Source organism: Muntiacus reevesi, chromosome 14, assembly GCF_963930625.1.
Source record: "Muntiacus reevesi chromosome 14, mMunRee1.1, whole genome shotgun sequence".
NCBI lineage: Eukaryota > Metazoa > Chordata > Mammalia > Artiodactyla > Cervidae > Muntiacus > Muntiacus reevesi.
The window spans coordinates 435,383-504,440 of NC_089262.1; the positions used below are offsets into that span (position 1 = coordinate 435,383).

At 56.7% G+C, this 69,058-nt stretch overlaps 2 protein-coding genes across 5 annotated transcripts; one reads left to right on the top strand and one right to left on the bottom strand.

Annotated features, from left to right (window-relative positions):
* Positions 1-27,316: 27,316 nt before the first annotated feature.
* Positions 27,317-45,156, bottom strand: BRD9 (bromodomain containing 9). 4 transcript variants are annotated; one of them, XM_065905325.1, is made up of 16 exons: positions 44,996-45,156; positions 44,100-44,314; positions 43,698-43,830; positions 42,248-42,308; positions 41,739-41,883; positions 39,815-39,925; positions 39,109-39,221; positions 37,950-38,082; positions 36,380-36,455; positions 35,706-35,801; positions 35,154-35,286; positions 34,029-34,140; positions 32,487-32,525; positions 31,250-31,349; positions 29,706-29,873; positions 27,317-27,958 (listed from the first exon to the last, which is right to left on the bottom strand). In XM_065905325.1, the coding sequence occupies exons 1-16, from the start codon at positions 45,045-45,047 to the stop codon at positions 27,858-27,860; spliced, it is 1,788 nt and encodes a 595-aa protein (XP_065761397.1). In that variant the 5' UTR covers positions 45,048-45,156; the 3' UTR covers positions 27,317-27,857. The 4 variants fall into 4 exon arrangements, with proteins under 4 accessions (XP_065761397.1, XP_065761396.1, XP_065761395.1 ...); XM_065905324.1 differs by having other exon boundaries at positions 39,109-39,224; XM_065905323.1 differs by having other exon boundaries at positions 39,109-39,242.
* Positions 45,157-45,222: 66 nt separating this feature from the next.
* TRIP13 (thyroid hormone receptor interactor 13) lies at positions 45,223-59,772 on the top strand. Its single transcript, XM_065905378.1, has 13 exons — positions 45,223-45,445; positions 46,193-46,358; positions 46,468-46,597; positions 47,260-47,315; positions 48,079-48,169; positions 49,391-49,463; positions 53,491-53,554; positions 54,235-54,321; positions 54,532-54,638; positions 55,755-55,908; positions 56,132-56,244; positions 58,430-58,499; positions 58,787-59,772. The coding sequence occupies exons 1-13, from the start codon at positions 45,354-45,356 to the stop codon at positions 58,880-58,882; spliced, it is 1,299 nt and encodes a 432-aa protein (XP_065761450.1). The 5' UTR covers positions 45,223-45,353; the 3' UTR covers positions 58,883-59,772.
* Positions 59,773-69,058: the final 9,286 nt, after the last annotated feature.

Here is a 69,058-nt window from a genome sequence, read left to right on the forward strand (position 1 = left end):
AGGGTAGCAAAGAGTCAGACATGACGGAAGCGACTTAGCACTCGCACGCACCTGACAATACTGGCACGGAGACACTCCTGGTAAACTGTCTGAACAAGACACACCGGCCAGAACCTCAGAGTCTGTCGGGGGATGGCTGACGAACTCATGGTCTGCCCGTGGAGGACGATGACACTGCCAATGAGAAGCCATCATGTCTGCGTGGAGGGTCACAAGAGCCATCCAGGATGTACAGTTAGGGATGTAAACTAGGGCGCGGCAGACGGACAAGTGTGTGTCATCTGATCTTAATCCTGTAAGTCTCACATGTGGGTAGAAAGAGAGCTGACAGCTGCTTGGGTGTCACCCTTGAGCTTCTGTTGGGGGTGCCACTGTCTTTACACTGGTTCACAAGCCTATGTTACGATATAATAATGAAGCAGCAGTGAGGAACTAATCTCAACTGATTCTCACACTTTAAATGGGTAACTGGTCCGGCTTCCTGACATGGAGTTGGTGGGTCTGGCAATACCACAGATGACCAAGCTAAAGGGGGTTGTTTTCAACATTTGAAATCTAAGGCATCTGCTCTGCTGGGTTTCAGCCTGGCTTGGGACTGGTGACCTTTGCTTCCTACCGATTTCTTCCTTCTCGAATGGGTGTGTCTAGCCTACGACGGGCCCCTCAGTGTATTTTGGAAGCAAATGGCTTGTTTGGTTTCACGGGTTCACAGGTGGAGAGGACTTTGGTCCAGGATGAATCCTGCCTGGAGTCTCAGCCATCACTGATCTGCATGACTGAGATGATGGGCTTTGGGACTTAGAGCTGATGGTTGAATTCAGGGAAGTTGTGATGCAGTGAATTATTCTGTGTGACAGAAGAGAGTGGGCTTTGGGGGGCCAGAGGGCAGACTGGTGTGGACCAAATTGTGTCCCTTCAAAAAAGAAGAGCGGTTGACTCTCAAACAACAGAGGTTTGAACTGTGCTGGTTAACATATTTGTGTGTGTTTTTCAGTATACCATTGGCCCTCTGGATTCATGGGTCTCATATCCAAGGATCATCGAATCTTTGACTGAAAGGTCTATGTTTGGTTGAGCCCTTGGATCCAGAACGCATGGATATGGATGGCCAACTATGGGACTTTAGCATCCGTGGATTCTGTTAAATGCAAGGGCTCCTGGAGCCAATCTCCCACGAGAACCAAGGATGACTGCACGGAAGCCCTAAGTGTAAGTGTTAACTGATCACCTGACTCAGAATGAGCTGACCTGACTTTCAGGAGCTTCACAGAAACCAAATGTTATTAGGGACCGTACAGAAGACATTCAGACTCAACACTGCCCATGTTCTCCAGTTGGCATAGAAAATAGATGAGCGTTGTCTTACTTTCATGTATTTGTTCAGATGTTAGTTGTAAAGAAGGCTGAGAAGAATTATTGTACTTTTTGCAAGATAAGTAAAACTGAGATATGAATAATTGTTAGTAACATTAAGTGAACTATTTCATCTAACTTACCTCTGTACAGATGAACTCAGGTTGGCAACTGATTTCTGTGAGAATAAATAAAAATCAGTAATATTGCACAAGAAGACATTGTCGATGTTGAGGCTATTTTTTCAGAAACTTCAAGTCTGTTGTTAGTGGACTTCACATGATGCTGTTGCAGGGATGTCTGAGGGCAGGGGAAGGCTCTCACCGAGGAGACAGCTTCCTTCCTCCCCAACCATGCTGTGTGCCCAGGGGTGGCTTCACTTCTCCTTAGCACGAATATAGTCAAGTTTTAAGAAAACTGTCAAACAGCTTTCCCAGGTGGTGTCACTTTAAGTCCTTGTTTTAATGTATTAGACACCCAACTCTTCTACAGATTCACCATCACGTGGTATTGCTAGCCTTCTCAGTTTTAGCCATTCTGATTCATGTGTGCATGAGTTTGTGTGTGCTCAGTGGGGTCTGCCTCTGTCACCCCATGGACTGTAGCCCACCAGGCTCCTCTGTTCGTGGGATTCTCCAGGCAAGAGTACTAGAGTGGGTTGCCATGCCCTCCTCCAGGGGATGTTCTTGACACAGGGATTGAACCTGCATCTCCTGCATTGCAGACAGATTCTTCACCACTGAGCCGCCAGGGGAGCCCCGACTCCTGTGCGGTGGTGTCTTCCTGTGGTTCTGATCTGCATTCCCCTCCTGTCTAATGGTGCGGACCATCTTTTCATGTGCTTATTTTTGCCACCCTTTTTTTTTCTTTTCTTTTTGGTGCAGAGTTTGTTCAAATCTTTTCCCATTTTAAAACCTAGATCATTTTTCTTATAATTGAGTTTTGAAAATTCCTTATATATTCTGGAAACAAGTAGATGGTTTGGAAATACTCCAGCCAAAAGTATTTTTATTTTTGAAATGGTGACTTCCAAAGAGCAAATATTTTTCATTTTATGAAGTCCATTTTTTTTCATATTTTTATTTAATAGTGCTTTTGGTGTCACATTAAAGAAAACTTTCCTAACTCAAGATCACAAGATTTTATTGTTTTCTTCCCCAAGTATTGTAGTTACCCTTGAAATTTAGCTCTAAGATTGATTTTGAGTTATTTTTGTATCTGCTGTGAAGTAGCACATTAGCTTCATTTTTTTCCTTGTGGGTAACTGACTGTTCCAGTACCATTATTGAAAATGCATTTCTCCCATTGAATTGCCTTGGCATCTTGGTTTAAAATCCATTTATTTGGATTGTGTTTAATTTCTCTCAACAATAGTTTGTAGCTTTACATATATGGATTTTGTATTTGTTGTTTTATTATTTTTTGATGCTGCTGTGAATGGAATAGTTTTCTCAGTACTATTTTCAGATTTTTCACTGCTAGTATGCAGGAATATAATTCAGTTTTTAATATTGATTTTGTATCCTACCACCATGCTAAATTATCTTATTATTTCTATTAACTTTTCTGCAGGTTTGTTAGGATCACGTTACCTGCAAATAAATATAGTTTCACTTTCAGATATATATGCCTTTAACTTCTATTTCTTGCTTTACTGTACTGGCTGGAACTTTTTAGTAAAATGTCAGAAGTTTGGAATGCACATTTTTGTCTTGGTCCGAGTCTTAAGGGAAAAGCATTCAGTATGAATTAAGTATGAGTTAGTGGTAAGTTTCATCAGAGCTCCTTATCAGATTTAGGGGGTTCCGACCCTAGGTTGTGAAATTGTTTTATCATATCTAGATGTGTTGTTAACAAATGCTTTTCTGATTGGGTGCACTCATGTTTATTGTACTTTATTGTATTAATATGTTTATTACATGAATACATTTTCAGATGTTAAGCCGACCTTGCATTTCTGGAATCCTCCTTCCTTAGTCACAGTGTACAACCCTGTTCTGTGTGCGTGCCCGTGTCTGCTTAATGATATTTGCCTCTGTGTTCATGGGTGACATCGGCTTATAAGATTCTTTTTTGGTGAAAGGATCTGGCTTTAGTATTAGGTACTCATATATATACAGAGGATGAGATGGTTGGATGGCGTCACCGACTCGATGGACATGAGTTTGAGTAAGCTCCAGGAGTTGGTGATAGACAGGGAAGCCTGGCATGCTGCAGTCCATGGGGTCGCAGAGTTGGACACGACTGAGTGACTGAACTGAACTGATTATGTACTCACCTCGTAGGATGAACTGGGTGGTATTTCTTTCTCTTCCATTTTCTGAAAGTTTGTGCATGATTGATTTGGTCTTTTTTTCCCCTTAAAACATCAGGTATAATTCACCAATGAAGCCATTAGGGTCTAGGATTTTCTTTGTGGAGAATTTAAAATTACTAGTTCACAGTTTTTACTTGTTATATGTCCATTTAAATTTTCTATTTCTTCTAGAATCTTTTAGTAATTTGTATAATTAAGTAGAATGGTAAATCCCTTTCTTAAGTAACAAAGCATGTTTCAACCTTGGAATACTTACAATTAAGTATAGAAAAGTTTAAGAGACCCAAACCTATGACGTTACTATTTTTGCACTTGCAAGTCATCAGCACATTGGTAATTTGGATTTCACTTTCCTGAATGCCAAAGATGATGTGTCCTCCTGTGCAGGAGAGACAAAGCTTTCAGCTCTTAGAATCTTAGAGATGGCCTTGTTCTCTCCTGTTTGCCACCAAATAAATGTATCAAAGCTGCATCCAGGAGACCCTTTGCTGAGATTTAACACAATGGTCAATGACAAGTGTCTGTCAGGGTGGTGGCTGCATGGTCAGGGCTGGCAGCGGGTGTCCAATGGGACTGTCCCAGGCACACTGGAACCTGGGGTCACCCTGGCTTCGATGACAGCAAAGCATAACCCCTGACTGCCTACTCCCACCTTGGAGTGGAAGTCACATTTAGCAGTTGAGTCTGGCACAGGGACAGGATTATAGGTTCCCATGAATGTGCTTCCAGACCTCAAGTGGAAGCTGCTGGCACAAGTGTAAACAAGGGAAACATTGCTGCAGCCGAAGGCAGGTACTGACCCCCTTCCTAGTTCTACATCATTACAAAGAGCCCCCTTGCTGAGGCCCTCCAGGGCTCTGAGATGAACTTCCACTGCAGAGAAAGTGAAGTAAGTCACCAGTCGCCTGCAGGAATCACCACAGTCACAAACCTGCTCACATTAACCCACCAGAGACCCCAGAGCACCTGACCTCAGGGGGCTGAAGAGAGGCAGCCCCGCTGGCTCCATCCTGGGACTGACGGAGATGATGGAGCATGCTCACACGTCACACCCTCACACCACACATACACACACACAACACACATTCACACACACAGAACACACACAGAGAGAGAATACACACACAAACACACACACAATACACACAGAATACACACACATCACACACATACCACTCACACACAAAACACACACATTACACACACACACACCACTCACACATCACACTCACAGACACAGAACATACACAGAGAGAACACACACATCACACACAGAATACATACATGGCACACACACCTCACAGAAAACACACACATCACACACACACACACCACTCACACTCACACATCACACTCAGTATACCCCCGCGGTTCAGCAGCATCTGTCCCTCACTTTCTCTTCTGTCCCCACCTCCTTGCTCCCCCCGTGAGCGGCACTCCCCAGGTACCACATAAAGGCTTCAGCTCACACAGCGATTCCAAACCCGGCTCTGCCCTGGTTCTTGGAGGGCCTGGGGCCCAGCCGTGGGCTCTGCCCCTGTGGGGCGGCTCGTGCCGGGGTCTGGGGGCTCACCTTCAGCGACGTCGGGGTGTCCTCTGGCTGTACGGTGGCGGTGGAACACAGACTCGAGGGCCGGGAAGGGGGCGGGAGCTCCTCGGGCGTCTCTCTGTGAGGACGGTGGGGGGGGGCGGGTGTAGTTAGCGGGGGCGGGAGCTCCTCGGGCGTCTCTCTGTGAGGACGGTGGGGGGTGGGGGCGGGTGTAGTTAGCGGGGGCGGGAGCTCCTCGGGCGTCTCTCTGTGAGGACCGTGGGGGAGTGGGGAGCGGGTGTAGTTAGCGGGGGCGGGAGCTCCTCGGGCCTCTCTCTGTGAGGACGGTGGGGGTGGGGAGTGGGTGTAGTTAGCGGGGGCGGGAGCGGGTGTAGTTAGCGGGGGCGGGAGCTCCTCGGGCCTCTCTCTGAGGACGGTGGGGGGGGCGGGTGTAGTTAGCGGGGGCGGGAGCTCCTCGGGCCTCTCTCTGAGGACGGTTCGGGGGGGCGGGTGTAGTTAGCGGCGGCGGGAGCTCCTCGGGCCTCTCTCTGAGGACGGTTCGGGGGGGCGGGTGTAGTTAGCGGGGGCGGGAGCTCCTCGGGCGTCTCTCTGTGAGGACGGTCGGGGGGCGGGTGTAGTTAGCGGGGGCGGGAGCTCCTCGGGCTCCTCTCTGTGAGGACGGTGGGGGTGGGGGCGGGTGTAGTTAGCGGTGGGGGGAGCGGGTGTAGTTAGCGGGGGCGGGAGCTCCTCGGGCGTCTCTCTGTGAGGACGGTGGGGCTGGGGGGGGGGCGGGTGTAGTTAGCGGGGGCGGGAGCTCCTCAGTCGTATCTCTGTGAGGACGGTGGGGGTTGGGAGTGGGTGTAGTTAGCGGGGGCGGGAGCTCCTCGGGCGTCTCTCTGTGAGGACGGTGGGGCTGGGGGGGGGGCGGGTGTAGTTAGCGGGAGCGGGAGCTCCTCAGTCGTATCTCTGTGAGGACGGTGGGGGTTGGGAGTGGGTGTAGTTAGCGGGGGCGGGAGCTCCTCGGGCGTCTCTCTCTGAGGACGGTTCGGGGGGGCGGGTGTAGTTAGCGGGGGCGGGAGCTCCTCGGGCCTCTCTCTGTGAGGACGGTGGGGGTGGGGAGTGGGTGTAGTTAGCGGTGGGGGGAGCGGGTGTAGTTAGCGGGGGCGGGAGCTCCTCGGGCCTCTCTCTGAGGACGGTGGGGGGGGCGGGTGTAGTTAGCAGGGGCGGCGGGGGGAGCCTGGCTGAGGTTAGGGTGCGACAGACGGCCCTCCTCCCCCGCAGGGCTCCGAGCGGCTGCCGGGAGGCCGCGTGGACGCCTTGAGTGGCCCGCACGGGGCTGCGCGTGCCCACGACTGCCAGCCCGGGGGACGCCAGGAGAGGGGCTTCTCCCCGCCGAGCACCCCGGCCCCTGCACGTGCCAGTCTGAGCAGCAGTGGGGCAGGGGCCTGCAGAAGCGCACAAGGGCCACGGCACGGCCCCTCCCTGCGGAGGCCCCGGGAGATGGACCCGGGACGCTCGTCCTGGACACCCTCCGGGGGTGGCGCCATCACAAGAACAAGAGGGGACTCGGCCTCCGCTACCGACCTGAAGGTGGGGCGTGAGGACAGGGCGGGCCGGTCAAAGCTCCAGACCCAGCATCCGCGGGGGGCGCGGCCGCGGGAGTCTTGACGGCCGTGCACAGCCCAACGCGCTGGCTGGCGCGTGAGCCGGCGGGACCGTGTCCTCTTGGTCACTCCGTCTGTGTGGCAAAGGGAACGGGCGCAGGCCACGCCTGCTAGACAGTGCACACCTGCCTGTGTGTGGTCATCCCCATGCACGTTTTCATTCTGGCTGGTCCCAATAATCCAGTCCAGTTACAGTCCCACAGTAGCTAACAGTCCAAAAGGAACATGCCCAGTAAACCGGTCTGATCACTGCTGCTAGAGACACACTCTGAAGTCCCACAATGTGCTTCCACTGAACACCCGTGAGACACAGCAGTGCCCAGGGTTCGTGCATATTCCCAGGTCTCCAGAAGCCCAGATGCCTGACCTGCTCCAGCAGCATCCCCCCAGGCTGTGTCTACGACGCACCGTTTCTTTCCACGGCCAACCATTCAACATCACACTAATCCAAGTCTATGCCCCAACCACTGAAGCCAAAGAAGCTGAAGTTGACCGGTTCTATGATGACCTACAAGACCTTCTAGAACTAACACCTAAAAAAAGACATCCTTTTCTTCATAAGGGATTGGAGTGCAAAGTAGGAAGGCAAGAGATACCTGCACTAACAGGCAAGTTTGGCTTTGGAGTACAGAATGAAGTAGGGCAAAGGCTAACAAGAGTTCTGTGAAGAGAACACACTGGTCATAGCAAACACCCTCTTCCAACAACACAAGAGATAACTCTAGATATGGACATCACCAGATGATCAATACTGAAATTAGATCGATTGTATTCTTTGCAGCTGAAGATGGAGAAGCTCTATATTGTCAGCAAAAACATGAGCTAGAGCTGACTCTGGCTCATATCATCAGCTCCTTTTGTAAAATTCAGATTTAAATTGAAGAAAGTAGGGAAAATCACTAGGCCATTTAGGTATGACCTAAATCAAATCTCTTATGATCAATTGACTCAAGGGATTAGATCTGATAGGCAGACTGCCTGAAGAACTATGGACAGAGGTTAATAACATTGTACAGGTGGCAGTGACCAAAACCATCCCAAAGAAAAAGAAATGCAAGAAGGCAAAGTGGTTGTCTGAGGAGACTTTACAAATAGCTGAGCAAAGAAGAGAAGCAAAAAGCAAGGGAGAAAGGGAAAGATATACCCAACTGAATGCAGAGTTCCAGAAAACAGCAAGGAGAGATAAGAAAGCCTTCTTCTATGAACAATGCAAAGAAACAGAGGAAAACAATAGAATGGGAAAGACTAGAGATCTCTTCAAGAAAATTGGAGCTATCAAGGGAATGAGAAGGACAGAAATGGTGCAGACCTAATAGAGGCAGAAGAGATTATGAAGTGGCAAGGATACACGTAACTATGTACAAAATGTCCTCATGACCCGGATGACCACGATGGTGTGGCCACTCACCTAGAGTCAGACACCCTGGAGTGTGAAAGGAAGTGGCCCTCAGGAAGCATCACTGTGAACAAAGCTCATGCAGGTGATGAAATTCCAGCTGAACTATTTAAAATCCTAAAAGATGGTGCTGTTAAAGTCAGCATGTCAAACGTCAGCAAATTTGGAAAACTCAGCAGGGGCCACAGGATTCAAAAAGGTCAGTTTTCATTCCAGTCCTAAAGAAGGGCAATGTCAAAGAATGTTCAAACTATAGGACAGTTGTACTCATTTCACATATTACTAAGGTTATGCTCAAAATCCTTCAAGCTAGGCTTCAGCTGTACGTGAACTGAGAACTTCCAGATGTATGAGTTGGATTTAGAAAAGGCAGAGGAACTAGAGATCAAATTGCCAACATTCATTGGATCTTAGAGAAAGCAAGGGAATTCCAGAAAAACATCTACTTTTGCTTCATTGACTACGCTAAACCTTTCTGAGGATCACGACAAACTGTGGAAAATTCTTCGGGAGATTGGGATCACCAGACCACCTTGCCTGTCTCCTGAGAAACCTGTGTAAGAGTCAAGAAGCAGCAGTTAAAACTGGACATGGAACAGTGGTTCCAAATCGGGAAAGGAGTACATCAAGGCTGTATATTCTCACTCTGTTTAACTTACAAGAGATATGCAGACAATACCACTCTAATGGCAGAAAGAAGAGGAATTAAAGAACCTATTGATGAGGGTGAAAGGGGACAGAGAAAAGGATGGCTTAGTTCAAAAATCTAAGATCATGGCATCAGGTCCCATCACTTCATGGCAAATAGAAGGGGAAAAAGTAGAAAGGGTGACAGACTATTTTCTGGGCTCCAAAATCACTATTGACAGTGACTGCAGCCATGAAATTAAAAGACGCTTGCTCCTTGGAAGGAAAGCTACGACAAACCTAGACAGCATATTAAAAAGCAAAGACATTAAAAAAAAAAAAAAAAAAAAAGCAAAGACATCACTTTGCTGACAAAGGTCTGTATAGTCAAAGCTCTGGTTTTCCCAGTAGTCATGTACGGTTGTGAGAGTTGGATCATATAGACGGCCGAGTGCTGAAAAAATGATGCTTTTGAATTGTAGTATTGGAGAAGACTCTTGAGAGTCCCTTGGGCTGCAAGGAGATCAAACCAGTCAATCCTTAAGGAAATCAATCCTGAATATTCATTGGAAGGACTGATGCTGAAGCTGAAGCTCCAATCCTTTGGCCACCTGATGAGAACTGACTCACTGGAAAAGACCCTGATGCTGGGAAATATTGAAGGCAAAAGGAAAAGGGGGCAACAGAGGATGAGGTGGTTAGACAGCATCACTAGCTCAATGCACATGAGTTTGAGCAGACTCCGGGAGACAATGCAGGACAGAGCAGCCTGGCATGCTGCAGTCCATGGGGTTGCAGAGTCAGAGTCAACTTAGTGAGGAAACAACAAAAAATGAGGGAACAACAAAAAATGAAGTCCAGTCCTGAAAACAGCCCAGTGTCCTGTAGGACACACAGCAGACGGACAGACCAGCATCGAGAAGCAGACGGATCAGCTTCCAGGGAAACTTGGGGTAACAGGAAGGTGCCTTTGGATTTGATGAGGTAAAGTGGACCATTTAGTTAATGAGACGACAACCACCAGTTACGCTCTAATAAGACAACCTTGGCTCCTACTTCACTAAATAAATTAATTGAAGATGATTTAAAAACCAAAATATGAAGCAAATAAAAATAATGAAAGTATTAGCAAGGAGTATGGAGGATACTCTGTGAAAAAAAGAGCGATTTTTTAAAAGCAAGGCAGTTGAGAGGAATGTAGCTGTTTCAGACGTACAAAACAGTTCTAAGGAAATGGCGACTTACCCCTGCTCGGAGGGTCCCAGGGGGCTGTGCAGACGCTGTGGGGGGAAAGCAGTCACACGATGATGACCCTGAGCTTATCAACACAGCGCCCGCGTCATCTGCAGCTCACTTGGAGCAGGGCTGCCTTGGGGTCTCGGGGTCCCGGACAAGGGTCTCACAGGGGAGCCCCTTCCCTGTGCCCTTGCTCATCTGTGCATCTCTGCTTCTCATTAGTAAGAGACGGGAAGTAGAAGGCTGGGTCACGTGAGATGTACTTATTTTACTTTTTAAGAAAATGCCAACTCCTTGCAAAGTGCTGTAGCTTCACACGCCACCAGCCACGTGCGAGCCCGCTGTGCAGCCGTGCCAGCCCTGGGGGTTGGGCTTTTTGGTCACGGCCACTCTGGGGGCCGAGTGGCGGTGTCGCATCTGGTTTTAGCTTGTGCTTCCTTAAGGGGGAATGATGCTGATGTCCACCATCTGGGTTTGCCTGCCACCCATGGGATCCCTATTGGTGAAGTGTGTGCAGATACTTTGCCCATTTAAAAAACCTGATCAGTGTTCTTGTAACTGAATTTTGAAAGTTCTATGTATATTCTGGGTACATATATATGATTTGCAAATGATTGTTTCTCTCTGTGGCTTATATTTTCATTTTCTGAATGGTGATTTTTAAAGACTAAAAGTTGCCTTTCAGCCGCTGAAGAGCTGGGCGGGTGAGGTGGTGTTTGTTTTGTCCCGGGGCAGATGGCTCGGGGAAGGACGTCGGATGTCATTGTCCCCCCAGCTTTTCAGTCTTCCCCCGAAGCCCCTCAATAAAACGGTTTGATTCCAAAAAAATAAATAAATAAATAAAGACTAAAAGTTAACTCCGATGAGGAGCTGCAAAAATGGGTGGGTCAGAAAGGTGTCAGCCCTGCTGGCTTGATCTTGTGGAGAGTCAATTCAGAAACGATACAACACCCACACCCACAGGACTCGCCAAAGAGCCACATACACAGAACCCCACACGTGCACTGCATCACATACACCCCCCCCCCAAAACACTCGCATATACATGCCACACCCCACCCCCACCACACCAACACAGAGGTCCCGCCCTCCAGGTGACCTTGGGCCCCCTACCCAGTCCTGGACGGATAGATGGGGGAGCAGGGATGCCGGTACCTGTGACAGGTCTTCTGTTTGTAAACGCACATCCCTCTGCCCTGTCTGGTGCTTCAAGTCCTGCTGTGGGTGGCCCTGCGTCATGTAATCAAACGTGCTCAACCTTTTGGCCACTGGAAAGGAGAAAGCAGGCAAGAGACAGTCACCAGCCACCCGTCCACGGCCCGCACTGCTGGGAGCTGGCTCCCGACCTGGAGCCTGGGCAGCGGCCGGAAAGCCACCCCAAGCCTGGCTGACCTTCGGGCCAAAGCCGGCAGGTGCCCACACCCGTGGAGCCCACCAGCCCCCGTCCCAGGGGCCTCACAGACCCGTAAAGTCAGTGCGGATGCGGCAAGTGTGGAGCTCAGCTCTGTCTTAAGGTGAGACAGTGGCCAGCACGTGGCAGACAGACTCAGGTTATTAAAGAGGCTCTAACATGTTTCTCAACAGAAGATCACTACTAACGAAAGGAGACACGATCCAGTCCTGTGTCTCTGCCCTGGTGGTGCGGGGTGGGGGCTAGCTTTCCATTTCTTTCCCCGAAAACTGACAAACATGGGAACAGATGGTTTATAATTATTTCTGGAAAGAGAAAAGGCCACCCACAGAAGCCTATTTGCAGCTTGAGGAGCAGACGGAAGACCACCGCCCCCACAGCCCCTGTGGGCGGGGGCGGGGGGGGGGTGTCGGCTCCCAAGGGGGCCCCGGCTCAGCCCCTCCCCCACCTCGCCCCCTCCCCGGGGGCTCCTACAAGGGCTGTTTCTTCTCGAGCCTTGAATTCTTTCTCCGTTAACTGCACACACTCCCTCAGAGGCCGTCGCAGTCTGAGGACACGAACTGGACCTTGTTGACATTCTAGTGAAAACATGCAATCTTCTGCCCAGGTCTGCACAAAGGCCCCCAGACACGGGTGCCGGCAGGCTCTGCGCGTCTCTGGAGCCCGCCTAGTGTGACACGGGCGTGGCCAGAGCACACAGAGGAGGAGACGCAGGACAGGCCTGCGTCCCCGGTCAGACCCTCAGCCTGCGTGTGGCTGTCCGGCACCTCCTCGCGCCTCCGCCTGAGGCCGTCTCCCCCGCAGGCTCGATGAGGACTCATAGCCGGGCCAGGCGGCCGCCTCTGTGAGCTGGCCCGGTGGCTCCGCCTCGGGCCCCCTGTCTGCGGGGCCCCGTCCTGGCCACCTCCCCACCCCCCACCACCAGGAGCTGCAGACGCAACTGGCAAGTTCAGTGTTCTTCATTGTCAGGGATTCTGGTGAGTGCTTCTCTAAATGCCCTCTTCCTGCCTCACAGACTCCATCCTCATCTCTCTCAACACTGTCACCGCCCACTTTCTAACCCCTCTGTGTTTCTGCGGGTCTCGGACTAAAACTCAGCCCTCTGCCCTTTAGGGTGTTCCTTTCTACCCTGAACTCACTGCTGGAGGAGGCGGCCTGTTGGGGACCTGTGTGAGCACAGCCAACCTGGGGAAGCATGTGCTTAGGGGAGCACGTGCTCAGGTAGAGGGGAGCCTGGGGAGCACGTGCTCGGGTAGAGGGGAGCCTGGGGAGCACGTGCTCGGGTAGAGGGGAGCCTGGGGAGCACGTGCTCGGGTAGAGGGGAGCCTGGGGAGCAGGTGCTCGGGTGGAGGGGAGCCTGGGGAGCAGGTGCTTGGGTGGAGGGGAGCCTGGGGAGCACGTACTCAGGTAGAGGAGGAGCCTGGGGAGCACGTGCTCATGTGGAGGGAAGCCTGGGGAGCACGTGGTCGGGTAGAGGGGAGCCTGGGGAGCAGGTGCTCGGGTGGAGGGGAGCCTGGGGAGCAGGTGCTCGGGTGGAGAGGAGCCTGGGGAGCAGGTGCTCGGGTGGAGGGGAGCCTGGGGAGCAGGTGCTCGGGTGGAGGGGAGCCTGGGGAGCACGTACTCAGGTAGAGGAGGAGCCTGGGGAGCACGTGCTCATGTGGAGGGGAGCCTGGGGAGCACGTGCTCGGGTAGAGGGGAGCCTGGGGAGCAAATGCTCGGGTGGAGGGGAGCCTGGGGAGCACGTGCTCAGGTTGAGGAGGAGCCTGGGGAGCACGTACTCAGGTAGAGGGGAGCCTGGTGAGCAGGTGCTCGGGTGGAGGGGAGCCTGGGGAGCAGGTGCTCGGGTAGAGGGGAGCCTGGGGAGCACATGCTCGGGTAGAGGGGAGCCTGGGGAGCACATTCTCACATAGAGGGGAGCCTGGGGAGCACGTGCTCAGGTTGAGGGGAGCCTGGGGGGCACGTGGTCAGGTAGAGGAGAGCCTGGGGAGCACATTCTCAGGTAGAGGGGAGCCTGGGAGCAGGTGCTCAGGTTGAGGAGGAGCCTGGGGAGCACGTGCTCAGGTTGAGGAGGAGCCTGGGGAGCAGGTGCTCAGGTAGAGGGGAGCCTGGTGAGCAGGTGCTCGGGTGGAGGGGAGCCTGGGGAGCACATTCTCAGGTAGAGGGGAGCCTGGGGAGCACGTGCTCGGGTAGAGGGGAGCCTGGGGAGCAGGTGCTTGGGTGGAGGAGGAGCCTGGGGAGCATGTACTCAGGTAGAGGGGAGCCTGGGGAGCAGGTGCTCAGGTAGAGGGGAGCCTGGTGAGCAGGTGCTCAGGTTGAGGAGGAGCCTGGGGAGCACATTCTCAAGTAGAGGGGAGCCTGGGGAGCACATGCTCAGGTAGAGGAGGAGCCTGGGGAGCACGTGCTCAGGTTGAGGAGGAGCCTGGGGAGCACGTGCTCAGGTAGAGGAGGAGCCTGGGGAGCAGGTGCTCGGGTGGAGGGGAGCCTGGGGAGCACATTCTCAGGTAGAGGAGGAGCCTGGGGAGCACGTGCTCAGGTTGAGGAGGAGCCTGGGGAGCAGGTGCTCAGGTAGAGGGGAGCCTGGTGAGCAGGTGCTCGGGTGGAGGGGAGCCTGGGGAGCACATGCTCAGGTAGAGGAGGAGCCTGGGGAGCACGTACTCAGGTAGAGGAGGAGCCTGGGGAGCAGGTGCTCAGGTAGAGGGGAGCCTGGGGAGCAGGTGCTCGGGTAGAGGAGGAGCCTGGGGAGCAGGTGCTCGGGTGGAGGGGAGCCTGGGGAGCACGTGCTCGGGTTGAGGAGGAGCCTGGGGAGCAGGTGCTCGGGTAGAGGAGGAGCCTGGGGAGCAGGTGCTCGGGTGGAGGGGAGCCTGGGGAGCAGGTGCTCGGGTAGAGGAGGAGCCTGGGGAACAGGTGCTCGGGTGGAGGAGGAGCCTGGGGAGCACGTGCTCAGGTTGAGGAGGAGCCTGGGGAGCACATTCTCAGGTAGAGGAGGAGCCTGGGGAGCAGGTGCTCAGGTAGAGGAGGAGCCTGGGGAGCACGTGCTCGGGTGGAGGGGAGCCTGGGGAGCACATGCTCAGGTAGAGGGGAGCCTGGGGAGCACGTGCTCAGGTAGAGGAGGGGCCTGGGGAGCACGTACTCAGGTAGAGGAGGAGCCTGGGGAGCACGTGCTCAGGTGGAGGGGAGCCTGGGGAGCAGGTGCTCAGGTAGAGGAGGAGCCTGGGGAGCACGTACTCAGGTAGAGGTGGAAGACGAGCAGGTGGCCGAGCAGCAGCAGACTGATGAGCGCCAACAGCAGGACCAGCAGCCCGAGCGCCAGGAGGACGCCTTTGCTGGTCCTCACGGGGGAGATCGAGAGGAAGAGCAGCCACGTGTCCTTGTTGGAGATACCTGTGGAGGCGGAGCCTCATCGGGTGCATCCGGGGGTCAGGGCTTGGCAGTGGGGGCGGGGACACCAGCTGGAGAGAGCCCCTCCCTGCCTAGCCAGCGAGCCCCTCCCTTCCCAGGTGGCCCCTCCCTTCCCAGGGGAGCCCCTCCCTGCCCAGATGAGCCCCTCCCTGCGCAGATGACCCCTCCTCATTGCCCTGCCTAACCTAAGTGCCCTTGCAGCCCCTCCTCTCTGCAGTGGGCATTGATTCCCTTTATGGATCTGGAAGATGAGGCTCGGAGAGGGTAACTAAGTGCCCAGGTCACAGAGCCTGACCCTGGTGTCCACTGTGCTGGCCTCCCCACTGTCCCTAGAGCTGAAAGGCCATAGCCACCACCTTGGGGCATTTCCAGGACATAGTCCTCTGTGACAAGGGGACCGGGCACCCCAACCACAGTTTCCAACAACCAACTGAGGAAAAGCAGGGAGGGGTTGTGTGCGGGCCAGTGAAGGCTGAGTTTCAGCTGAAATGTCTTCCCTCCACAGCTAGTTCTGGACAGGTGCTTGGGCCCAGATTGCCCCGTGTGGCACCCTGGGTGGGCGGTGGGCGGGCAGCCAGCCTGGGGGGCAGGGGGTTGCGCACTCCGGTAGTGTGAGTCCGTACGCAGGGCAGCGGGGTTGAAGAAGTACTGCAAGAAGATGTACAGAAGGATGACGATGATGCAGAGCAGACCGGCCAACGCAGAGGCCACCGAGCTGAAGAAGCACCTGCAGGCAGAGCTGGCTGAGTGCCTGGCGGCCTGACAGCCCAGGAGGGGGGCCGCCAGCTCCGGTGCGTCCCTGCCGAGCCCCAGGACCCCCGCCAAGCCCCCTGGGCCCCTGCTGGGCCCCAGAACCCTTGTCAAGAGCCTGTGACCAGAATAATATCTCTTTCTCCAAAACAATAAACCCTAGGCAGCAGCTCTCAAGTGTGGGTTCACTGAAGTGTCTGCCTTCAGTCTTCCGGATGTTACACCTTTAACGTTTTCAGTGTTAAACAGGATCTGATTGTTTAACAGGGTTTAGTTGGTTCCCCACTTTTCCTGAAGGTCCCTTACACCTGCCCCCAGGCCTCTGACCCCCCCTGTTCCCCGGTGGCCCCGTCCGCTGACCCTGCCTGTGGACGTGGGGACTCCCGGGCCCACCTGCCCCCCGGAGCCCCACTCAGCCTGCTCTGCGTCAGGACCTGCAGCGCCCGTGAGCTTGGCCCCCTTGGCCCTCCTCCAGGCACAGGGAGCAGGCACCCTAAGGGGTGTGCCCTGGAGGAGGGGCGCTGAGCAGGCTGAGGAGGTGGGCCCTGCCCTGGTGCTGCCCTCCACCAGGGCCCCTCTGCCTTGGGTGAGCGGGTGGGGGGGGGGGGTCGAGGACGGACCCTCACCAGTAATTTCTGCTTCCCACGCAGTTGTTCAGCCATTTACAGTGATGGTCAAAGCCTGAGACACACTTGTTGCAGGCGCTGCAATGCTTGGATTTGGTACTCCTGGGAGGGAGGGTGGACGCGGCAGCCTGTCAGTAGGCTGTGCAGTGGGGGGCCGGGCAGAGCCCGTCTGCTCAGAGGGTCCACCCGACGCAGTGGGCGTCTTCCCCGGGCCTGCTTCCGGTCGCTCCCGCCCGCCCACGGACGCCCCCGGGGCCCTGAGCAGCTGGGGGAAGTGATCGACTGACTCGGGGGCGGGGGGCTGTGCCCGGGACCCCGCCTCTCTGAAAGGGGGCTGGGCCAGGCACCTGCCGGGGAGCAAGGGCGCCCCAGTACGGCCGGCCCGGGACACAGCCCGGCGCCCCTGCCGTGGCCATCCCCCCCGGACACGCACACGGGGACCTCGCAGAGATGGCAGTGTTGGTTCTGGATGACGTGCGGGTGTTTGGACCGGTCGAAGGTCGGCATAGGCTGAGAGTAGTTCTTCAAGCGGACGTTGGCTTCGGCCGGGTCGATGGAAACGGTGACCAGGTGGGCTAAGAAGTGGAAGAAGAATATCCCGCCGGTCACCTGCAGGGGGCGTCAAGGAGCAACTCGGCCCAGGCAGCTGCGGGGCCGTCCCGGAGGCGGGTGGTTGGGCCCTCAGTCACCCCGGGGACCGTCCAGGAGGCAGGTGGTCGGGCCCTCAACCACTGGGGGGCCCATACGTGGCTGGCGGCAGGGAGCAGGCCTGCCCCTCTGGCAGCCGCGTGCCCTGCCGACCCCCGAGCTCTTTGTCCTGCAAGGACAGAGCAGGATCAGCTGTGGCCCTGAGACCCCCGCCGAGCCTTCTGGAGGAGCAGGCCAGGCCTGTGCGTGCCGGTGGACACCAAGCTGGTACCGGAAGGGGTGGTGGGGGTCCTTGGGGCAGCAGGGCCATGCTGAGCATGAGTCCTCAGGAAAACGAGGGTGGGAAGGTTCAAACACCTGCCAGTGAGCCTCTGTGGCCACTGGGCCCGCGACTGTCGTCTGTGTCTGTCTGTCCCTGTTTCTCTGTGTCTGTCTCTGTCTCTCTGTCTCTGTCTCTGTCTGCCTGTCTGTCTGTCTGTCCCCCCCAGCCCTCTCGGCATCCCCCGCCCGGAGCTCCCAGGGTGACCTCTCGCACTCAGATCCACCCTCTGCACGATCTCTCCAGGGACCAACACACTGTCCCCATGGAAACCAAACAGGAGGAAGCACAGCTCTGGCTCCCCTCAGCCCTGCCCTGCTTCCCAGGACGGTCCTGCGGGGAGGGTTGGGGTGCACAGGCCCGCTCGGCAACGGCCGCCTGGGCGTGGCGGGCAGGGCCTCTGGCCCACTCCCTGCCCACCAGCAGGGTCCACAGGGCAGTGCCATGTGCGGGCTCTGGGCAGGGCTGGCCTCCCAGGCCCTCCCCACTCAGCACTGCCGTTGGGTCCAGGCTCCCACGGCCCCTGCGGCGCTCGGCTCGGCAGGGACCCTGGGCTCTGGGTGCCCGTTTATGGCCTGCATGGGCCTCCTGGGACCCACCACCCGCAGGGCGCGGCCGGCCTCAGCGGGGGCTGCTTTGCCCGAAGCTGCTCAGTCCCCCGTCCTCCAGCCTCCAGTGCAGACCCCAGGCTCTGGGTGCCAGGCATGGGGTGAGGGAAGCCCGGGCCAGCTAGGGGACACGGCGACCACCATGAGGGCTACAGTGAGCTGGGCCAGAGGGCAGGGCTGACCGCAGGGCTGGTGCCTGGGTCAGGGTTGGTGCCTGGGTCAGAGCTGGTGCCTGGGTCAGGGCTGGCCGGGCGCATGGCCTGGAGGACGTGGGAAGCGGGGCTGACCGAGGACCAGCTGGGCCAGGGACCCCCACGCGGGCGGGGCTGCCGGATCCCTTGGAGCCACTTGGGCCCTTCCCGCAGCGCAGCCGGGGGGTGGGGGGGGGCCCGCAGGGCTGGGTGGGGGGTGAGGACTGCCCCCGCCGGTGCTGACCAGCAGACGGAGCCCCGCCCTGCGCAGGGTGAGGGGCGGTGGGCGGGGCTCCATGGCCAGCCTGCAGTGTCACAGCTGGTGGCACCACACGTCTGTGCCCACTGACCCCGGCACCCACTTCCAGAGCACAGCGGGCCGCTCTGTTTGTGTGGTTCCCGGGGCAACCGGAGCGCATCCGGAGCGCAGACGGGAGGGGCCGGCGGGGCAGGCCGGGGGCAGGAAGTGGCTCGCTGCCCAGGTGAGGCCCTGCTCTGCTGGCCGCAGTGGGCTTGACCCCACCGGGCACCTTCGGGCAGGGCCGGGACTGTGGGCAGGATGGCAGGCGGGTGGCCCGTGTGCTCTCTCCCCATGAGACCACTGCCAGGCAGGGAGTGTGGCACGGCGCCCATACTCAGACCCTTGGCCTTACGTGGAGACGCCTGACCCATGGCCGACAGGCAGCCCCGTGGACTCCCCAGAACTGCAGGTGCCGGGGACCCCAGGACAGCGTGCTGCCTGGACGCAGTGGGCCACGCTGCCAGGGCCCCTCAGACACTGAGAGCCCACAGCAGGCACACACCTGGGCCCGTCTGCAGGGGGGCAGGCAGGGTCGGCCATACTTGCCCAAGATGGCCTGACCACTCCCGTTGGTCACACACAGGCTGAGTGGCACTGAGCCCCAGAGCAGACGGCTGCAGGTGGGTGGTACACCCTCCAGCTGCTGGCTTTCACTTTCAGATGTAATTTTATCCCCCAGAGTCTTAGGTTCAGGTTAATAATACAGAGGGCCTGGCCTGGCGTCTCGCTCCCAGCAAACAGGACCCGAGCTCCAGGACGGGACGCGGCTACCCTGGCAACTATCTGCAGTCAGTAAACAAACAGCCTGGGCGCGGCCGGACACCCGCCCTGGCCCCCGGCCGCTGCGCCGGTCCTGGGCTGGGGGCGGGGCCCACACTGGAGCCACCCCCTCACGGCCTGGGTCCCAGAGGACCCCCGCTCCTCCTGCCCCTCCCGCACTCGCAGGGCGGCCAGGGTCCAACTTGCTGACCGCCCCCCTCCCCCCGTCTCCAGGGGGCCTGGGGGGTGCTGCCTGACTTCCAGAAGCTCCACAGCCCTGACCCCGGGCCTGGGACCTCCATCGGCTCTGCTCCTGGGTCCCTGCAGGTGCCAAGGGGCACCGGCGCCCCCCCGTGGCCAGAGCGCGGCACTCAAGTGCCCTTCAGGGACTTCACTGCCACAGGCAGGTCTGGGCAGCAGGAGACTTGACCAGAAAACACGTCCTGCGGGCAGTCTGAGCTCTGGACAGCCAGGAAGGCCACCCTGCATCCTCAGCCTGGGACAGGCAGGAGGGGCTCACAGAGACTGGGTGCTGAGCCACCCAAGGGCCGGGCCACAGGGGTGGGGGAGAAAGGATGGCCCACCTGGGGCTCCGTGCCAGCACAGAGCAGGTGAGCACTCACGGGGGGCTACTGAACAGGGCACATGTGTCCCTTGCAAAGACTCCCCGGGCCAACGCTCAGCTAAGTTTTGGGTCAAAAGAGAACAAAGAGCCTGGATTATAGCCCAGCACAAAACTATGACAAACCTAGACAGCTTATTAAAAAGCAGAGATGACATTCTGCTGACAAAGGTCCATCTAGTCAAAGCTATGGTTTTTCCAGTGGTTGTGTCTGGATGTGAGAGTTGGACTATAAAGAAAGCTGAGTGCCAAAGAATTGATGCTTTCGAAATGGTGTTGCAGAAGACTCTTGAGAGTCCCTTGGACAGCAAGGAGATCAAACCAGCCCATCCTAAAGGAAATCAGTCCTGAATATTCATTGGGAGGACTGATGTTGAAGCTGAAGCTCCGATACTTTGGCCACCTTATGCAAAGAGCTGACTCACTGGAAAAGACCCTGATGCTGGGAAAAGTTGAAGGCAGGAGGAGAAAGGGACGTCAGAGGATGAGATGGTTAGATGGCATCACTGACTCAATGGACATAAGTTTGAACAAGCTCTGGAGACAGTAAAGGACAGGGAAGCCTGTGTGTGCAGTCCATGGGGTCACAATGAGTTGGACACAACTGAGCGACTGAACACAGGTGAGGTGGCGCTGTGTCCCTGAGAGGCTCTCAAGTCCCAACCCCAGGAACTGTCATGATTTTACCTGTGAGTGGGGTCTTTGCAGATGACCAAGTTAGGCTGAGGTCCTTGTGATGTGTCCTGACTTCACAGGACTGGTGTCCTTACAAGAAAAGAAGCCCAGGACTCAACACGCAAGACCCTGTGAGGATATAGAGGTGGCTGGATCTGAAGCCAGCAGACGCCTGAGGCCCGCAGAGCTGGGGTGGGTCCCGGAAGCTTTGCAGGGGCACGGCCCCCCCAAACGTCTCAGGCCTCTCACTTCCGCCCTGTTCCTCTGTGCCTCAGCGTGTGTGACACTGTGGGTGTCGATACGTGTGGCCGGTGGGTCACTTGTGCCTTATGTGTATACTTGTGTATGTGTGTGTGTGTGTGTTTGTGGGTCTGTGTGCACACATACCTAGAGGTAAACTTACAGCTTCAGATATGATGAAAAGAAAAAAAGGTCTAAAACCAATGACCAAACTTTCCACATTAAGAAGGTAGAAAAAGAGCAATTAAAGCTGGCACATTGAAAGGAAATAGCAACAATAAAAGCAGAAATTCAGAAAAAGTAAACAGGGAAAATCAATAAGTCCAAAAGCAAATCCTCTGAATAACCAATAAAAGTGATAAACCCTAGGAAGATGGATCACTGGTGACATCACTACAGATCCTACAGACACTGGCTGGATAACAGGAAATAGTGCAAATAGCTTTATTCCAAGAAATGTGACAATCCAGACGACATACTCAAATCTCCTAAAAAGCACAACTTTTTGCCAAAGCAGACAAGAGGAAACAGAGGAAGCTGAAGAGCCCCTTTTCTACTGAGGAAATTGATCACGGCAAGTCTCACCACAAAGAAGTCTCTGCTAACTCAGGGGCAGGGACAGACAGGCCTCATCGGAGGGAGAGACACCCACACAGATGCCCTGGTTTCTCTGGCTGATGGAGGCTGGGCGGGGCCGGGGGGTGACTTTGGGGCTCAGTGCTGCCCCACATCTGCAAAAGGACTTTAGAAATCAGCAAATGTCAACCTTGGTATTGGGGAGCACGTGGTAACTTCCCAGGGACTTTTAAGGTGAGAGAACAGAATGGTGTGGAAACAGACATCTTTGTTAGATGCAGAGTGGGCATTCCAGGGACACTTCATCATGTGCGGGGGCTTTAAAGACACTCGGCATGTGTGAGACATGATGCAAGCAGGTATTTGGGGTCCGTCACTTTGCCCTCCTTGCTTTTTCAAAGCTGAAAGATGCTGAGCTCAGGGCTCAGGCGGCTTCGCGAGCCCGCGAGGGCCCTTCCTGCCCTGCCACCTCCCACCCAGCTGCCCACCACCTCGGCCCTGGCCACCGACGCCTGGCGGGCGGGCAGCATAGCCCGCTTCCTCACTGCAGAGTGAAGGCGCAGGCGCAAACACCCCACTTCACAGCAGCCCAGCCTGTCCACGGGGCTTCCCAGGTGGTGCTAGTGGTAAAGAACCCGCCTGCCAATGCAGGGGACCTAAGAGGCGTGGTTGGGAAGATCCCTTAGAGAAGGAAATGGCAACCCAGTCCAGTGTTCTCACCTGGAGAATCCCATGGACAGAGGAGCCTGCTGGGCTACAGCCCAAGGGATTGCAGAGTTGGACACGACTGCAGTGACTAACACACAGCCTGTCCACTGGCTCTAATGTGCAGTGACCCTTGGGGTGGGGGCCAGGGTTCCTGGCAGAGCCCCACACCACCCTGACGCCCACCCAAGGGATCAGATGTCTTGGGCCCAGAACAAGGCCACTCTGGGGGTCACAGACGTCAGCGCCTCAGTGGGAAGGCGTGGTGAGGGGGCTCCATGCACCTGACGCTGAAGGGGGCATGCGAGCACAAGTCCTTCCTCATTAAAACACACCATTCCCGGGGCTCCCCTGTTGGTCCAGTGGGTAGGACTCTGCACTCCCAATGCAAGGGGCCCAGGTTCATGCTCCGGTCAGGGAAGTAGATCCCACATGCCCCAACTAAAGATCCTGAGAGCCACAACTAAGACCCAGTGCATCCAGACAGATGGAGAAAGTGAATACTGGCACACACACACACAGATGCACGCAGACACAGACAACACACACACGCACACACACGCCGTTCCTCTCGGACAGCACAGACTGGCTGTGTAGCCGGGGTCAGGGCAGCCTGCAGCCTGTCTGCAGCTCTCCCCTCCTGGAGTTTCTGCCCACCCGGGACCCTCTCGCCCCTGCCACCAGCCGGGCGCCCCCACTTCCCAGCACAGCCACGGGCAGGCAGCTGTGGGGCTTCTGGTGCGGACGGTGGGGGTGAGCCATGGCTGGAGCGGGGGCAGGTCTGACCACCCCTGTGGGTGGAGCTAGGCCCGCTGGAGGCCCCTTGGGAAGCCCCTCCCAGCTTAGACCACAGCGCTGCCCCCCCGCCCCCGGAAAAGGATACACTGTAGGCGATGTATCTCCAGTCGCGTGGCAGAAGGGGGATGAAGACCTCGAAGGTCGTGAAGGCCAGAATCAGGAACACGGTCCAGGCCACGATCTGGAAGGGATGCAAGGGCCACGACCAGCCGTTCACCCTGGGCAGGCGGGGCGGCAACACCTGCGTGCTCCTCCTACTCGCAGCTTCTGGGAGGACCTGCCTCGACCTCCTGGCACAGAAGGCCATCTGCAAGACAGCAGGGGCACAGGGGGCCGTGGGCGCCTGTCCACAGCTCAGCGAGCAGTTTCAGTGTGTGTGGTCCCCGGGCAGCCCCACCTCTGCCGGGGCCCCAGGGCGGGCAGTTACCAGTCCCTCATGGCTGGCGGGCCACCGACAGTGACGGTCCGCTGGTCACTTTGCAAACGCACGCACCTCATCGGAAAATCCACGGATGTGGGGGGCCCACATGAAGAAGAGGCCCACACCCCGGGAAAGCCCAAAGCAGAAGCAAAAGGCAGCTGGAGCAGGGGCAGTCAGACGCTTTCTCCCACCAGAAACCCTGCCTTTCCCCAGGGCAGGAGGGCCTCACAGCCAGGGTCCTGGCCCAGGGGTGGGCCCTCCAGGGGCGGGCGGGAACCGGGCCGTCTGCTGGGCAGGCCCGCCAGGAACGGTAGGGATGTGTCCTGGGAGGCCGTGGGGTGATTGCGGTGTCGGAGGGCGACACTGTTAACAGCTGCTACAGGCGGAACTTGGGGGAGTTTAGGAGACCCTTGCACAGCCTCCACGGTCTCTTCAAAAAGAAACACACAGCAAGTGCAGCTGACAGGAGCTTGCTACTTTAGGGAGAGACAGAAACATTGAAAACTATTCTGACTCTTGTGTGAGCTGGGACTCCCGGGGCGGGGGGACCTCCTAAGGGCAGAGCTCAGCTGCTGCCTCTGCGGCCGCGGTCCTCGGATTAGACGCCGTGCAGACAGAGGCCACAGCGGCCCCGAGCTTGCGGGGCCCCAGTGAATTGAACAGCACGCTTGTACAACAGGACCGAGGTACCTGGGAATTAGAACCCTGAGGGACAGGCATGGAGCTGAAACATGATTCCCAGATAGAAACATGGGATGGAAGGGCTGACATCTCACGCCACACAGTAGGCACGCGGGAGGTCACATCAAGGATTCCTGCAGGTCTTGGAACAGAAGTATGGGGAGGTGATGGTTATGAGGCTAAACTTCACAGACCACAAAGCTGGAGACACAACACGACGTTGGTCTGTTAGGGTTTTCAGGCAAGGAAAAGGAAGAGGGTGTAAGAGAAGAAACAAAGAAAAAAGGGAAGCGTGTGTGTATTGCAAGGAGACTGAAAACTTCAGCCCTAAATCACATTCCAAAAACCAAGCAGGGAAAAGAGAAATAGCCTACAGTGGTGAAGATGTGCGCTCCGAGGACAGAGTCCTCAGTGTCCTGGAAGAAAACAACGGCATCACCTACGACGCAATGTAACTGGCACTTATTGAGCTTAAGTGCTGAGTCTCCTGTCCCGAGATGAGCAGCCAGGCTGTCACGCAGGCGGGACAGAAGGAGAGTCCTCGGAGCATGCAGGGGCACCTGCTCACCTTTTCAGATCCAGACCCAGCCCGAAACACTGGGCACCTCACACCACGCTCACCACACAGGACACACACACACACGTCACACACACACAGGCACACACACACACCTCTCACCCCAGGTGCACCCTTCTCAGGTTTCTGGGCTCGTTCCTCACAGCTCAGGCTCTCCTAGACGAGTTCCCAGTCCTGGGCCCTTAGCCCCTCTCTCCCACCCCACAGCTGCCTCTTCCCTTCACACCTGTCCTGGGGCCACTCCCTCGGGACATCCTGACATCACCAGGGGACAGACCGCTGGGTCGGGCTTGGAAACTGGCCGTGTGGGGTGTGACAGTGCCCGGGACCCCTTTCTGCTCTGTTTTGGTTCTTGCGTCTGGTTTTCCCTCATTCCTGAGGCACTGGTCTGTTTGGTGCTGGGTTGGCCTGTGACGCGTCGTCCAACCCGAGCACCACTGAGATACGCGGGCGTGAGCCGCCTCTGCCGAGCTGTCCGTGGTGACCAGGGGGGCAGGCGGCAGGGCTATCCCAGGTCTCCCCCCGGCCTGTCAGCAGTGTGGACAGGGCCTCTTCCCCTTCCCGATCCACACTGCTCCTGTCCTCCCCAGAAGAGGCGTCCGGGCACCACCACGAGCTCTGAATGCAGCGCAGACCCGGGCCACTCCTGAACCCAGGTCTGCTCATGTCCTGACGGCCCTGGACTCTCTGTGGATGGATGTTCAGGAGGCCCCCTTCAAGGGCCTGGGCAGAGCCGACGGAGGGTGAGGCACCCACCTCCCTCGCAGCCAGAAGGTGCAGCCACAAGAAGCACTCAGAGCACTCTCTCCTCGGGCACACTCTCCTCCTCTCCCTTCTCAGGTCCTGGGTGAGCTGGGGACGCACAGGTGCCTCTCACTCAGCCCAGGCCCAAATCAGAGACTGGCCTCCTGGCAACACTAACAGTGGCCCCGGACGCATCATAAAGGTGGCCCCGCCCCCGGGGACGCATCACCGACAGCGGGGGAGGGGCGGGCCAAGGGGGTCCCCAGGGGACCCTCACCACTGGCCCCTGAGCCTGGAGAACTTCAACCTTCAGTGCAAAGGCAGGGGGTTCTGCCCCTGACCTACTGCCTCAGTAATTTCGGGCTGGAGGTGGCCAAGGTGTCCAATCCCAACCTCATCCTCACGCTTGACCCTGGAGCCGAGATGCCAGGCTCTGTCCAGGGTTGTGGGCACCTCTGTCTGGGCCTGACCAGCACCCCGGCTGACCCCCTGTTGGCCGCAGAAGGGCCACAGTAGATGGTGAGTGGGGAGTGCAGGGATGTGGACACCATGGCGAGCGGGTGGCTTACCCCATGAGGACGGCCAGCTCCTGTCTTGGGGTCTCCTGCCATCCGCTTTGCCCCAGTCTTGGTTTATAAGCTCAAGAAATGCCTGGTTCTCAGTGTGGGGTCCAAGGACTCCAATCTGATGCAGCGGATTCCAATCTCAGTCCTCCCCAGGGGAAGGCAGGTGGATGGGGATGTGTCCCCCTCCATCCACAGAGGCGGCATCCTGCGGCCTCCAGCCTCCCCGAGGAGTCACCAGTCCGGGCACCATCATTGACGGAAGGAAGGCTGGCTTCCTCCAGGCAGCGTGCCAGCCTTGCTGCCTGAGGCCCGTGGGGATCAGGGGTTGGCCTCCCCATGGTCCTCTGGACGTGGTCCGGATGGACAGGCATGAGGGAGGAGCCAGCGGGTTGCAGGCAGTGGGGTGGGCAGGAGGCTGGTGAGGAGGGGGCTCCTCTAGGCCTTGAGACCTCCTGCGGGGCGGGGCTAGTCAGGTCGACTCTGCTCCCTCAGCTGCCCAGCCTCAACCTCCCACTCACTGGCTTCTGTTTCCTCACACACCATTGGCCCAACAGCACTGTCCTGGAGCAAAGCACCCCCTGGGTGACGAGGACCATCCTTCCAAAACCCCAGTTGACCACAGGTGGACAGGCATGCGAGAGCCTGGGATTACAGCCGGGAGCCCCAGGGGATGAGGAGGCTGGTACCTGCCTCCAGGGTTCCCGCACACAGTGCCCGCCCAGCGGTAGGACTGAGCAGGAACCTCCACCAGGTACTTCGAGAGAGGCAGGCGGCTCCAACCGCTGTCCATGGTGCTGCTCAGAGCCCACAGGTGCCAGGGAGATCCAGGGCAGAAAATGAGGCACCCAACCAGGGTCTGACCCCATGACCCAGCCCACAGGCAGCAGAGGCCTCAGAGACGTTGGAGCTTTGATCTCTGGAAACAAAAAGCAGAGCTTAACCCCTGCAGGAAGAGCGCTAGACCTGCATCCCACACTTTCCCCATCAAGGGCCAGGCTCGGGGATCCCAGGAGACTGAGTCGGAGCTCAGCTGGCAGAGTGGCCCGCACCCACGTGCTCCCCCTCTGCAGAGCCGGGCCCGGGGGTCTGGGACACCATGGCTCCCGCTCACAGCAGGCACCACCAGGCTGCAGGTGTGTCTTCACACGTCCTGGGAAGTGCTCTCTGGTTAAGATGATCGTCATCACGGCCTCCTGCACAGAACACGCTTCTCCAGAAACACGTATGTGCAGCCACGGCCAGCACACCGCGGACCTCAGCCCCTTACTCATGGGACTTTGGGGGATGGTGAGCTCAGTCACCCACAGGCGGTGCCACCAGGGGTACCCAGCGGCCAGGGAGCTTCCGGAGGCTCCAACCTTGTTTCAAGGCAGGAAAACAGAGCAGGGAGTTGTGTGGGAGCGGATATGACCCTGCACACCACTCAGGTGCCCAGAGCTGGGCCATTGGCGGGGGAGACAGCACCAGGAAGAAGGCAGGCCATCAAGCTGAGTGAGAAGTGAAGGGTCTTCACTGAAGTCACTCAACAGGGGACACCTGGCCGGGTTGTAAATAATGCACGCGACACTGTGTTTTTTATTAAGATCTGTATTTACAATCTGCAGATACAAACAGGCATCCAGTAAACACATCCGGAACAAAGCGATTTCCAAGACGTGATCCACAGCTGCAGCCACAAGACGGCCCACTGCCCAGCAGAGCTCCCCACGTGGCGCCCCCCATGACCTGCCCCAGAAGTGTGGGGACGCGGGCTCGGTGGGGTGGGATACACACAGGACTCACCCACGTCCGCTCCCCAAAGACGCAGACTGAACAGTGTGTTTACACGGGCACCGAGAGGGACGTCCCCGCCACCTAGCAGCCCAGAGACAGACCACGCCGGCTTCACAGAATCTGCTCACACACCCTTTATAAGTGATGTCCACCCCAGGATGCACAGGGCTGTCCATGGACACCCCGCATCCGAGTGCAGCCAGCATGATCGCAGACAACTCACCAGCTCCCCGGGGCTGCTCCCGCAGACCGAAGGGGACAAGATGAAGTTTTTGTCTCGTGACAAAAACTCTGTACATGCAAATAAAAACTGAGAAGCACAAAACCACCGAACACTGCCTGCAGGCTAGGCCTTTGTGGAGGCCGCAGGCTCCGGAGACTGCAGGAACTCATATGGGTCGTGGGCTGCCTCCTGCTGCTCCCCAACGCTGAGGCGAGAAGGGCTCCCTGCAGTGACGGGAGGGGGACACGTCAGCCCAGCGCTTAACCCCACTCCGCCCAGGAGGCCCGGCTGGACACGTGTCCTGGGGCTGCGGCCAACTGAGCCCACGACTCAGCCAGAGCCCTGCCCACCGCAGAGACCACCCAAGGGCCCCAGGGAGGGGGTGGCCGATCCTCCACACAGCAGGGCTGTCAATCCTGCAGGAAGGCAGCTCCTGGGCTGGGGGTCCTCGGACACCCCCAGACACCGAGGAGCCCCAGGGTCACCCTGAGTCCATCAGAGCCTCAGGGTCTTCAGACACCCCCAGACCCCGAGGAGCCCCAGGGTCACCCTGAGTCCATCAGAGCCTCAGGGTCTTCAGACACCCCCAGACCCCGAGGAGCCCCAGGGTCACCCTGAGTCCATCAGAGCCTCAGGGTCTTCAGACACCCCCAGACCCCGAGGAGCCCCAGGGTCACCCTGAGTCCACCAGGACCCCATTGGGTTCCTCAGACACCCCCAGACCCTGAGGAGCCCCAGCGTCACCCTGAGTCCACCAGGACCTTGGGATCCTCATAGCTGGGAGCCACCCCAGAGTCACCTGGAACCTCTTCACAGGCTTTTATCACCAGGTTAGCGGGACCAAAATGCTGGTCCTCTACTTGGGCAGCTTCAGTCAATGGTCTGCAGCTCCCCTCCTCTCCCCCAAACGTCAAGACATGCAGAAAAGGAAGTTCAATGCTTGTGTCTGGAGCTGACGCAGGAACGTGAGGACATGAACAGCATGCTCAAGGAGCCAGCTGACGATGTCCGCTCCCGTCCTGGCGGGGTCGAAATCCACTACCCACCCACCCTCACGTGCCAATGGGGGCTCCCAACCAAGGATGGGAGGGTGATGCCCCTCCACCGAGGACCGCGTGGTCTGTCCCATTCCCCCCCAACACCAAGGACACTGAGGTCTGTCCCGTGACCCCCCCTCCGAGGGCCCCGAGGTCCTGTGGCCCCGCCCACCCCCTGAGGGCCCCCAAGGTCCTGTGGCCCCGCCCACCCCCTGAGGGCCCCCGAGGTCCTGTGGCCCCGCCCACCCCCTGAGGGCCCCCGAGGTCCTGTGGCCCCGCCCACCCCCTGAGGGCCCCGAGGTCCTGTGGCCCCGCCCACCCCCTGAGGAACCGAGGTCCTGTGGCCCCGCCCACCCCCTGAGGGCCCCGAGGTCCTGTGGCCCCGCCCACCCCCTGAGGGCCCCGAGGTCCTGTGGCCCCGCCCACCCCCTGAGGGCCCCGAGGTCCTGTGGCCCCGCCCACCCCCTGAGGGCCCCGAGGTCCTGTGGCCCCGCCCACCCCGAGGGCCCCCGAGGTCCTGTGGCCCCGCCCACCCCCGGAGGGACCGAGGTCCTGTGGCCCCGCCCACCCTCTCCGAGGTTCCGCCCGTCCCCCCCCCACCCCCCAACTGAGGGCCCCGCGGGAGCACAGTGCTGCCCACGCTGCTTCAGGACCAAAAGCAGGAAGAAGCCAACGTTCCCTCCTCAATGACACAGTGGCGTCCGCGGCCTGGACGTGACCGGCGGGGGCTCTTCCCGACATGGACCCAGCTTCATCTTCAGGCCAAACCCCCAGGTTCGCAAGACTGAGTTCCACCCAAACCCCTCCCTCAATGCCGCCGCCCGACCAGAGTCCCTGTGGGGGCCTGCAGCGCCCCTGGACCCGGCCCAGCCTGCTGCTCCCGCCCTACCGGCTCCCCCAGGGGCGCGCACGTCCGGCGCGCGGCGGGCCTCACCCAGATGGTGCTGGTCCCGGTCGGAGGCGTTGGACAGCGAGCTGAGGTTGGACGAGGGCCGCGAGCCCCCGCGCTCCGCCTGCGCCTCCTGCAGGTCCTGAAGGAGCTTCGTCGTCTCGTCCAGGCTCAGGTGCCCGTCCTCAGGGTCCAGCTCCTTCTTCACCTTCCCTGCGGACACGGACGACAGGGCTGGGCCCGGCTGCGTGAGGCGCCTCGCGGGGGGAGTGACGCGCGCCGAACAATCGGCCGCGCCCCCGAAGGGCCAGCGGGACCCTGCCCCTAACGGTGTGGCGGCGTTCCCCTGCACCCAGCGGCTCCCCGCCCTGGGGAGGTGAGAGAACACCCGATGGGGCCCCGCTCCGACATCAGACGGCACCAGAGCAGGCGGGGAGCAGGGAGAACAGCCCCAGGGGACATCGCAAATAAGACAGAGGCGGCGACCAGGACCCACTGCACACTCAGAAGGCAAAGGACACGTGAAGGGAGGAGAGAGGGGAGATGCAGGGAAAGCTGGGGGGCCAATAAATCGGCGCCTGCAGAGCCGTGTCTGCCCCGGCTGGAAACCAGCGGAGAAAAAATGCCCCGAGGGAGACGGGCAGGATCAGGCCCAGGTGAGCGCGGAACTACAGTCAGACTCCCCATGTTCAAGAAAACCCCCCGGCCCCGGGCCCAGCAAAGACAGGCAGCCAAAGAACACACCCAAAAAAGAGCAAACGGGGCTGGTGACAACCCCACTACTGAGAGAAAGAGGAGCGGAGGGAGAGCCGGTCGGAGGCAGGGCGGCCCTCGGCTGCACCCGAGCGTGAGGGGCCACCGGGCCCACAGTGAGCTTCCCGCAGGACCCCTCCCCGCTGTGCGCCTGGGGCCTGGGGATGTGCCTGACAGAGGGTGCCCAGGGCTCACACTTGCTGCCAGGGACTCTGTGGGAACAGAGCTCTCCAGTGACACTGGTTCCCGCAGCACCTCCTCCCCCAGCACGCCTCCCTGGAGGACCCCAGTCTGTCTTTCCGCTGGGACAAGCCACAAGCATGACCACTGCAGACTCCATGTGTCCGCAGGTCTAAAGGGGCTGAAGGGGCCGAAGGGCCGGGCCCACACACAGGCGGAGGGCAGAGGGTCCTCCTGGGGGTCGGGGTGGGCTGCGGCACATGGCGCGATGGTGTCGAGCACGGCAGGAGCCCCCTGCCGCCCACCCGACCAGGGGACCCAGGGACGGGGCCGGGGGTCAGAGAGGGGAGCCTGGCGAGCCCAACTGGGGGCCACTGGGGGTCCTGAGGATGGGGGGGGTGGTTCCTAAAGACAGGGGGTGGGGTGGTCCTGAGGACAGGGGGCGGGGGGTCCTGAGGACAGGGACTGGGGGTTCCTAAAGACAGGGGATGGGGGTTCCTAAAGACAGGGGGTGAGGGGGTCCTGAGGACAGGGGTGAGGAGGGTCCTGGGGACAGGGGGGGGTTGAGTGGGTGGGGGTCTTCATTCTGGGGCCCATAGGCTGGGCCGAGACACCCTCCTAGCAGCAGGCACAACGTGGTACCTGGCACAACCTACCCAGACAGCCGAGCACGGAGATGTCCAGGGAAACATCTGAGTAGGGCTTCATGGCCATGAAGTCCAGCGTGGAGCCCCCGTCCCCGAGAGGGTCCCCAGCCTGCGGGAGACAAGCCACGTGAGACAGTGAAGGGGCAGCAAGCTGCTGCCCACCACCCAGGGCACAGAGGCTGGGCCAGCTGCGTCCCTTCACACGCGAGTCGTCCACAGACAGGCCGAGTCCGGCCCGGGGACGACAGGGCCCGGGCTCCCCAGAGGAAGATTCTACCTGGGGCAGCTGGGAGGGTACTGGTCCCCGGGCACCCATGGGCGCTAGGGGGACTGTGGAAAGACCTGCAGGTGCTTGGGGTGGGGGGGGTCTCTGGGGACGTCCCTGGGGACCCACAGGCACTGAGGAGACTCTGGGGGAGACACCCAGGACTCAAGGTCAGGCTGTCTTTCGGGAACTCAACAGACATCATGGCAGGTCCTCGCCTCCTCTGGGCTGAGCCTCAGAGGCCCTGCTGTGGGGCCAGGGCAGGCGCGGGGGTGGTCCTTGCTCGGTCGGCTGCAGCCCGCCCCAAGTCCTCGCCTCCTCTGGGCTGACCCACAGAAGCCCTGCTGGGGGGCCAGGTTGGGGTGGGAGTGGGGTCCCTGCTCTGGCGGCTGCAGCCCGCCCCAGGTCCTCGCGGGCCGTGCAGGGCAGCGCCGAAGGCCACACGTGTTGCACAGCACAGAGACCAAGCAGACACTAGGCCACCCTGTACATCTGGGGAGGCGTGTCCTCGGACCCACCCTCACCAATTCTCCGTCAAAGGGCCCCATCTGACAGGCAGCTGACCTCTGCCTTGTGAGGCCCCCGTCATGGAGGCTGAGTGACCCCCACAGCCCAGGCCCCCGCACCCCGCCCCAGCCCAGTGCCTGCCCATACAGTGGTTTCAGAGCTGGGGCCAAACACGCTCCAGGTCACTGCAGACGGGGCAAAGGCCACAGAGGACCGTGTCCTCGGGCTGGCGAGGCCCCGGGCTGTTCCTGCTGGCCACCCACGCCCACCAGTGAGCCCACCCCGGGAGGAGCCCCGCCACACCCTCAGGCCAGGTCACCACGGGCGGGCTGAGGTCAGACCATCTCGCTTTCCTCCTCAGTAAAGGGACCGAAGCTCCTCTCACTGGCGCTGTCTCAAAGGCCACACACAACATCCTCACGGGGACCTGCACCACTAGGTTTTTACTGTCTGTGACTTGTCCACGGAACCCACCTTCACTTCATCGGGAGGCTTCATCGGAACGCTTCTCCGCTACAAAGAATCACAGACAGGAGCCAGTCTCTCAGTGGCTGCACCCAGGAGCACCCCCGCTTACCCCTCACTCACCCACGGGGTGGGACGGGCCCACCTGTGACCTGGGCGGGCCTCACAGGCTGCAGCCAGAGCGAGGCTGCCGCGGCGCCTGCCAGCCGAGCCCCCCGGGGCGAGACGGCCGTGAAGGAGTGAGCGCCCCCAGGCTGCACTCAGCCCCGGGGGTGGGAACAGAGGTGGCAGTCAGACACTGGCCCCCCGGGGCTTCACCTGGAGGACAGCTGACCAGGGGCGGGGGGGTGGGGGGCTGCTGAGACCAGCAGAGGAGACGGTTGGATGGCATCACCAGCTCAACAGAAGTGAGTCTGAGCAAACTCCAGGGGACAGTGGAGGACAGAGCAGCCTAGCGGGCTGCAGTCCATGGGGTCGCAGAGTCGGACACGACAGAGACTAAACGACAAGGGTCTGAAGCTGTGCCGCTCTGAACAGTTCATTCAGTAAAGCGGTGAGACCGTTCTCGCCTCCCCGTCCCAAGCAGGACGTGCGCGCCCGGGTTTACTTCTGGGCTCCCGATTCCGCCCCACTTGTCCGCGCACCTAGTTCAGTGCGGGCACCACACGGCTCTGATGACGGAAGCTCAGCAGTACAGGTTGAACCTGCGGGAGGGAGACCCCGGCTCTCTCTCAAGACTGCTTCAGCTACTTGGGGTCTCCGGTGCCTCCACATAAACTTTAAAATCATTTGTTCTAATTTTTTGAGAAATGCCATTGATGTTTTGATAGTGACTGCACTATTATCTATGGCTTGCCTTGGAGAGTATAACCATTTTAACAATATTAATTCTTCCAGTGCAAGAGGAGAGTCTATTCCATAAGTAGTGCTGGAAAAAGTGGAATGTTACATGTGAAAGAATGAAATTAAAACGTTTCCCTAGTACTGTATACAAAAAGAAACTCAAAATGGCTGGGGAGGAAACATTTCAGGCTTTGTGGTCACGCACAGGGTGTGGCACATTTTCAATTTCTATTTTCTAAAACAGTCAAAATCTGTGAAAAAAAAAAAAAAAATTGTTAACGGGCCAAAGTTTGCCAATCCTGATCTTGACCAAAATAAAAATACATACTACAAATGGAAAATAAAAGTGACCGCAGACACTTTCTCAGACATAAGGCGAGTCAGACATCACTCTACAAAGAGGCTAAGATGTCAATCTAGGCATCCACACCAGGAAGACGAGTATCAAAAATGAAGGTAAAATTAAGACAGTTTTCAGATAAAGAGAAAGTTCAGTAAGTTTGCTGCCAGCAAATCTGTCCTTTAAGGTTAAAGGACATTTTTCAGGACAATGGAAGGTGACAGTTGAGGAAGACGGGCGGGTCTAAGAGAGGTGAAGAGCAGGTGCCAGATGAGGGCACCCTCCCGAGGTTTCCCTGGAAAGTAATGACTGAAGTCGACCCGTGGGGAGAACAGCTCCATCACCTCACACGTGAGCCCAGTGCCCACCTGCCTCAGCCGGAAGAGCATCCGCGAGTGGTCCCCGCCTGTGATCTGGTCCAGAAGGTCGTCTACCAGCTTCTTGCTGTAGCTCCCGGCATCCTTCACAAACTCCTGCAGGCTGGAGGGGCCGCGAGAGCAGGCTGGGACCTGCGTTCCTCACCCTCCTGCTCTCTGCCCACCCCTGAGGTCCAGATGGGGTGGGTGGGGGCTGGACCACACTCAGAGCGACCCCAAAACAAGAAAGGTAAAGGCAAAGCAAAGCAAAGAACGAGGCATCTGCACACCTAAGTCCCTCACGCTGATTTTTATGAGAGCACTCATGTCTGTTTTGGGCTCAGAAACACAAGGAGATTAAGGAGAAAGCACTGGGTGGGTTCGGAGCACCTCTGGGGTCATTTTGGACCATAAGGAAGTGAGACAATCCCAAACCAGACCAACGAGTTTAAAACAGAGGCCACAAGTTGAGAACAGAAGCCGGGAGCAGAACCCACAGCCCGAGCAACACAGCCAGGCCAAAACCTGAAGGGGTCCTGACGGCAAAGCCTTCACATGGCTGTGGGCCTGACTCCGCACCCAGCGTCCGGCTGCCTGGACCAAGGGCGGCTGCCTGGACTCTGCACCCAGTGTCTGGCTGCCTGGACCAAGGGCAGTGGGCCCCAGAGCCATGCGCTGGGGAAGGGCGACACAGGGTCACCACCTAGGAGACCACCCTCCACCACCACACCTTCCTCTTGGTTTTCCTCCTTTAATTCTGTTTTCGCACAAACATTGGGGTCAGCTATTCGTTTACTGTATTAGAGGCTAACCGACTCCTATGTGTTCTTCAAACACACTCCACGTTGTTTTTGGAGTAAGACAAACACCTAATATGGGGAAGACACCATTTCTGCAGTTCTGTAATACAGAACCCCTGGATGGCCATGACCCTGGCTCTTCCTGGAGCACGATGGGTCACAGCAGGCTCTGGCAGGCTCCGGCCTGGATCATCATCCCCTTAAAAACCTGGTCCAGTTACCCGAGCTTCGAAGCCGCCGGCAGAGGCCACAGTCATTTTACTGAACACAACCACGGCCTGCAGCCAGGAACCGACGCCCTCCTGCTCGCCACAGACGCTGACTGGCCCCCACCCACCTCAGTGCGCACTGCACGCCCGTCTCGTCTCCGTAGGCCGAGTACAGCAGCTCCACCTCGTCAGCCTTCAAGTCACCAAACACGGAGTTGTTGTGCGTGGAGAGCGCAGTGCTGGCACTGGAGAGGAAGGTGACTGGGGGGGTGCAGAGGCCAACATGAGGCACACAGACACATGGGCCGCACACAGGCCTCGTCTCCCGGGGACCGCCGAGGCCCACGGAGGCCGACCAACCAGAGCCCCGCGTGGAGCCCACGTGCCCCCTGCACCAGCACCGTGTTCTCAGGAACCTCCAGGCGTGGGTCTTTCCACTGCCTACAGTGTCATGACTCCCAAGTGGAGGAATCGTTTGTTGAAGGAAGTTTAAGTGGCGTCACTGGACCACCATGCGGAGAGCCGCAGAGCGCAGGGAGGAGCCCCTACCCTGGCAGACGTGGAGGCGGGGCCTGCCCGCTGAGCTCCAGCTCCCCCAACTCCCGGGATCCCCGAGCACGATGGGACCCAGAGCCAGGCCTGACACAGCAGCCACTGGGTGTGGGGGGGGGGGGGCTCACCTCGGCTCCTCCGTTCCTCCCGGAAGCCCAGCGTGGTGAAGCCGGGCAGTAGCTTGCTGGACAGCGAACTCAGGTCCACCGGGTGGGTCTCTTCCTCTGCAAGGGACCAGAGCCGTGAGCAGGCGGCCCCCAGCCACAGGCAGCGGCGGCGGCATGTGGGAGCGCAGCCTGGGGCCCCCGGGACCATCTGAATTCGGGTCTACACAGCCGGCAGCACCTCTCAAACCTTGGCTGCCCGCAGTTTCACAGTGGAAGGCCAGCGGTCGGCCCACCACACGGCAACAGAACCCCAACCCCATGCCACAGGCCCCACCTCCGAGACCTCAGTCCACGTGCTGCAGGAGCAACAGGGTCGCCTCCACCTCCCAAGAGGCCCGCGGGCGGTTCCCATGGGGGCTGGGGCCCGAGAGGACTGCACGTCCCGTCAGAGCCTCAACTTCGCGTTCAGAGCAGGACCAGCTTGCCTGTTCTCTTTTATTGAGGACACTACGATTCACTCCAGCTGACGATTAAAGTGGTCAGCATCTGCCCTCCACACCCACGGAGGACTCCTGGCCACACCTGCATCCTGCCACGGGGGCAATGGACATGCCTCATCCACACGCCAGCGAGGAACAGGAGGCCCTCAGGCGGGCCAGTCGGCAAACGGGACAGGGTGGGGGGTGGGCACGCACCGTCGGCATCCAGCCCGGCCGTGTTGACCACGCTGTAGAGCAGACTGCCGTCCCCATTCTTCTTCAGGTAGCCCATCTGCAAGAGAGCAGCCTGAGTGCCTGTGCCCCCAATCCCCCCCGCACCCCCAACCATCATGGCCTTGAGGTCCCCCGCGGCCCCCAAACCCCTGCCCAGGGCTCCCCCAAAGCAGGGCTCCCTTGAGGGGCCAGGAGAACCACAGCCTCTGAGGATAGCCTGTCCCGAGTAAACCCTGAATGGCCACAGAGCTCCCTGTCCCCCAGAGACCACAGACAGACCCCGTGCCGTGAGCACACGACCCCGGGCACACGCGTGCCACAGAGGAGCTGCTGAGCTGGGCTCCTAGCACCCTTGTGACCAGGAGCTCCAAGGACACGACACTCCCCAGACACAGCCTTTTCCAGGAGCCAGAAGCCTGACCAATGCGAGCTGGGGCAGGGCCTGTTCAAGGAGACCAGAGGCCCCACCTCCACACACAAGGAGCCTGCCTCCGTCTAAACCGAGCTCCACCCGGGAACAGCGCCCTTCGCGGGCCAGGGCGGCCCAGGCCAGGAGCACCCCCATGCGACGGTGCAGGGGAGCCCAGGGGTGGGACGCGGGCGACGGCAGGCGGCGCCTCGCTGCAGCCACGAACTCGCAAGGAGCAGAGAGGACCCACAGGTGCGGGCAGACCTGGAGGTTTTAGTGTGAGCGCACGGCCTTTGGTGAACGTGAATCAGGGCAGGCTGCACAGACGGAGGTGGCCATCCCAGCACTGTGCACCCCCGCCCAGACAGGATGGACGCCCTGGTCTGCGAGGAATCAGTGCTCAGTGTGGAAACGCTGGCTCTGGGGCTGAGGAGCCACCGCAGCACGTGACCACACGGGGACCTCACACCTTACAGCAGGCGCGTGCAAACCAGCAGGAAACAGGAGACATAAGACGTGATGTGTCTCATATAATCCGACACATCCCAACTGCAACCACTTCATGATTCTTTATGTAAAACCCAACATACCCTCTGCAGACTTGGTATAAATAGAAAGTTTAAGTAGGTTTCCACACACAATGTGTGAAAATAAAACGTTAGACACACCAGGTCAAACAAAACACCAGGGTTAACTAACTTTGGTCTTTCCTTGCTAACAGTCACCAGGAAGCCTAAAGCCACTCGCCCACGTGATTCCCACATGCCTACCAGACGCCTCTGTGTCAGAGGGGTTGTGCAGAGCAGGGTGGGCCCTCGTGGGGACCGGCTCATGCCTTGTTAGACCCATGGAGACTGCAGGGGCGCAGACACCGAGAAGACGGAAGGACACGCCACTGCGGAGAGGCAGGGCGGGCTCGGCCCCGGCCTGGAGACAGTGTAACCTTCTGCCAGCCAGCGGCCTGCACACCACCTGCCACTCCCACCCCCAGGAGATGGTCTGCCAGCTGCGGCAGCCGTGGGGACCAGGCGCTAACCCCTCCAGCGACAGTGGCAGCAGGACGCGGCGGCGCTCCAGCCCGACACTGGCAATGTCCGCCAGGCCAGCACCGGGCAGGTGACACGGCCGCCCCCAGGGCGCTACCTTGCCGCCCGGCACCAGCCGGCTGATCCTGTCCCGGGCCTCGTCGGCCGCGTGCTCCACCAGCGCCAGCACGTGCTCCTCCGCGGTGCTGTCCGTCAGGCTGCAGGCATTCCCCTCCGGCTCGAACACGCAGCTGTGAGGCGGGGACAAGGACGAGTTACACCTGCCCTCCCGGCGGCCCGCGCACCAGGCGGCGGCAGGGGCACAGGGCGCGCTTCACACCCTTCCTTCTGCTCCTACACCTCCGCCGGCTACGGAGCGCGGACACCAGCCAAGCAGGCCCCTCGGGTCTCAGCCCCTCCTTCCGGTGGCTCTACGGGCAACAGGAGACTCGCTGGCAGCAGCGTCCCTCAAGCACTGGACCGAGTGGCAGTGACTCCACGCAGGGTCGGAGCACTGGCGGTGAGCGCAGGCTGAGAGCAGCCCCCAGAGCGCCCCGAGACGGCAGAGGCAAGAGGGGCAGCTGCCAGCACCTGAGGGAGGTGGTCCCCTCGTGGAAGTCTCTGGAAACAGTGGTGGAACCTCTCCAAGGAGTCGCGGGTGAGCCCTCTGGGGTCCCGAGCCTTTGGAAAGCCCCCTCACAGCCAGCCCCTAACTACAGAGCCTGAAGACAGGCCCCTACCCACTCTGACCCAAGCTGTCATCCACAACAGAGCCCCCGAGCCTGCGACAGGGAGCCCCGGCCGCCAGCGCGCGTCCTGCAGAGAGGGGGCCCTCGGGAGTGAAGGGCCGACGAGAATTCACAGGACGTGCTAACAGCAGTGCCCGGGCAGCGGCCTGGCAAGCCACACCCGGGACAGAGCGTGAGCGCGGCCCGCGAGGGTGGCTCAGCCCGTGCCCCCGACCCCTGCTGGGGTGGCCGTGACTTTCCTATAGGACCCGCTGCTGCACCAGCACGTGGGGAGCGCCGGCCGCAGAGTGGAGAACTGCGCCCCTCACGACCGACCCGAGGGCCCAGGGCCTGCTGACAGTCCTAGCAGGATGGTGACCGCCACTACAGCCAGCGCACTCTCGACCAGGCAGGGAGGAGGGTTGCTTCTGTGTGAACACGGGCTGCAGGCTCCATCCCAGCTGCCGTGAGCAAGCTGGGCTTGGACACGGACCCCGCCAGCAGCGAGGACGTCCGCGCCCGCAGAGCCGGGCAGGTGGGCGGCTCTACCTGATGACTTCTCTACTTGGCCGCTTGGACTTCTTGGCCGTCTCTACGTGCACGGGCACGACTTCGGGGACAGGCTCCTCGGCAGCCGTGTCTTCGTTGCCCAGAAGAGCCGCCTGCTGAGAGAAATCCATGTCCTGCATAAACGACATGCTGCGCTTCAGAGCTAAGAGCCGCTCCTGGAACCAGAAAGCACAGAGCAGCGGGCTCGACCTCTCCCTCCGGCCACGGCACCGACGAAGCGAGGGGAGGGGCGGCTGCAGCCTCGCCCGGCCTGGCGGCTAACCCTCCGGGGGTGGGGTGCGGCAGGGTATGCCCCCCCGAGGCTGGTGAGGCCCGCACTGGTCCTAGACACGTGGCGCATGCAGCCTGGCTCACGGGACAGAGGGGGCCCCGGGGCTGGGGCGCTGGGCTCCGGGAGGCAGCCACACAAGAGGAACCCTCAAGGCAGGCCGCAAGCCAGCGAGACCCAAGCACCTGGAACTCTGGCCCCGAGCTGGCTGGGAGCAGAGGGGGGGGGGGCATGTCTGGAGGAGGGGCGTGCTCACAAGGGCAGCTGGCTGGGGGCTCCCTACAGCAGAGGGCCCGTGCCGTGGCCAGGGGTGCGTGGACAGAGCAGGGCATTCGCTGTGAGCTCCCGTTCAGGCGTGAGAGTCAGGAGGCGGCAGCACTCAGCCACAGCCCGCGCTCGCCGCCGGAGGCCCCTTACTTTGCTCATCATCTTGAAGCCGGCGTGCAGGATCTTCTTGGCCAACTTGTAGTACACAGTGTCCGGCCTGTTGTACGTCATCGCGTTGTCACACATCAGCTTGAAATCTGCCTGAAAAGAAAAGAGACGATTCACCAGGTGTGGACCACCACACAGATGACAAAAGACTCAAGATTCCTATCAAAAGAAGCCAAAGGAAGACGCTGAAACACACTGGAAAGCAAATGTGGCTCTCCTGTTTAAAGAAGAACTCTCCTTTAATTTATGGAAATTCTTTTCAGCTCCTTTCTGTTACAGCCTATTGTAAGACGCTGAGTGCACTTCCCTGCTCCCTACAGTAAGTCCCTGTAGGGAACCGTTTGTACCTGTTCATCCCAAACTCTTAGTTTGTTCCCCCAACCCCAACCTCTCGGCAGCCACCACTCTGTTCCCTGTGTCTGTTTCTGTTACGTAGACAAGTTCGTTTGTGTCATCTCTGTAAGTGATGCCATATAACATCTGCCTGACTCACTTCACTTAGTATAACCTCTAATTTCATCCATGTTGCTGCAAATAATAACATTTTGCTCTTTTTTATGGCTGAGGAATTCAAGAATCGTTTTTAAAATCTTTGAGAAGTTTTCATAACTGTTCATTAGTCTTCACTTGCACAAAAATACCTGAATGAGAAGCTTGTCGAACTGTGTAATCCTTTCTGAACGTAGCACACACACTTCACGGGAGTAAAATGCTGGTTCCTCCACTTCTTTCCTGATCTGCCCCCTCCCCTCTCCTTGGAAGGAACTCGGACATTAACAGGAACAAGAACCAATAACAGGTTCTTTTAAGCAAAGCAGAGGGATAAACTGAGAGGTGGGCATGCCCTCTATCTCTGAAGTTTTTTCACAGAATTTAAAATTCTCCCTATAGATGGTTACTCTAGTACCATCAGAAAAACACTTTCCCCTAAAATAAGTGAACAACTTACATTAAAGGTAAACGCCCTGCAATGTCAGTATTCTGTCGCCCTAGCCACAGTACTCAGGGCACCCCCGACAGGTGAGTCAGAGCTCAGGATGACAATGACTGCTAAGGTAGTGCCCGCCACCGGCAGTCCTTCCCTCACCAGGCCAGTGTCCCCAGGGTGGGCTGAGGCCGTAAAGCCCCTGTGTCGCAGGTCCCAGCCGTGACAGGCTGAGGGACAGGGTGACGCTGTTCACATCTCAGCTTTGTCACTGGGCGGCTGACCAGACTGGCTCCACAGGTGGACAGGTGCACTTCAGGACACAGACAGATACAGGTAACCACCTGCCCACCAGGCCGAACTGCCCAGGAAAACTTTCCTTTTCTCCCACCCACCCTTCAGTCACCCGTCAGTCAACACTTTCAGTGAGTTCTCCAGTAAACAAAACTAGGAAAGCCAAGCTTGGCCAAAGTGAACAGAACCTAAGACAGAAATTCAACGCCTTTTTCTAAATGGCATCATTGTCAACACTGTCAAACATCTGTTCTGAAGTTCCCCTGAAGCTGAATGCCAAAGAGCAGCTTTCACCTTTCACAGCCAGTGCTGGAAAACAAAGTCAGCAACAGAGTACTGAAGAGAAAAAAACCATGATCCTAAAAAATTTAAACTCCCAGTTAACTACATTAGAAAAATTACACTGCAGGTCAAATCAAACATACCTTTGCTTGATCCAACATGTCCATTTACGCCAAAATACTAACTTAAGAAACACATGTCTACTAGCACGCAAGACACGGGCTAGCTTTGAGACCAAAACAGGGAGAAAGTTACAACTGACCTCTGTATTTTCAAAACACCAACCCAACACAGAAACACCCACAATGCTTGCAAATGCAAGCAACCAAAGCTGTGTGAAGGGTCTGTATACATGAATACACACGGAGCTTCCTGGTGAAGACTTCAGGAGGTGAAATGATCTACCTTAAACTCCGTGACTGACTTGTACTCGTTAGCTATGATCTTGTCTTTCATTGTGCCGAAATCCATTGGGTGTTTTATTATCATCGAGTACCCAGGAGCGATTGCATCCGTGACAGGAAAAGCAAAAAATCCATGAGGATCTTTTCTGAAAACACAAACATCTTTATTTAAATTAGAAAAACCCTAAGATCTAAGTGTTTGAACAAAACACCTCACAGTAAAAAATCTGATGCAACTAACCAAAATTTAAGGTTGCTTCTTAAAATTAACAAAATGTATGCTCTTTCAGACTGTGGTATTTTGGATACGCTAAAAACTCCAAAACTACTGTCCTGGGTCCTGTCATAACCCCACCCATGGCATTTGACCTCTGGTGCCAACTTGGGGTTCCTGGAACTCTGAGCCCTGCTCCCACAGGCATGCCCACCCCCTACCCCCCAGCGTGAAAGCAGGAGAAGAGAGAAGAGCCCAGGCGCCCCCAGCAAGAGCCCCTCGGAAGCGACCTTTACCTCTGCAGCTGGCGGAGGAAGTGCTCCAGCAGCTGCTGGATAGGCGTGCTCTCGTTCTCAGCTGCCGATTTAAAAAGGGAAAGAGTAAATTAAACAAAAGTGTCTCGCTGACACTTCACCGTAAAGAAAACGCTGATTTCATGATCCTTATCAACCTATCTCCTGTTCCAGTGTTCCAGGCTCACATGAGAAGCTGATGAGAAGGTGAGCAGACCCATGCATGGTCCCCACCCAGAGCAGCTGGGGAAAGGGGCAGAGACCCAGCAGCAGTCCCCCAAGACCCCTCTGAGACTACCAAGGTGGGCTGTCACGCGTCACCCTGTCCCCAGCCCCCACCCCTCCTGGGCCTACGACATTCCAAACAAAGTAAGAAGATGCAACCAAGACTTTGAACAGAAGTTGACAATAAATGCCCTGATAGCATTTTACTTGAATTCTCTGGTCGTGCTTCTGTTCACTAGTAAAATGGGGACAAAATGGGGGTTCTTGTGAGGACTCTGACGATTAACTACACCTCTGGGCGCACAGCGTGAAAAACACTGTTTTCAGCGAACGTGAACACAGAAGTCAGTTAGGTTTCCCTCCACAAGAGTACATATGTATACGATCTTCCCCGCGGTGTCCCCAAGGCTGCACCCAGAGCCCCAGATCCGGGGTTCTAAATGCTCTTCTCCACTGAGGAACCAGGGTCTTTGGGGGAACTGGCTCACTCCGGCCACCAGGGTGACACTGTTGAGAGAGACCAGAAGAGGTCCAAAGAAACACCTGATCACAGGCTTTCCAGGCACACAGGGAGGGTGCTCAACAGGCGGTATGAATGAGGCGAGTGATTACTAGCAACCGTAGGCATTCCACAACCACGTTCAGCTGAGGAGCGGCTCCTCTGTGCCGACCTCATCTCCCCCACAGCAGGCCCAGCAGCCCTGAGTCTTACTGCTCCCCAGGAGCAGGGCTACCAGCAAACACCACCTCCATGGCCGCAAGACAATGTCTCCCCCCTCCTCAGCAAATTAGTGGTGGTCAGACCTCCAGTCAGAGCCAGAGTGCCTCCCTCTAGAGGCGCCTGACAGTCTGAAACCTGTGGGAACTGCCCACACAGATCAGTGGGGGTCTGAGCTTTCCAGAGGGTTTCCCCGGCTGAAGCCAGCACAGCTCCTAGGGATCTAAGGGCCAGATGACTGATGCCAGCGCTGGCCTCCTATCTCTGAGGACCTTCTTGGGGGCTCTTGGGCTGAGAGGCCAGGAGCCACGGCGGGCCAAGCCCTGCTCTAGAAGCTCAAAGCAAACAGCAAGAAACTCAGGCCGGCCCAGCTACTTTGTGAGGCCCTGGAACAGAGAGTGTGGCTCCTTCCGTCCTAGGCGTCTCCCCAAGCCCAAGGGCAGAAAGCCAACCGCTACTCCCCACGACAAGCCCCACAGCTCCAGGACACCTCTGAATGCCGCCACTCGCCTGGCTGCGTCCGGCACGCTCGTACGGGCCGGTCGGGGGGCGGTTCCACCTCCACCTTCTTCCCCGGGTCAAAGTCGTCGGCCTCCCCCTCTGTGTCACAGTGCTCCTTCTCCCGTTTCCGCTTCTTCTCCTCCTACGAAGCAGGTTCAAAGCAGCGAGGGCAATGAAGTGGGTTTTAACAGACCTCCTGTTTCTAAGGGGGAGCTGAGAGTGAAGAGCCTCTTCCGGTAACCCTTCTCACCGCAGACCTCACCCTTCCAGAGGCCCTCCACAGGGGCCCAGCAAGAGATGAGAAACGGGAGGCCCTGACTCACCAGGATGTCCTCCGCCACAGAGAGGACACCCCGGCCCGAGCCCAGGAAGCCCTGGCTCCGTCCACCAGCACGCCCACCCCCCGCTCACCTTTCGTTTCCTCCTTTCTTCATCGTCAAGGTGCTTCTCCTTCTCTGACTTTTTCTTTTTCTTCTTCTTCTTCTCCTTGTGTCTCTCCCGCTCGTGGTCTGACCTGTCATCGTAGTAACTGGAGTCATGGCCGGACCCTGAGAGTTCCGTCACTTCGCTTCCTCCAACTTTGAGGACCAGCTTCAGGGGCTTCTCCAAGGGCTTGTCTGCATAGTCTGTGGACACAGAGGCGACTTTCACCGCGTGCACTCATGGAGGCTGCTCAGCAGCGCACACTGCTACCCAGAAGGCGGCAGCTCAGCCCAAGGTGCGAGGACACCAGGAGGTCACTGAGGTCTGGGAAGGCAGGAGCACAAGCCGAACTGAGGCGAGCAGCAGGGCTCTGCCAGAACCATCAGAGAAAGACGGTGGTGAGTGCGACGGCCGGTAGTAGGGGGCTCCTTCCCCTCCCCGCCCAGTTATCCCCTACCGGCCAAAAGAGGGGTCTCCAGGCCACTGTCGGAGGAACCAGACCACGCCTGGGGCCCCGGGGCCCAATCCCGGCCCGTTAGCTCTGGCCCCCGGGTCGCCCCCTTCCCGCCCTGCCGCAGCCCCCCGTTGCGTAATCCCTGACACCAGGAGCAGGACAGCGCGCTTTTCACTCTCAGCTCCCCCTTAGAAACAGGAGGTCTGTTAAAAACCACTTCATTGCCCTCGCTGCGGGGAGAGACTTCAGGAAACACGGCCGAAGAACAGGGATGCTCCACACTTTTCTCCAGGGCGCGGCGACAGCAAGGCTGACGCCTGAGAGCCGCGTCCTCAGGGCGCGGTGAGCGCGCCAGCGTCCCCGCCCTCGAGCCCGGGACCGCGCCGCCGCGAACGCCCGCCCGGCGTCACAAAGCGCGCCGCCGCCTCACCCTCGTACGACGAGCGCCATTCGGTCTTGTGCTTCTTGTGCTTCTTGCCCATGGCGGCGGCGCCCAGGGCAGCAGCGAGCCCGCCTGGAGCGCGGCCGCCGCGCGCCGGCCCCGGCCCGCCGCCCGCCTCGCCCGCAGAGCTCGCCCGGCCGCGCCGGAAGCGGCTGCGGCGGCCGGAAGTGACCCGCCCGCTTGCGCCGGCGCTTCCGGGTCAGGGGGCGGTGCGCTGCGCGCGGCAGGTTTGAAGCGCGCGGGGCGCCGCCTGAGGGCCCAGGCCGCTGAGGTGGCGGGGCGCTGCGCGAGGCGGCGGCGGCGACGGGGCGGCCCGGTCCCCGCGGCTCCCAGCGGCGGCGCCGCCATGGACGAAGCTGTGGGAGATCTGAAGCAAGCGTTGCCCTGCGTGGCCGAGGCGCCCACGGTCCACGTGGAGGTGCACCAGCGGAGCGGCAGGTGAGCCCTGCCTCGGCCCGAACCTGGCCGTTTCCGACCCGACGGGACCCTGCCCCGAGCCCGCGCCGAACAGACCCGCCCTGACAGGGTCGGCCCAGACCCGGCCTCCAGCCCCGGCGAAGCCGGCCCCGGGGACTCTGAGTTTTGGGAAACGCCCCTGCGCCCTCACCCTCACATCATCCCCTCGCCCACCATCCCCTTTCCCCGGCCAGGCCCTCGGGACGATGGGCCCCGGAGGTGCTGGCGGCGGCAGGTCTCCGGGAGCCGGGAGCTCTGGGGCGCGGACACCGTCGCAGGGGCCGCTGGAGGGCCTGGGCCCTCGGGGAGGCAGCGAGCGCGGGGGGTAGGGGCTGAGGGTGGACCCCAGCCCGGGAAACTCCTCTGGGGCCCCCAGCTGTGGGCATTTCATTCCCCCCTGACTTGCTGCTGTTTCCCAGCTGTGGGGCTGGCACCTAGGCAGCAGTTCCAGCTTGGTGACCAGCAGCCCAGGTGGCACCGACTCCGCCTTCACCCCCTGCCTCTGAGGGGCCTGGGCAGAGTCCTTGGGCAGCTTCCCTGGGTCACACAGCCTGCAGTTACCGTCAGCCCCTAGTCGGTACAGGATCACTCCCATGCAGGCCCTCCCGCCAGCGCTATCCATGGGTGCATTTTCCCCACTATGGTCTGTTTTGTTTTTAATCTCTCTTTCCTAAGATGTTGATTTTTTTTTTTAACTCAGATCTGATTTTGTGTGTTTTGTGTTCCTAGCACGGCAAAAAAAGAGGAGATAAAGCTGAGTGTTAGGAAGCTACTGAACAGGCATAACATTGTGTTTGGTGATTACACCTGGTCTGAGTTTGACGAGCCTTTTCTGACCAGAAATGTGCAGTCTGTGTCTATTGTTGACACAGAGTTAAAGGCTAAAGATCCACAGGTAACTTAATTCTCAGAGCTAAGAAACAGTTAACCCGTAGCCCAAGAACATGAATTTGCTGTTTTGATAGTGTGTTTTGTAGATTTATTTGATTTTTTTCTCATCGCAGCCTATTGATTTGAGCGTGTGCAATATTGCACTTCACATCTTCCAGCTGAATGAGGATGGCCCCAGCAGTGAAAACCTGGAGGAAGAGACAGAAAACATAGTTGCAGCAAATCACTGGGTTCTGCCTGCAGGTATCTGACAGTAACAGTAGGTGGCACACGCCTAGAACGGGAGGGTGGAGGACAGCGCACACCTCAGCCTCCAGATATTGTGTATCTGTTATGTAGTTTTAGGGCATTTTATCTGTTAGGAAATAGGAAGTATATCAAAAGAAAGAAAAGTAGAAACTTCCGACATGAGACTACTTGGATGGGTCTCTTAAAGTCAGTGCTAATTGAGGGTTATTACACTGTCGCTCTTCTTTCCTGCCCAGTTGGTCGGTCTTGCTGGACGACTCCTTCCTCCTACCTTCTCTGTGCTTCTCTGTGCTAATGGGATCTAGCAGGCTGAATGCCATGTCTAATCCAGGTTAGGCCTGATATCCTGAAAGCTAGACTCCACCTGCCACTCGGCCCTGCCGGAGTGTTGGCCTGTGGGGAGAGTGGTGAGTTCAGGATCAGTGCTTGGGTCCACGCGCATGTCCACAGGAGGTTCATTACCTACCCAAAGTCACATGTGACTGCCACTTACTCAAAATCTTTAACTTACAAATGACTTTGAAAGTTTCGCTTCTCTGTAACCAGAATTGTAGCTTGCTGCGTCTGGAGCAGTTGATATCAGCGGCTCAGGGTGGACGTAACCAGTAGGTGCAAGGCTTGCTTTCCTAACATTTGGTTTTGTTTTGTTTTCTCAGCTGAATTCCATGGGCTTTGGGACAGCCTGGTGTATGACGTGGAAGTCAAATCTCATGTGAGTTGTGCTTTTTCCAAAAAGTCTTCCATATTTCAAGTGAATCATTATTGTGTTCTCTCTAGCGCCTCTTACCTCATGTGGGCTCTAGGAGTGCTGCTAGCCAGCACCCCATGCCCTGGGAGTCTCTCTTCTGTCCGGAGCGTCTCCTCTGGGCTTGCTCTGAGTGGAGCTGTACTCTGGGGAGTTCCCCTCAGGAGAAGGGGGAGGTTTCAAAAGTGAACCCACTTGCACTGGGTCACACTCCTTAGGAACCTGTGGGCTGAGATGGCAGTGTCAAGGGGCAGAGCAAGTGGGCAATCTGAGCGAGTACCACCATGTCTGAACCCCCTTCAAGGGGACAAGTCCTTCTGCACACAGATGGGGGAGGGGAGGACACTAGAAGTCCGTCCTCACTACCCCCGTCACCCACCCCGGCTCCCCTAGGAGCCACGGTGACCCCAGAGCCCCAGCTGTTCTTTTAGCAAACACAGCTTCTCCACTGCTGTGTCCCAGAGGAACAAGCTCACTGACTGGGTGTAACCCTCAGTTGTTTTGTGTGTTCTTTGCATTGTAAATAAGTGATCTTTGAGTTTACTTTTATCCTTGTAACACTCACACCCAGCACGTATCCTGTTAGATTTTAAGACACCTTCTGAGGTGAAAGCCTGAGTGTGCCGGGCAGGCTCTGAAGACTCTCCTTCCCTCTGCTCATTCAGGACACGTTCAGCTGAACCTTTGCTCTGCCAAGGACTTTACTTCTGTCTTTCCTTTCTTCACGCAGCTCCTTGACTATGTAATGACAACTTTACTGTTTTCGGATAAGAATGTTGACAGCAACCTCATCACCTGGAACCGGGTGGTGCTGCTTCACGGTAAGCGTTTTGGGTTCGTTTGACAAAATAAAACTGCGTGGAATCAGGCTTTTCTTCCTGCCTTTATCCTGTGAAAGTTACAGCTCCTTCTTCCTAGTGGAGCCAGTTGTCCCAGAATGTCCTCTGTGAAGCCAGTCACGTGCACACTTTGCACTTCGGTTACTTGACCCTTCATAGGGCAGCCACCTGATCATTCCTTGTGACTTTTTATTCTGTTATTCAGCTTTCCAAATATCTGCCTTGTTTCCCCACTGGTTATGGGTTTCTCAGGATAGCAATTGCCTTGTATTTCTTCATAGTATCCTTGGAGTTTCTCTTGATGGATAATAAACTGCAAAAGCCCACACTTCACAGAACTGTCTGGTTCTGGGAAGAGAATACTGGGGGGTTTTATGTTGTTGTTATTGTTACTATCTCAGGAGAGAAAAAGAACCGAGAAAGCCCAAATTATAGTGAGATAAGAACTATAATTAAAAGAGTAATTAGCTTCTTTATACAATGAAGATTGTAGGCTTGTGTTCAGTTTTATGAAAACAGTGTCTTTAGAATGTCTTGGCAAATTTTCTTAATACTAGAATCAGAGAGTAATCACAAGGTGTTTTATTTAGTGCAACACAGTATTTCCCATTAGAATTGGTTATAGATTTACTTGTGAATTATGGAAAATGCCGAGGATCAGAATTGAATGTCATCATTTTCTGTTGGACGCATTCATGCTCCCACATCCATGCCCTCAGAGCTCCTGTCAGCTGCTGTGCTGAGGGACCCGCAGGGCTCAGGCCTTGCCCCACCGCTCTACCTGTGTAGCTTGGGGTTCAGGCCCACATGTGCGGAGCTGGATTGAACGATGCTGGTGCCGCGGGCTTCAGGAACAGCCAACACCAGTGCCTGAGGTCCCGATGGTTACCAGGAAAGGTTTGTTTTACCTTTGAAAAGTGGGTTTTCATAATCAGCGGATTTCATAGAAGACATGTAGGGACAGGGAGGGTTTCAGTGAAGATGGAAAGAAAAGCAGAGTGGATACAGGCCAAGAAGGTCCTGGTGATGTTTTGTAGCATTTACGCTGTTAACAGATTTCTCAGCAACTTAAGCGATTCTTGTGATAATAACATTTATAGCTTACAGTCTGTTCCTTATGTTATATCCTGTGAATAATGCAGCTACTGTTTCAAGAAATCTGTTACAGCAGTAACTTAAAAACTTGTTTGCATTTTGTTACAGGTCCTCCAGGAACTGGAAAAACATCCCTGTGTAAAGCTTTAGCCCAGAAATTGACCATCAGACTCTCGAGCAGGTAACTTGGGTAATTCGAGAGAGGAGAGCCGCTGAAGTGGGTTTGCTCTGTTTTCAGCTGTAACGACGGGAGGAGCTGCTGCTATTTTTAAATCATCTTACATGAATAGTAGGTGTCTCAGTGTAATTTAACGAGTCCTTCTGTATTCACATAGTCTTGTGCTCTGAGTCCAGTCCTCTTAAGTGTGCTGAGACTCTGTGACCAGCACGGGATTGCTTGTGGTACCCGCCCCATGTACACTTCGAGGAGCGCTGTCTGCTCGCATTCGGTCGGCCGTCCCATGGTTGCTTGATGTCTGTGCTGACAATCTGTCTGCTGCCCTGTCACTTCCTGGGAGGAGTGTCCAAGGCTAGTGCTGGGTTTGTCTGCCACTTCTTGAATGTAGTCCATTTAGAGATTTATGGTTTCACTACATTTGGAGAGTATTTGGGCATTACCTCTTCACCTAATTCCCCTGCTCTGCCCCCATTTGTGGGGGTCCATTCATTTACACGTTAGACTGTCTCATGCTGTCCCGCAGGCCACTCATGTGCCCTTTTCATCTTTCCTCAAGTTTTAAAAATTTTCTGAGTTTCATTTTGGATAGTTTTCTGCAGTATCTGATTTGCTCTTACTTCTGTTCAGCGAAATTTCCATCTCTGAGAGTGATTTTCTTGTCTGAAGATTGTTTAGCTCTATTTATGCTTGTAAGCTCTGTCTACCAATTCCGTCCTCGTTATCACTTGGGTCTGGTTACGGGTCACATTTTCCTGCTTCTTGGCGTGCCACGTAATTGTTGAATGTGGACATAATGATTTGCAGTGACTGGATTCTCTTGTTTGCCTTTAATGACCACAGGATTTTATTCTGACAGGGGTTTGGGTACTTGTGTTTGGTGTGATCCTTTTGAGGTCTGCTTTTAATCTTTTTCAAGAGTGGTCTCAGTGTGGCCTGGATGTCACCCTTAGGAGGGCCCTTCTGGGTCTCAGTTGAGCACCTGAATGAGCAGCGAGTACCCTCGTCCCTCGGCCCTGGGGTCTCGAGCACTCCTGGGCTCTAGCGCTGGGTTCCGTCCTCACACACTGCTGCCCCATGACTGTCGCCGGGCTTCATTCCTGCGTGTGTGTCTCTCTCCTGTCTGGAATCCTGCTCTGTAGCCTCCAGACACCTCGGCTCCTTGAACTCTGGCCTCTGTCTCTTCAGCTCAGTACCCTGGCCTCTCCTCTTGGGTCCCCCCCAGTGTCACTCCAGGCAGGAGCTCAGGGCTGTCGCGCTTGCCCCTTGCCCGCCTCCCAGGTTACAGTTCCTGATTCTGTTGTCTGGCACCCTTCACAGACATTGGTTCACTGTTTTGTCTAGTTTTCTAGTTGGTTAAGGCAGAAGGTAAATCACCCTTTTAGCCTAGTATGGCTTCAGAAAAGGAAATCCTGTGAGATTTACTTTTAAATCTGTTTTCTTTTCAAAACTGTCTTAAAAGTAGGGAAGTTGCTCTATTTCAGCCCTTTGTTTTATGCTCAGTATCTTGGCCTTTGTCTTGACATAGTGAAACACATCTGTGTTTGATAACCTCTGAGGGCCGTTTCCTGAAACGCCGGAAAGTGAAGGTGTTATTACAAGAAATGTGACATTTTCCAGTACAGAGATCTGGAAATTGGTATTTATTCTGTGGCAAGAAGAAGCCTTAGCAAGCCTTTTTTGCTTTATTAACTAAAAGCTACTTTACTTAATAATCAAAATGCTTTATGATTAATTTTGTGTAATATTCAACCCAATCTATATTCACTAGGTTGTCTATCTCCCCCTTCTCCTCTTTTGTAAACAAAATTACTAAATGATGTTTTTCAACTGGAAAGTCAGTGATACTTTTTAGAGTAATTATTTTTCTTCTGTGGACTCTCAACATGAAAGAAACTGTAAAAAAGATCTGGGAGTTGGCTTCTCTGCTGGCCCTTTCCTGTTTGATTTTGATCAGAACTAAGTGCATCCAGAGCCCTCACTGACTCCATGGTAGATGGGGTATTAGTGCTGGATTTCAGACAGTGTGTGTCCAGTGTGTGAGTTTTCCAGGGCTCCAGGTTTGAGGGAAGTGATTTTGTGCTGGAAAACAAATTCTCACATTCCTTAGGGTTTTGTGGAAGGAGAAAAAAATGTTCAACTGTGTCCAAAAGACTTTTGATGCTTATGTTTTGATTTGCCATGTTAATAGAGGTAATGGTTTTTGAACATAGGAATATAAATTACAAGTAGACTAAAAGCAGTATTAAGAATTAATTGTATTTAACTAGTTGTATTAACTATTGGAGAAGGAAATGCTAACTCACTCCAGTATTCTTGCCTGGGAAATTCCATGAACAGAGGAGCCTGGTGGGCTACAGCCCATGGGGTCGCAGAGTCAGACATGACTGAGTGACTAAACAACCAAAAGAGTATTAAGTATTCTTCAGTTCAGTTCAGTCACCCAATCATGTCTGACTCTTTGTGATCCCGTGGGCTGCAGCACACCAGGCTTCCCTCCATCACCAACTCTCAGAGCTTGCTCAAACGCCTGTCCATTGAGTTGGTGATGCCATCCAACCGTCTCATCCTCTGTTGTCCCCTTCTCCTTCTGCCTTCAGTCTTTCCCAGCATCAGGGTCTTTTCTAGTGAGTCAGTTCTTCACATCAGGTAGCCAAAGTATTGGAGCTTCAGCTTTAGCACCAGTCCTTCCAATGAATATTCAGGACTGATTTCCTTTAGGATTGACTGGTTGGATCTCCTTGCAGTTCAAGGGACTCTTAAGAGCCTTCTCCAACACCACAGTTCAAAAGCATCAGTTCTTTGGTGCTCAGCTTTCTTTATGATCCAACTCTCACATCCATACATGACTACTGGAAAAACGATAGTTTGACTAGATGGACCTTTGTCGGCAAAATAACGTCTCTGCTTTTTAATATGCTGTCTAGGTTGGTCATAGCTTTTCTTCTGAGGGGCAAGCGTCTTTTAATTTCACGGCTGCAGTCACTGTCCTCAGCGATTTTGGAGCCCAAGGAAATAAAGTCTGTTGCTGTTTCCCCTGTTTCCCCATCTATTTGCCATGAAGTGATGGGACCTGATGCCATGATCTTAGTTTTTTGAATGCTGAGTTTTAAGCCAACTTTTCACTCTCCTTTTTCACTTTTCATCAAGATGCTCTTTAGTTCGTCTTCACTTTCTGCCATAAGGGTGGTGTCATCTGCTCTCTGAGGTTATTGATATTTCTCCCTGCAATCTTGATTCCAGCTTGTGCTTCATCCAGTTTGGTATTTTGCATGATATATTCGGCGTATAAGTTAAATAAGCAAGGTGACAATATACAGCCTTGACGTACTCCTTGCCCAATTTGGAACCAGTCCATTGTTTCATATCTAGTTCTAACTTGCTTCTTGACGTGCACACTGGTTTCTCAGGCGGCAGGTCAGGTGGTCCGGTATTCCCATCTCCTGCCCTCGCAGGCAGGTCTGGCTCAGTCTCTTGTGGGGTCACTGTCCTTTCTCCTGGGTCCTGCTGCGCACAAGGTTTTACCTGTGCCAAATGAGCATCTCTGGAAGGGATGGGGTTTGATTCCAAATGTGGTCTTTGCCCTCCTGCTGTCTTGCTGGGGCTTCTCCTTTGCCCTTAGACGTAGGGTGTCTTTTTTTGGTGAGGTCCAACATTCTTCTGTTGGTGGTTGCTCCGCAGGGAGTTGCAGTTTTGGAGTTCTTGCAGGAGCAGATGAGCACACACCCTTCTACTCTGCCATCTTAGCTCCATTTTTTTCTTGCTTTAATTCAAATGAGATACCATTCAGTTTGAGACACTTAGTTTGCTCCAACTAGAACCACTGATGTTGACACATCTTGTTAGATTGTTCATAACTATTAGTATGTAGTTTGCAGGTAGCTCATCCTGGGTCAGTAGTAACAGAGCAGTCATTCTCAGCCTGCTGGGCACTTGAGCAGTGTTGTGTTATAGAGACAGAGGTGGTTGCTGCCAGGGATGTTGTGGGATTGACTTGTAATGATTGCTCTATCTTTTTTCTAAACCATCTTAGGTACCGATATGGCCAGTTAATTGAAATTAACAGCCACAGCCTCTTTTCTAAGTGGTTTTCAGAGGTAAGTGTTTATACTTATCCCAGTTCTCTGGATTGTCCGCCACACAGTTGAAAAGTTGTCCAGTAGATTAGGCAAACTTTTTCCTCCAAAAGCTTTAGGAGAGAAATAGGTGAAACGGGAATATGAACAGGGACTGACTGTATGGTTAGAGGAAAGTTCCAGAGCTTAGTGATAACCTGGAAACCACCTGAGGCCTGAGAGGACCCTCGGCTTGTCACCTCCAGACCTGGGCTGGGGCACAGGGCGTTCAGTGTTACCTGAGGAGGGAGGGGTCACCTTCCAATGGGACCGCACCCTCAGCCTGAGCCTTGTTCGCCAGCTGTGAACTGAGGCACTCAGGCCAGGGGATGGCACAGGTGCCCCTCAGCTCTGGAAGGCTCGGATGGTGCCCCTGGCAGATGGTGGGTGGGGCCAGGGTCCTGTAGGAGGGGCGCCTGGATGACTTGCACCCAAGACCCAGCACGTCCCGGACCGCTGGGGCGGGAGAGGCGGCAAAGGGGGCCTCTGGGTTCCCTGCAGACCTGGCTTCTCTGATTCAGGGAGTTTTCCGAGGGGCTCTCAGGAGACGGTGGGCTTGTGGGGCCACCTAGGGCCAGAGCTCAGCCAGGTGGAGACGGCCTGCGTGTTCACCAAGCAGCTTGAAGGGCCCACGTTGGTAATGAGTAGTGTTTTGTTTCCAGAGTGGCAAGCTGGTGACTAGGATGTTCCAGAAGATTCAGGACTTGATTGACGACAAGGATGCTCTGGTGTTCGTGCTGATTGATGAGGTGGGTGTGTTCACACCTGTGACTGGAGGAAGTGTGGGACTGGGTGGCCTTTCGTGTTTCCGGCACCACCAGCCCCATGCTTGGCCAGCCTCCACAGGCTGTGTCCTGCAGTCCTAGCCCCAGGGGTCCTCACAAGCCCTCGGTGCGGTGTTCACGTGCCCCCCCCCCCACGTCCACTTAGCTGACCACCCCGCCGCTCTGTGCCCACAGGTGGAAAGCCTGACCGCTGCCCGTAACGCATGCAGGGCAGGCGCCGAGCCTTCGGATGCCATCCGTGTAGTCAATGCTGTCTTGACCCAAATCGATCAGATTAAAAGGTACCACTGCACACGCACACCCCCGGCCTTACTCCCAGCTTTTCCAGCTCAGGATGCGTCTGGCATTGGGTGTGGGCCCTGTCTTCTCTATGTTTGAAGCAGCATGTGCTACATAAGCTTTTTAGAAATTAAGCACTTTTTATGTTATTGAAGTGTTAAAAATGCACAGCAAAGATTTGGTGTGGGGAGAAGGTACCCACTGCTCAGAAAAGCGGGTGTCCCTGACCCCCGTCCATTGCCCCGGGAGGAATGGAGACTTGTCTCTGCAGTCTCTCTCACCTTCCTTGCCTCACGAGATTAAGGCCCGCTCTGGTGACCGTTGGTGGGAAGCCTGATCCCGGCACGTGGCTCCCAACCGTGTGTGTGAACCCCGTGCACACTCCGTGCTCGCCAGCCTCTGCCCAGACTCCTGGGCCCTGTGTGCCCCCCTCACCTGGCTCAGCCCTGCTCACCAGGCTGTGGTCAGAGTGCAGGGGTCGGTGGGGGGCAACCCTCCAGGCGCTCCGCGGCCACAAGGCTGCCAGTGGTCTGTGTGCTGCCTGGGGGCCCGGGGCAGCCCGGCCTCGTCCCCGGGCCTCGAGCCCACAGGCCCGGCGGCGTGCCGCCCAGGGTGCCGCTGCCCGCCCCATGCTGTCCCCACCCATGAGCAGACTGGATGGCGGGGTCTCTGGGGAGCGTAGGAGCTGGAGGGGGGGGCCGCTAGTCCCCAGGGTGAGTCACGCGGCTCGGCGTGCGGCTGTCGGAGTGGCGAGAGTGTGTGGCGGGCAGTGTCAGTGCTGGGGCTCAAGGACGCTGCGCAGAGTGAGCGCTTCACCGCGGTGAAGGGGGCAGGGAGCGGTCCAGCTGGGGCCCGTGAGAGCTGTCCATAGGCGGGGAGCTCGAAGAGCAAGAGTGGGGAGGTCTGCGCTGTTGCAGCCGGGAGGACCTGGCAGGAGTGAGGGTCAGGCGGAGCGCAAGAAGCGGGGCCTCAGAAGACCTCGTGGGGGTGGGCACGGGACGGGAAGCCGGCTGAACGCCTGGGCCCTGGTGCTGGTCTGTCCTCACACTGCGTGTGTCTGGGCAGGGGTGGTTGGGTCCCTGTGGCCCAGGCTGACTGGGCCCGCCCTCTGCCCCCAGGCACTCCAACGTGGTGATCCTGACCACGTCCAACATCACAGAGAGGATCGACGTGGCCTTCGTGGACAGGGCTGACATCAGGCAGTACATCGGGCCGCCCTCTGCAGCAGCCATCTTCAAGATCTACCTCTCTTGCCTGGAAGAGCTAATGAGGGTGCCTTGAGTTTTTTCTCACTTTCCTAAGAACACGTTAGCTTTCTTGTGTGTTCTTGATTTGCTGGCATAACTTACAGTGTCTGCTTCCTGTGTAGAAAGAGGTGTCACTCAACCTGTGCCCACCATCTTACATTGAACACTGCGCTTGTTGGGTCTGCAGGTTGAGCTCAGGGAGAAATCACTGACCGATGCTTTTGCCGCCCCATCCTCTGTCCCTGCAGTGTCAGATCATATACCCTCGCCAGCAGCTGCTGACCCTCCGAGAGCTGGAGATGATTGGCTTCATTGAAAACAACGTGTCCAAGTTGAGCCTCCTTCTGAGCGAAATTTCACGGTGTGTACTGACCTCACTTACTCTTTTTTAAAAGCTTTTTTGGAATATAGTCGATGTGCAGTAAATATTGTAGAGAAAAGTGACTCAGTTATACATACACGTATCTACTCCTTTAGATTCTTTTTTATAGGTCACCACAGAGTACTGAGTAGAGGTCCCTATGCCCCACAGTAGATTCTTATCTGTCACCTATTTTACATGTAGTAGCTTGTATGTTATCCAGAGTTGAAGGGCCGACTCATTGGGAAAGACCCTGATCCTGGGAAAGACTGAAAGCAAAAGAGAAGGGGGCGGCAGAGGATGACGTAGTCGGATGGCATCACCTACTCAGTGAACATGAGTTTGAGCAAACTCCGGGGGGGTGGTGGAGGACAGAGGAGCCTGGCGTGCTGCAGCCCGTGGGGTCGCAGAGAGGCAGACACGACCGAGCGACTGAACAGCAACGTGTCAATCCCAGTCTCTCAATTTACCCCTCTCCCCCATGCCCCTCTGATAACCAGAAATTTGTGTCCTAAGTCTGAGTCAGTTTCAGTTTTGTAAGTAAGTTTATCTGTATAATTTTTTAGATTCCATGTATAAGTGATATCATACAGTATTTGTCTCTGTCTGTCTTGGTTCACTTAGTATGATAATCTCCAGGTCCATCCGTGTTGTTGCAAATGGCATCATTTCATTCTTTTTCACTGTGGAGCAATATCCCACTGTGTATGCACACCACGTCGTCTCTGTCCATTCACGTGTCAGTGGAGATCTGGGTTGTTTCTGTGTCTTGGCTATTGTGCATAGTGCTACTATGAACATAGGGATAAGTATATTTTTTGAATTTTTGTTTTCTCAAGATATTTGCCCAGGGGTGGGATTGCTGGGTCATATGGTAGCTCTGTGTTTAGGATTTTAAGGAACGTCTGTACTGTTCTCCGTAGTGGCTGTTTCAGTTTGCATTCCCACCAATAGTGCAGGAGGGTTCCCTTCTCTCCACACCCTTTCCAGCATTTATTGCTTGTAGATGTTTTGATGATTACTGTTCTGACCGGTGTGAGGTGATACCTTACTGTAGTTTTGATTTGCATTTCTCTAATGATTAGTGATGTTGAGCCTCTTTCCATGTGTGTTTGCCATCTGTATGTCTTTGGAGAAATGTCTGTTTAGATCTTCCATTCATTTTGGGATTGGGCTGTTTGTTTTTTTGATATTGAGCTGCATGAGCTGTTTGTATGTTTTGGAGATTTAATCCCTTGTCATTTGCTTTGTTTGCAAGTATTTTCTCCCATTCTGAGGGTGACCTAGCTTTGACAACCTAGAGAAGCCCGTTCTCTTTGGTCACAGGGGTTGTGATTGCTTGTGGCAGCCGAGGTGGTGATATGGGTTGGGTGGCGGAGGCTGAATCCCAGGGCATCTCACCCACAGCAGATGCCCTCTGGTCTCTCCAACCCTGGGCTCCTGAATGGGAGAGTGAGGCCAGCTGCCCTCTACGTGTGCCCATGGACAGCAAGCAAAGCACTGCGCTAGCGCAGGACAGGCTCTCAGATTAAGGCTGTTTGTAGCATCGGTGGATTCTTAAGCAATATTTGTTAAGTTTTTACAAATGGCCAAGAAAGTAAGGTGGAGGCTTTTTCTTTGATGAGCAGAGTAAACAGTTAAACAGTCAGGGCGCTGGCCTTGGTGCTGGACGGACAGTGTTTGATCCCGCTGCCTGGGTACTGAGAGCCACGAAACATGTGAGAATCCCCAGCACACTTGCCCAAGCCCAGGCTGGTAGCACCGGCAAGTGCTCAGGTGGCCCCAGAGATCGAGCCGGCAAGTAGAGCAGAGCCTCTGAAGACAGTTAGAACTTGGATAAACTGGAGAGAGGCCAGGGAGACCGTGTGCGCTCTGTCAGGGCCTCGGGTGGGCTGCGTGGCCGGCACCAGGTGCCAGACACGCTGGCGGGCTTTGGAGAGAGTCGGTTACAGTGGTCAAGGTGGGACAGAGGGGAGCAGTGCAGACTTGTGTGAGCCGGCCCGTAACCACCTCATGGTGCCCCGGCCGAGGCCGTGAGTGGTGTCAGGACCCTGCCCCTCCTGGAGCGGTAGCTGAGGCCTGGGGGAGACTGCCCACCCTCCAAGGGGCTCTAGGGAGAGAGCGGGACTCGTCCTGAAGTGCACGCGGTCCGTGTGGGGCTGACGCCGTGTGCTCATGTTCACAGGAAGAGCGAGGGCCTGAGTGGCCGTGTCCTGAGAAAGCTCCCTTTTCTGGCTCACGCGCTGTACATCCAGGTGAGTGCCTGGGCCCTGGGCCCCTGCTGCCCACTCTGCCCGCAGGACTGGCCTCGAGGAGAGTCCCGCCTGCCTCCCCGGGGTTTCCACCGCCTCGCGTTGTTTCTGAAGTCACAGGCCCGGGGGCAGCAGAGGGCTGGCGTGTGTCTGCTCACCTCACTGGCGTGTGGAGAGCGTGTGCCCAGGCCCTCCCTGCCTGCTCAGAGTGCTTGTGCCCTGGAGGTGGGTGCTACCAGGCCACCCCCACCCCAAGGGCGAGGACCGCCACAGTGCCGTGTATTTTCCAGGCCCCCACTGTCACCATTGAGGGCTTCCTCCAGGCCCTGTCTCTGGCTGTGGACAAGCAGTTTGAGGAGAGAAAGAAGCTCTCGTCGTGCGTGTGACCCGGCCCCCCCCCCCCGACTGTCCTCGGTGAGCACACCGCGGGAAGGCGCCATCGCTTCCTCACCGCAGCGGCTGCCCCAGGATATATGAGGCCACGGCTGAGACTTGCAGGCCTGTGTGGTTCAAGCAGCGTGTTGTACTTACATGATGTTGCTCAAGAATTGTGTTGCGTTTACGTACTTTAACTGCATGCTCGAAGACAAAACAGCCTGTTTTCTCTGTTTTGAAGGATGATCATCTGAGCTCAGCGTCTCTTTATAAAGAACTGTCTAGACGTCCTGGTTCTATCCTGCTTCTGGTTGATTGGACCCCAAATGCTGACATTTTATTTAAAAAGATGATTAATGTAAGTTTTATAGAAACAAAAGAAACTACATTGCCTTAAAGAAGAATGTAATCATAGCATTAAAAAAAAAAGTACACATTGCTCAAGACGAGGCAGCATTTGCTTCCTGCTGCAAGCTCGTCCTGGTTGGTGCACACGTTCTGGAGACTGCGACGAATAAGAACCTGTTCCTGTGTTACAGAAATCAAGAGAAAAATTTTAGGCCCAGTGCTCTTCTTGGTAGCAGATACGCTCTGCTTGTCAGAGAGGGACAGCTGACATGGGGCCTGCCTCACTGGGGACCAGCGTGGCCGGCCTCATAGCGATGTTTCCCGGTGAGTCGTTTGTCGCAGGACACCAGTCACGGCTTAAACGAAGATTCCCAATAACAGATGTAAAATGAATTGGCCGATAATGGGTGTATTCCACAGAACCTTGTTTTGCTTTTATCTCATGCTAAAATAAATTTCATATCACTGTTTTATAAAACATTTTTAAAAGAATATGTTACCTTTTGTCTTAAAACTTAAAAAGTATTAAAAATTCTTTTTCCAAAAAAAAAAATCTTTTTCCAAAATTTTCTCATTTTGATTTTCTTAACACTCTCAAATGCTTTGAGTTTTAAGTCACTCACACGATGAGGTAACTTTAGCCTGTCTCACGCCGTGGTGTGGAGCTGCGCTGCCCGCACATGGCCATGCAGCCTGGGGAGGCCTGGTCGGAGCTGGGCTGGAGTGGGAGACCCGGGTTCCACCCCTGGGACCATCAGCCAGCCTTGGCTCCGGTCAGGTCCAGGGCTGGAGCGAGCACGGCCTTGGGGGCCAGGGCCTGGCTCTGTGGCTTCCTCAAGACTCTGAAATAGGGTGAGAAGAGAGCTCTGTGGGCCCTGGGGTCAGGGCGGGGGCGCTCCATGCTCCACAGTTGCTGTTGAGGAGCCCAGTGTCCCCAGTGGGAAGAGAGGGTCTGGGGAGGAGGGGCTAACCAGGGCAGAGGGGCGGACAGACAGCGAGGGGGCAACCCGGGACTTCTCCCCGAGAGGGCTGGGGGCGGGTGGTGGGGGCGGGAGGGCGAGGCCTGCACCAGAATCTGAGGGTGGTCCTTCCCCCAGGCCATTTCCCAGAGTGTGAGGGTGTCTGACACCGCCGCCCACGGACACCAGGGGGCAGCGCTGCTCTGCGGGATGGACAGGAGGGGCCTGGGGCAGAGGGAAGGGTGGTCTGCAGAGGCAGCCTGCCACGTGGTCCCTGCCCCGCCCCGTAAGCCCCGCCCACACACACCATCCGCGCGTCAGGGCCCAGGGGACATCTGAGTGCCCGTGTGCCAGGCAGGGGTGGGGGCGTGGGTGTTCTGACCGCCTCCTTGGGCGCCAGCTCTCTCTGGGTCAGGGGTGGGGGCTGGGCCTGGTAGGAGGAGGGGTTGTACCCGGGCCCCCAGCCGGAGGCGGGCACCAGCCTTGTGGGCACTTTCTGGGCTGTGGCTGAAAGCCGGAGGTGCCCTCAGCTGGGCCCTGGGTTCAGGATGGGGGCATGCTGTCCCCCCGTGGGGGCAGACTCCTAGGCGGGCGCAGGCGGGAGAAGGGGTAGAACGCCACCCTGGGATGCCATGAGGCGTGGTGCTGCCTGCCCGGCCTCTGCTGAGCCCACGGTCCAGCGCACAGGCCTCAGATCGACCCCTCCGTGGGCCAGGGCACCTGCGAGAGAGGCTGAGGACGCAGACCGTCCCCGGCAGGATGACCCAGAAGACGAGGTGATGGGGGCCGCAAGAGTCAGCGTCGTGGTCACGCCACGGAGGAAACACGTGCTGAGCTGTGGTCTCCGCGTCCACAGCCCCTCTGCCCGGTGCGGAGGCGACACGGGGCAGAAACGCCCCAGGAGTGAGCCGACAACCGCGGCTCTGCCCTGCCGACCCCCCGGACCTGGAGGCCCTTCTGCGGAGGCTGTGGTTCCCGCCTGGCAAGGGGCGGCTCCCGGGGAGGTGGCTCCCGTCACTGTGGCGGCCTCGTTCCATGGCTGTAGTGTCCTTTCGGATGGGGAAGTGAGTCTTCCATCCCCCGAGTTCTGATTTCTGACTCAAACTCCTTACCGTCCAGAACTGGAAACTTTGTGGTCTGTCACTGTGTGTCATTCAGGGCTGGAACCTTCTCTCTCTCTCCCCAAAACTGTCATTTATGAATGCATACCTTATTTCTGTGTGTCTGGACCTATCTATTCTGGCTGGAAGCCTTCTTTTTCTCTAACATGGGCTATCTTTTGCTCCTGAAAACTTCTTTGTCTGTAATCTGAGTTCGCACTTGTTGGAAACCTTTCTCATTCTCTTTGTAGTGTGACTGTGAGGATCACCCTTGAAATCCCTGTCACCTCGTCCTCCAGTCATCCTGCTGAGGACGGTCTGCTCTGTTGTTGGAAACCTATCTCCTCTGTCCTAAGTCATAAGTTAGGACAAGATGACTTCCTCCCCAGTCACCTGAGTCATTATTGCTGACTGCAAAACTTCTTCCTGTATCCTGATGTCATTCACGACATGAAACCTTTTTTCTCTTCCAGAGAATCATCACTTCAGAGGGGGAGGAAACTTTTCTCTGTGTATCACCTGGGCTGTTTGTGGCTGCAAACGACCTTCGTCACCCGATGTGCCTCTGTGATGGGCGAGCTTCCGTCTGGACCACCTGAGTGAGGGTTTATGACCAGGAAACTTCTTTCTGCGTCACCCAACTTGGGTTTTATGACTGGAATCGTTTTATGTTACCTGGGTGACCACATGCGACTGGAACTTTGCCCTGAGTCCCTGGAGTTAGCACTTAGAATTGGAAACTGTATTTATGCAACTCCCAACTTAGCGTTTGTGACTGAATCTTCTCTTTCTACCCGCGGTGTTGTCACTTATGGCTGGAAGCCATCTTTCACCATCACCTGAGTTACCATTCCCGGCTGCAAACTTTCCTCTTTTACTAATTTTAAGCAGCAACCTCAGTCTGCTGCCTGAGTTGTCATTTGTGACGTTCCCTTCTTCCTCTGACACACGAACCCTCATTCGCCACAGGACACCTTTCGTCCTGTCACCTGAGTCATCACACCAGGTCAGGACATTTCCTTCTCCGTGACCCGTTACCTTTGTGACAAAAAGTCTTTTTCTGTGACCCACTATTGTTTATGGTGGAAGGCTTTTTATAATATTGGTTACCATTTATGACTAGAAGCCTTCTTTCCGTATTGACTAGTTACCATTCATGACTGAATATTTTTTCTCTCCTGAGTGACCACTTTATGACCGAACAATCTTCTTTCTCCATAACTTACGACAAGCTACCTTATTTCTTTATTGCCTGACATTTAGGCCTGGGAAACTTACTTCTCTCAGCTGACTTATCATTTATGAGTGAAACACTTTTTCTTTGTCACCTGAATCATTAATTATTGGAAACCTTTTTTTCCACCTTTTTTATGACTAGAAAACTTTTTTCTCTATCATCTCAGTTCTCTTTTTTGACTAGAAACCCTCTCTCTGTATCACCTGAATGATTACTTATGACTGGAGGCCTTTCTCTATAAGTTCTCATTTGTGACTCGAAACCCTCTTTTCTAGCCTATGAATTATGGCCAAAAACTGGAAGTATTCTTTCCCTATCACCTGAGTTACAATTTTTGATTGAAAGCAGCCTGAGGGGCGGGGAAAGGTCCTCACAGCAGTCAGGGTGGGGCCGGGGGTGGGCCCTGCGCACAGCGCACTCGCGCAGCTCGACCCCCGCCAGCGCCAAAGGCAGGAGCCGTTGCCCAGCAGCCTGTCCCAGAGGGGCCGGGGCTGGACAGCTGTCAGACCAACACCCACAGGCAGGGTCTGAGTCTTTATCACAGCCCAGAGGGGCCTTGTGAGCCTGAGTCCCACCTTCACACACACAGAAACACAGATATACAGAGATGTAGACACACACACACACGCACATAGACAGACACACACACACGCACATAGACACACTCATACACATGCATACATATAGACAGGCACACACACACATAGACATACACACACATGCATACAGACACACACACATAGACACACAGAGACATGCACAGAAACACAGATACACAGAGACATAAACACGTATGTATAGATACACACAGACACACACAGAGCAGACACTGAGAGACGCGGACACAGACACAGAGACGTAGCATGCACACGCACACCTGTGGACACACAGACACACGCTCTGTGCCAGGAGCACAGGCTGTGGGTGGGACGTGGAGACGGTTCCTCCCAGGTCGCAGTGTGCAGCCGACTCCAGGCCGAGCCCTGGATGCCTCTGTCTGCATCCAGACTCAGCTGGCAAGGGGCTTGGTCCTCCCGTCTGGCGAACCTGGGGCAGCAGGGTCTGGAGCCTGGCCTGGGCAGGGCTGGTCTTGAAGCATCTGTGCCGCCCAAGGGCAATGGAATTTACCACAAGCTGCGGGGTGGAGGGGGGGTGCGGGTAGGAGGGTTTCTGCCCCCTGACTGAGGCTCTCATGCACCCGGAACCAGGGGTCTCTGCTTGCCCCTGACACTCAGGAGGTGGGGACGGTACAGTCACCAGGGGCCCGCATCCGTGCTGTGGAAGGTGCCCCACGAGCTCACACCGCACCCCCACTGGCCAACCCAGGAGCTGCGCTGTCTGGGCACCCCGCCTTAGTCCTATCTGGAACAGGCAGCACAGGCTGCGGGCGGCCGAGGACGGGAGGCTGGGACCGGGGGAGCCTGCGAGGTCATCAGGGCACGGGCCTCCGCCCAGGACGTGGCCGGCCAGCTGGCCCTGCGGAACCTCTACAATGGATGCTCATGTCCTGGGCTGAGGGGCCAAGCGGCCGCTTCCCCAGCGGTGACCCGGGAGCCACAGAAACCCTGACTCAAGGGGGCAGGTGATGTCTGGGGCAGGGAGCTCTCTGGTCCCTGCCAGCCAGCAGGTCTGGGGGCTGCACAGAAAATGTGGGGCCCAGCTGGACACCAGCCGAGGAAGGGCTAACCTGATTATTTCCAGATGGGGGTGCCCTCATCCGGCGGGACCAGGGCCCTAGTCCCTGCCCCCTCCCCCACGTAGCGCCCACCCAGAGGCCCCTTCAGCCATCTTCCCCCACACCCCTCGCCACTGTCAGATTGCCTTCCGGGGAGGAGCGTTTTCTTAAAAACATTTTCACCTCTTTTTTGTTTACTGTATTTTCATGTGTAGAGTTTCCATGTGGTTCTTTTTAAGCATGCTCAGTTCTCTGTCAAAATATTCCACCGCTTTTTCACTCACTCTATATTTTTTAAAAGAAACTTAATTTCAGAATAGTTCTGAAGTTACAGGGATGCTGCTGAGGTGGCACCGAGAACCCCCAGACACAGGCACTGTTTCCCTGGGTTAGCCTCTCGCGGGGGTTAGTGCAGGATGTTTGTCTACCGGCCACATTGCGTGTTATTTTTCTCCAAAGTCCACAGTTTTTCAGGCCGCCTTAGTGTTTACCGAAAGTCCCAGGACCTTGTCCGGGACAGCCCAGCCCTGGTGCTCTCGGCCGCGACAGTGTCTCAGGCGTGGCCCACTTTGAGGGAGGCAGGCCAGGCGTTTCGTAGCCGTCCCTCCAGTACAACTGGTCTGAGTGTTTGGGCATCAGACTTGGGCTGCGTGTTTTAGAGGAAGACCACCAGGTACGGTTCCCTTCGCTCCTGTCTCACTGTCTTGCAGAGAAGCCTGCCCCCCTGCAGAGGCGAGCGTCCCCCCGCCTCCGTTCACCGTGTGTCCCTGTGAATTCTGTCTCCTCCAGTTCACGTAGGATGTGTCTGCCAGTGGATTTGGGGGATTTGCTGCGTTTGCTGCTCCCTGAGGCGCTTCCCACCCCTGCGGTGTGGCGCCTGCCATTACTTCCGGAAAGCTCCAGCGGTTGTCATGTCACATTCTCCTCCCTCCCCGCTCCCCCTGTCTTCCCGGGGCCCCAGGGGCACATTTGCTGTGCCGCTGGACTGTCCTGTGGCCCCTGGCCCCCGGGTGTCCCGCCCTTCTTTCTCTATGACGTCAGCCCACCTTAGCTCATGGACTCTGCCTTCGCCATGGCAGACTCCTGCTGAGCCTGTCGACAGTGGCTGTCTTCATTTCTCTAGCGGCCAATTCCTAGCATTTCCTTGGGATCTTTCTGAAAGTTTTGTCTCTGCTGACATTACCCATGTGCAGTGATCTTGTCTGTTTTCTCACTGGGGCCTTCGTGGGTCATCACAGATGTTCTAAATCCCTCTTGTCAAGGTCCCCAAGCCTCTGCCGTATCTTGCTGGGTCTTGCTCTGATGGCTCACTCGCTCTCCTGGCTGTGTTTCCCTTGGCCTTTGCCCGCCTTGTACTGAGTTGCTGGGAGACAGACCTGCTGTGCGGGGTCATGGGAAGCAAGGTGGACGGGCCTTTCCTGCAAGACTCGTGGTTCTCTGGCTGCAGCCCCTCCCGGGTCCTGACATCCGTCTCCCCTGGTCACTGCGGTCCCCAGAGCCCTTCCTTGTGTGGAGTCTGCATCTTGCAGCTCTGTCAGCTATGACCCCTGGGTCACAGTGGGCTCCTGACATATGTGATGGTCGGGTGGGGGGGGCACCCATAACCTTGTGAACAAACTCCATCCTCCATGGAGACTGGCTCTCTGGGCTGCCTCACCACCGTTCTTCAGCATCCAGAGGGGATGGTTTTGGATCTTCAGCATGAGAACCTGGTGGGGTTCCTGAAGGTAAGGCCACGAAGTTTTGGGGAAATCTGTCCTCCACTGGAGGAGCCCCTGGTCTGCGACCCCTGTCTCTCCAGATTCAGGGCGGTGGCCTGTCATGTGAACTCAGTCCTCTGGGGGTCAAGCTGTGACCGAGAGGATGTGCTGAGGGTAATCCTCCCCAGTGATCAGGACGGGGACCCCTGCCCCTGCCCGGGGCCCTGGTCACTCAGACCCACCGGCTCACCGCCTGCCCTCCTGTGGAGAAGCTGGAGGGCAGGTCCCCTCTTACCTGGGGGCCGAGTCCACCCCCACCCCACCCTCCGGGCCTGCTCCATCTTTGCCATCGTCCCTCACCTCCTCCCCCCTCACACTGTAGCAGATCAAAGGGCTGGATGGAGGTGGCTCAGTCCCCTCGAGACTTCCCAGGGAGCCCCTGGAGATCAACCCTTCTTTTCAATGAACAAGGCACGGGGCCACAGGGAAAGTGTCCTGAGGCTGGACAAGGTGTGAGGGGGTCCCCGGGAGGCTGGCCTGTGGCCTGGGTGTGATGGGTGTTCCCAGGGGCAGGGGAAGGGGTCTCCCCCAGCCCAGGACAGTGTCTGCCCTCAGAGCTGGGCACCTACCGCCCACATGGGGTTCTGAGTCCCAGGGCAGAGAGTCTGGGTCCTCACCAGTCCTGACCACATGGCCCCTGCCCTGCCCTGGGCCCCGAAAGCCCCCCTACCCGGGTCCCACAAGGCACTGGTCTGACACAGTCTCCCCTGCTGACCGTGTAGACCCAGTGCAGCATGAAGCTGACTCGGGGGCCCGGGTGGGTGTGCAGCAGGTGCCTGAAGGCCTACGGGCACCTGGAGCCACCCCTGCGGAGACAGGCACTGCGAGTGTGAAGGCGCCAGGCCTGGACGCAGGGCATCTCAGCAACAATGTTAAGTATTGTTACAGGCAGAGGGTGCCTGGGGTTAAATAACGTACCGTCAACATTCAGTCCAGTTCAGTCGCTCAGTTGTGTCTGACTCTTTGTGACCCCGTGAATCACAGCGCGCCAGGCCTCCCTGTCCATCACCAACTCCCAGACTTTACTCTAACTCATGTCCATCGAGTCTGTGACGCCATCCAGCCATCGCATCCTCTGTCGTCCCCTTCTCCTCCTGCCCCCAATCCCTCCCAGCATCAGGGTCTTTTCCAATGAGTCAGCTCTTCGCATGAGGTGGCCAAAGTATTGGAGTTTCAGCTTCAGCATCAGTCCTTCCAATGAACACCCAGGACTGATCTCCTTTAGGATGGACTGGTTGGATCTCCTTGCAGTCCAAGGGATTCGCAAGAGTCTTCTCCAACACCACACTTCAAAAGCATCAATTTTTCGGTGCTCAGCTTTCTTTATAGTCCAACTCTCACATCCATACATGACCCCTGGAAAAACCATAGCCTTGACTAGATGGACCTTTCTTGGCAAAGTAATGTCTCTGCTTTTTAATATGCTGTCTAGGTTGGTCATAACTTTCCTTCCAAGGAGCAAGCGTCTTAATTTCATGACTGCAATCACCATCTGTAGTGATTTTGGTAAGCATTAGTATCGTCTACTTCTTTCTGACTTCTTTAATACAGCTGCTTGAAGATCTGTATTTATCCTGGTAGCTTGGCTGGCACGGATCCGAGTGGAGAGAGCCATCCAGGCAATGAGTCTGCAGCCTTTAGTGTGAGGAGAAAGGGCTTCAGAGGAGGCCAGCTGGACATCTGCTCATGGCTCATGGTTTGGCCGGGAAGGGTTCACGCGGCCTGACCCTGAGTGGCCTCACCTGAGACGGTACACACGGTGGGAAGGGGAGCCTGGCCGTGCGTGTCTCACGTGAGAAGGTGAACACGGCTGGGGAGAGGCCCCGAGTCCTCCACGGTCTCATGTTACATTTTACCTTTGGCTCTGCTGGGTCTCGGGTGCAGCCTCTCAGGCCCCAGATCATCGGGAGAGGCTCTGGGACGGGAGGGAGGACTCAGGGAGGACGAGAGGCTCCGCAGGGGCCAGGCAGTGGTGGTTGGAGGGGGTGGTCCTCTTCCTCCCTCTGGGTGCCGCCCAGGAGCCCCGCCCTTCTCTCTCTCCTATTTGCATCTTACTTCCCTCCTCTCTGGGCTTCCCTGGAGGCTCAGCTGGTGAAGAATCTGCCTGCAGTGCGGAGACCTGGGTTCAACCCCTGGGCTGGGAAGATCCCCTGGAGAAGGAAAGGCTACCCACTCCAGTATTCTGGCCTGGAGAATTCCATGGACTGTATGGTCCCCGGGGTCGCACAGAGTCAGACACGACTGAGTGACCTTCAGTTTCCCTTTCCTTCCCCTCTAGGCTTCTAGAACGGCACAACAGGAGCCACCTCCCCAAGGCCTCCACACCGGCCGAGCGCCCTGCCCGCGGCAGGGACCCGGCAGATGCCTCAGGGGAGCAGTGAGCTGCCAGGGCCAGGCCCGCAGGAGGTGCCAGCCTCACACAAGCTCCCGGCCACAGCAGACGCGGGTGGCAGAGAGCAGGCTCAGGTCTGCCGACATTTATGCAGGAAAAGGGGACGGGGCAGGGAGGGCTGGCCTGCCGGTGACCCAGTGCCAACCAGGTGAGGGGGGAGGTGAGCGACAGGGAGTGTGGCCGTCTCCTCCTCTCCTGGGAGACATGGGGAGGCCGCCCTGCAGCTCTAGTGGCCAAGGAAGCTCTTGCAGCTGAGCTGGGAACCGGCGGAGAAACACAGGCCCAAAGGAGGTCAGAGGAACACAGGCTGAAATGGACCGTCCAGGGCCACAGCCACTCCGTACATGCTGTCTGCTCAGTCCTCAGAGAAGCCCCACTTGGGCCGCTGACTCCGTCTTCCCCTTGATTGACTCAGCATGGTGATGTCGTGGAGATGTTGATAGTGAGTTCCTAGGTGGAGCTTAAACTTAAGAACAGATTCCTGAGAAAGCCTGTGTTTTTCCCTGGCGCCCGCCGCCCAGGACCTGCAGGGTGTTTGGGTCGGAGGCCCAGGACTCAGGGCGGAGGAAGGAAAGCAGCTGAGAGCTTTCACTAGGATGGCTTCCACCCTTTCGGACCCCGGAGTCCTGACATGAGACCCAGCATTGACGGATACGTTTTGAAGGACCTTGCGAGCTTTCGGGAGTAGTGGGCATCTCATGAGGCCAATGGCGAAT

What these genes read in the sequence shown, in the direction of transcription:
- BRD9 (XM_065905322.1), bottom strand. Translation starts at nt 45,047, where the DNA reads ATGGGCAAGAAGCACAAGAAGCACAAGACCGAATGGCGCTCGTCGTAC. An exon ending in GGCCGGGCTGGATGCCGACG is followed by an intron (nt 35,802 to 36,379) that starts GTGCGTGCCCAC and finishes GGTCCCTTGCAG; the next exon opens with AGGAAGAGACCCACCCGGTG. An exon ending in CTCCGTGCTCGGCTGTCTGG is followed by an intron (nt 29,874 to 31,249) that starts GTAGGTTGTGCC and finishes CCGTGTCCGCAG; the next exon opens with GGAAGGTGAAGAAGGAGCTG.
- TRIP13 (XM_065905378.1), top strand. Translation starts at nt 45,354, where the DNA reads ATGGACGAAGCTGTGGGAGATCTGAAGCAAGCGTTGCCCTGCGTGGCC. An exon ending in ACCATCAGACTCTCGAGCAG is followed by an intron (nt 49,464 to 53,490) that starts GTAACTTGGGTA and finishes AAACCATCTTAG; the next exon opens with GTACCGATATGGCCAGTTAA. An exon ending in GCCTGGAAGAGCTAATGAGG is followed by an intron (nt 55,909 to 56,131) that starts GTGCCTTGAGTT and finishes CTGTCCCTGCAG; the next exon opens with TGTCAGATCATATACCCTCG.